Below are 72,089 nucleotides of genomic sequence, written 5' to 3'. Positions count from 1 at the left end.
AGAGAGTGATGTCCTTCTTCTCCAGTGTCTGCTTAATATGAAGCCAGCAGCCAATTAGCTTAGCTTAGCATAAAGAATGGAAACAAGTGTAAACAGCTAGCCTGTCTAAATCCACTCTAAACCTGTATTTGATCATGCCTATAAACCCCTCTATTTCAGCCCTGCTCAGAACAGGCTGTTTCTGTGTCTGTACCTTTAAATATGTAAATGAGCTGTGTCTGACCACGTCCCCTCTCTGGAAGGGCTTTGGGTGTCTCAGTCTTTCTCGCTCCATGTCCTATTGTTTACGGTGAGAAGGCAGACTCAGAGGGCAGAACAAACACCTAGCTGTGGGAGTGTCACCCACCTGGGGGAGGGGCTACTGCCCTTTGTGATGTCATGAAGGGGAAATCTCCAAACGGCCTGTTAGAGCACACATTTTCTGAAAAGTGGAGCAGGTAAAAGACGGAGAGGATGGACTTTTCTCATCATTGGGGGGTTTGTAGACAGATTAGACACACATGTTAGAGTTAGAGGAACATGGTGAAGTGGACCTTCAGTTTTGTTGTACTTAAAAAAAGATAAAATCAATTTAAAAATGTAACCACCTGACTGAGGACGTCATGCTCAGCTCTCTCTGATTTCCAAAGGTGGCTGTCGCTTTAAGGTGGAGTCAGCCTGTCTGTGTTTTACGACCTTTCTCTCCACCAGGTGACTCCATGACGTACCACCAGGGGCGACCTTTCTCCACCTACGACAATGACAACGATATCGCCGTCACCAACTGCGCCCTGTCCTATAAAGGCGCCTTCTGGTATAAAAACTGCCATCGGGTGAATCTAATGGGGAAATATGGGGACGACAGTCACAGTAAGGTATGTGCAGAGTGTACACATCTCCTTATGTTAAGAGACAGGTAATCCCTTTTCCACACTTTTACATCGGTGAGAAGTTTTTATAGTCATATAGTATTGATTTTAGTATTTTGATCGAGTTTTTCTTGAGGTCTTAAAATCTTGATGAAGGAAGTCGTGTGGCTCAGTGGGTAGAGTCGGTCGTCTTTTAACTGGAAGGTCGAGGGTTCGATCCCCAGCTCCTGCAGCTACATGTCCGATGTGTCTTCTGGCAAGACACTTAACCCCAAGTTGCTCCCGCTGATTCTGCTGCGGCTTAGGAATGTGATTAGCTAATACTGATGTGGATGTGTAGGTGTGACCTGCAGTGTAAAAGCACTTTGAGTATTCAGACGACTAAAAAAGAAATACACAAACTCAAGTTACTGTTTACTACAATCACTATGGCAACCAACAGCAAGACGCAACCCTCACAGGTCAACTGTAATACACCTGACAGATAAAAATGTGATTCCAGCTCTTAAAGTCTTTATATGTGATTTTTCACACTTAAATATAATATAAATCAAGTATATCCTCTGAAAATAACTCTGTGAGTCATGACTGTCTACAATGGGTGTAACACCCGAGTCCCACTGTCTGTGATGTTTTCAGAGTTTTCAGAGTCCTATCTTCACTTTGTTTACATCGCCAGGACGGCCGGCGGACTCCTCCCCTCGTGTATAAAAGTTGTTTAATTGAGGGACTAGAGAAAAGAAGAATAACATACTGTACTCACTGCTTAACTGTGTTTCTAGATCACGCTCATTTCAGGTAAATTTACATGCAGTGTGAAGATACCAGCATAATAAAGATCTCTAGCATTAGCATGCTAACACAACAATGCAGCACGAGTTGTTTTGGTTTCATGCTGGTGCTCAAGGGCGACATCTGCTGAATCAAAAAAATGGCATATAAAGCCTTTAATGAAGAAAAAACAGTCCATGATCTCCGCGTCTCCCCGGACTTTTTCTTCACCCAAACTCGTTTTTTAAAAATGTTTTTGTCCTCTTTGCAAACAGAATTATAATCGTAAAGTTATCCTGCCGGCTCCATCGCTTATGTTAGGAGGTGTGTTCCTCCACGGGGCACGACAATGACCTTAATAAACTCCTGTAGTCTGTGATGAGCCATGATTTTCACATCTTGTATGGCATGCATGCTGCAGATTATAGAGAAGATTCAGACTCTCCTGATGTGTGTGATGATTTTAAAACTCCTGCAGTCTGAGCCTGACTTAATCCACATCAAACATTCTTCACTCTGTCGTTGTCTCACCGCTCACTCTTTTGTCATCTTTGTTGTGAAGAAGAAAAATCTGATTTTCCAGACAGAAGTTGATCGTGTGGTGTGAGGAAAGATGATTCTGTCGTGTTACATTTATCTCTATTTGAGCCTCTTTCCCATCACATGTGTTTTCCTCCCACAGGGGATCAACTGGTTCCACTGGAAAGGCCACGAGCACTCGATCGAATTTGCAGAGATGAAGATCAGACCAGCCAACTTCAGGAATTTTGAGAGCAGAAAAAAACGATCATAGACTCGTGAGCCCATTCCCCCCCTCTCCTTTTACACCTCGACTCCACACACACACACACACACACACACACACACACACACACACACACACACACACACACACACACACACGCTCCCTCATCCTCCGATCGTTCTCTAAAACACAAAGACAATCACACGGAATGTAATTCAGTTCTGCTCGTTGCATAATGAACCCATAACATGACACCAAAGATTTGAGTCATGAGCCGTTAAAGCGTCTCATCGTCCTGACCGGGTGCTGACGTCTGCGTGGTCATGGAGACGGTCGTGCGAGGTGAATGAATGGTCATAAAATAATAATGTGTTTTTTTGGGACCAAACATCTGAGAATCAAATGTCAAATCAGGTCGGTGAATCCAATCGGTCTGCTCCACGTCAAAGGCACATAGAGGCATCACTTTCTGTTCACTTCCTCCGTCTTAAACGGAGCGTTTGAAGAGGATGAAAGAAACACATTTTAAATAAAATAAAAAAAAGAGCTCCAGGAAACATCTTGTGTATATTTACTGTCCCAACATCTGATTGGTTGAACTGGGCTCTTATTTAAATTGTGCTTTACTTATTTTGATAGTAAAAAAAAAACGTCTGAATGATGCTCTGCAAACCTTCAAATAAACACAGTTTGATAAAAACAAAAGTGTGTTATGAGCCCTTTATTTAATAAAAGAGATCATTTCCAGCTTTCACCAGCAGATGGCGGTGTTCACCCTCTGTGCATTTCTGTTTGGGGACACGCTGCAAGAATTAGAGTGTTGATGTCTGCAACAATAGAATACTGGGGGAAGTTTGTAGTCACAGCTTTGCACAATTGGTACACAGGTAAACAAATGATGACATAGCACAGGGAGAAAACATCTAAACAAACCGGAAGAAACACAGAGAAAATGAAAGATAATTCATGTTCTCCTTGCAAATACATGTGTCGATGCAGATGTGACAGAACCGATGCGGCTGCAAAGCTGTGATGATGATTTTAAAAGACAATTGCCCTATGGTGCAGTTCACAAAACCACCATCGCCGTAGTTCTAGAATTCAAATATCTTAAAGGGGATATATAATGAAAAATCCACTTATAGTGTTTTTGAACATATATTTGAGAGTCTACTGACCCACAAAATGTGAAATAAACCATCCAGTCCTTTGTTTGTGGTCTGCATAAGTCTTACAACACAGAGAAAAATGCTCTGTTTCAAATGTGCTTTCCTTGTGATGTCACAGTGGGATTCTGGTAAAAAAAAATACCCTCGCCTCCCCTGGTATCTCCACCCATGGACTCCACCCCCAGACTAGAGCAAAACTTTTGCACAGGTCCGCCATTTTTATTCTCGCTAGCGAACTCGGAGCAAACTGTCAGAAAGTTTCATAATATAGAAGTTTAAGTACCATTTGACCTCTAACCTGCTGCCTCTGCTTCATATGTAATCTCTATTTACAGATTCTACATTTCTGTGTCGACTCTGTACACAGCGGTCTGGATTCTCAGCATGGGACCTGATCTGGTTTCACGTTTGTAGTACATTTGTAGCCCGAGCTTGTATTGCCCAATCTCACATCAGCATACTTTGGTGTACACACAGGGGCGTGTCCAGGCGTGTTCAACGTCAACACAGAGTTATGCACCGACACATAAAAGTGATATGCAGTGAAAGAACCTAAAATAATGTGCTGCATTTTACATGTAAAGAAAACTACTTGCAGTATAAAAACTGTTGTGTCAACAAACGTCCTGACGCCTCTGAAGCTTCAGTGTTTATCCAGCTCTGCATGGGTCTGTAAACCTTTCTGTGTTCTAACCTCTCTCCATTTTTCAAAAGCATCTCCAATATTGATCCTAGTTTGAGCACGTTTCTGCTCGTGGAGCTTATTAGAAACATGCAGAGGCTTTTTAGGTCGGGTACAATCACTTCTATCTGAACCACTTCTCTTGACCGCTTCCATCACTGCAACACCTGTTGACCTGATAACTGCTCTCATATCTGGGAAACCAAGGGGCATCCAAAACGGCTGTGTGGGGGGGTCTTAAAAGCGCCTACCTTCTCTGGTCCAAACAAATCCAGAGCATTCAGGAGCAGAATCTAAAGTTAGAAGGAGGACATACTGGCTGCTGCATTGTTGTCAGAGAAGCCAGCACTTCAACATAGCATGTTTCCTTAATGTCTGATCAGATAGTAAGATACCTTTATCATCTCACTCATTACACATCTTACTGATTGGACCTTTAAGCCCCTTCCAGCTGACTTCACTGCCCGTTGGAGTGGTTTTTCCAAGCCGGTATTAAATTCAATCATGGCGTCTTTCATTACAATTTGGAGAGACGCCCTCTGGCTCGAGTGCATCCCAATATCTCCGCACCCCCCCCGGGATCTTTTTTCTCGACTTCGTTCCAAAGTCGAGCTTTAAATCTGTGTTATCTTTCTGTTGCAACTAGAGCCCTTTGGAGCCTTTTTGTGCAACACAAATCAATACATTTTAACAGTTGTCATCACATCTCCGCTCTATGTAAACTGCTCCACATTTCAAGTGAAACTGTTGAACTCGTTGCCTCGAGGGGCTTTGAAGACTCGCCAACGTCTTTACACTACGAGCGCCCTGAAGGAGGAATCATTTAGATTAAACCTGACTGATCTGCAGGATCTACGTTATGTTGCGTTTAGCGTGTGTGGGCTGTATTAAGGTCATTGCAGTATTTCAACATCAGGGAGGTGACCTATTAATCAGACGCTACCTTTGTAGCATGCATCAATCATCTTGTGTGCAGATTTCAAGATAGCAATCTTGCAAGATATCTACTGACTGAAATGATAAAGTGTTGCAGAGCTACGCAGACACAAGTACCATTAATACTTTTAAATAGCACTATTCATAACAGGTGACTTCACAACAGACTAAAATACACTGAAGATAAAAACTAAATCTCAGAGTAAAAGCTTTTATGTAAAATAACATCTTCAGTAGAGAAATAAAACTGATTTCCTCTGGCAGACTGTTCCAAAGCCCCGTCCCCCTTTAGGTTTCAGCCTGTACCTTGAAACATGGAAGCAGAGCTCTACCTGTCGTGCCTTTAAAGGCTTTATATGCGATTTTTTTTGATCCAGCAGATGTCGCCCTTGAGCACCAGCATGAAACCAAAACAACTCGCGCTGCATTGTTGTGTTAGCATGCTAATGCTAGTGATCTTTATTATGCTGGTATCTTCACACTGCATGTAAATTTACCTGAAATGAGCGTGATCTAGAAACACAGTTAAGCAGTGAGTACAGTATGTTATTCTTCTTTTCTCTAGTCCCTCAATTAAACAACTTTTATACACAAGGGGAGGAGTCAGCCGGCTGTTCTGGCGATGTAAACAAAGTGAAGATAGGACTCTGAAAACTCTGAAAACATCACAGACAGTGGGACTCGGGTGTTACACCCATTGTAGACAGTCATGACTCACAGAGTTATTTTCAGAGGATATACTTGATTTCTATTACATTTAAGTGTGAAAAATCACATATAAAGACTTTAAAGGAACAATATGATGAATGTTTACATTAAAATATCTAATTTAACTCAAAATTTACTAAACCTGTCATAAATGTTTGTTTGTTGAGTTCTTACATTACCTTAAATATTTCCAAAGCCAGATTAATGCTTCATTTTAGGGCTGTAACAGGACTTTTTGTTTTCATGGATGCCTCCATGACAGACATGGCATCTTTATCGTTGCCGTGGAAACAACAGATGTTACTTCAAAAACCGCTGCACAAGGAAGCGTGAGCTGCTGCTGAAAGCTGCCGTACTGTTGCTGGGATAAAAATATCATGTAAATTATACTCGGATACATTAGCTCGTCGGTAAAAATATTCTCTTCCTCATGTCGGTTTTACCCGGTCGTCATGACTATGGTCAACGCAGAGTTTGTTTTCATTGTGGTTGGGAAGGAGTTAGCAGAGAGAATCACTCCCATGATTCCCCGCCAGCCTCGACGTCATCTTTTTTTTGTTTGTTTTGAGTGAGAGCCCCCTAGTGTTGGAATTTACACACTGCGTCTTATAATCGATTTGCCACTATGGCGTAGATTTGACGCTGATGAATAAATCAGACTTTTTATACGATACGCTTCACTGTCTCCATGGTTACATTTGTGGTGGAGTCCACTGCTGCCCCCACAGCAGCATTAACAAGGAGGGGGAGTACGGACAGAGGAGGAAACGTAACTTGAACCATGCAGCGCTCTGTGTGTACAGAGCCCGACACCCTCAGCTGTCGCAGGTTAAGGATGTCGGAACATTTTTTTGTGTGAATATGACAATGAGGAATGCAAAGAGGAATGAAGAGACACTGGATGTCGGCTGGCACGAAGCTGGGAGTTTTTCCACTTAGAAATAACTTCTGACCTGGATTTCTAATCATGCATCTCTCTCGCTCTGACGATCACATTTCATCCTGAGACGGTTCTAAATAAGGACTCGGAGGTCAGGAGCCAAAATGCCTCAGTAATACAGATCCAGAGAGGATTAGCGTCAAATCTTTCCAATAATCGTACCCCTCAGTGTCCAGGGAGAGATTATTCAGTTCTCTTGTGTTTGTCAAAATCAGAACCATATTTCCCATGACCCTGATTTCTTCCTGTAGTCGGAGGGGGTGGGGACAGATAAGAACCGATACCAGCCCCTGATAAGAGATGATGCTGAAGGGTGAACTCGGCTCATATGATGTAAAAGTTGGTAGCTGTTTTGATGCTGTAGATAGAGTGACCATATTTTCAAACCTCCAAACCGAGACACTTTTATTTTACCGCAAACCCTACATGTATCGATCTGGATCGGTGACCTGCTCTGGCCTCACAAGGTGGGAGGTAAAGGTTTCCTCCTGAGCTGCTCATTTAAGATGGTTGTCAGCGACGTTAGCTACACTAAAGTTGAAGGTAACAGCGCTACTTCCAACCTGTTCCCACCGTTTGCGTCTGCAGGTGTCATTATAGTTTGTATGTCGGCATTTCCACTGCAGACAGACAGCTGAGGAGGGTCCAAGCTGGAACTCTCCTGGAGCTCTTTGGAAAACGCTGACTTCCTGTTCAGTATCACAGCTCGCCTACCTGTCGTTATGCAGCATGATAAACTAGGCTAGCTTAGCAACAGCCATAACCTCGAGATTGTGGATGTGCAGACAAATCAGTATTGACCTTTGACTGGTGGTGCATTAGTGATGAACAACATTGACTGACATACACAGACAGATCAGTGATGTTAGCATGGTGTGTTGTTTTGGTTTGTTAAAGCGGGGACATGTTAGTGTTTTATAGATGTTTGTGGGGACTCTGGGTCACAGAGCCTGACAGCTAGATGGTCCCGGTCAAATCGAGACGTATGGTCACCCTAGCTGTAATGCCATTTCTCTCTTCATGCCCTTGATGAACCGGATTTATCTGACAAGTTTCCCACGACAATGGCTTGAGATCAGGATGTTTTCTCATGCAAGTTTCATTAGCTTAGCTTTGCAAGAGGATTACAAATCAAGGAAATAAATGCTGGCTCACCTGATTCAGTCCAAAGGTGAAAAAAAATGCACCTCTTTGCATGTAGAACGGCCGTAGTATTGCTGTGGTAGGGGTGTTCCTTGTTTCCTAACTTCAATGTTAGAAATCATCAGGAGAACCTGGGCAACGGGAAAAGAGAGACAGAAAAGTCAGCACAATAAATTCAGCCTTCATCAGCGTTCACAAACTTTGAAGGATATTTAGTGTGCTGACTTTTCTGTCTCCCTTATAGTCCTGCATAATTGTATTACGGTTGAGTGTGCACCTTTGTTGCTGTTTTGAACGTGAAAAAGAGACCAGGAGGACCAACGATGTAAGACCATTCGATCATTAACGTCAGTGGCTGATATGGAAAGAGGGAAAAGACACAGCTCCTGATGCGATCTGATGCTGCGGACCATCTTTGTTGTTGTATTTTTTCAACTGGCTGCAAACATTTCCCCCCCCCCCGACGGAAAGTTAACGCGATAGTAAACATGACCTGCTTAACGTCATAGTATTAGCATTCACCTTAGAGCAATGTGTGCACAAGTATTTTCCTGCAAACTCATAACTACAGCCAAACTGTTTGCTAGCTAGCTCACAGTAACATTGAAGCCGCTTCAAACTAGCTGATGAGCTAGCACAGTCAAGCTGCCTCAAGCTAGCACAGTCAAGCTGCCTCAAGCTAGCACAGTCAGGCTGCTTCAAGCTAGCACAGTCAAGCTGCTTCAAGCTAGCACAGTCAGGCTGCTTCAAGCTAGTTTTACTGGTCAAGCTGCATCCTTCATAGTTAATTATCACATTTGTGGCTATCTGTTTATTATAGTCAGGCTGCTTCCTAGCTAGTGCTAGCTTTATGCTAGCTTATCGAATGTGGCACAGACCGTAAATGTGCTACGTGAAAACCGTCGTTTAGTATGACGCAGGTTCGTTTGGCTTAGTAGGGCGTATGCAGTATACCATTTTTACCGCCCCCTCCTCTCTAGAGTGGATGCTCACTCAGGTCACCATGTGGTGGACTCTGAAGCTTCAGTGTTTATCCAGCTCTGCATGGGTCTGTAAACCTTTCTGTGTTCTAACCTCTCTCCATTTTTCAAAAGCATCTCCAATATTGATCCTAGTTTATTGTTTCATTCAGCAAATATCTTACAGATCGTTCCTTTAATATTCAGCTTAAAGAACACAAAACAGAAGACATCAGACCAGTGTTTGGATTTTTAGATTTAATAAATCTAAAACAGAAAGTCTGACAGTCTCCAGTAGCTACACTGTTATTCCTCCAGGAGTCTGACACACACAGGGGGAAGCTTCAGTTCAACAGGGACCTGGCTCAATACATGTGCACCAAAATTAGCCAACAGTTCTGAGAAGTGTCACAGGGTTGCAACACATTGTGATACTCGTCCTGTTTGTACAGTGTTATATCATTGTTTGCTCAAAGAGCTGCCTCACATTTACACAGCCTGCTCTGTGCTGCTCATGCAACAAAAGAAAGACCAGTCTGCCTTTTCTTCACCTTTCCATACCGAAACATTTATTTTGGATTCACGTCTTAGGGTTTAAATATTTTCTGAAAGCAGCTTAAACACTGAGCAGATATTTCACTTCTTGAGGTCACAAAGGAGTTTGGAATATAAAATGTGATTTCTGGATGCGCCTGCTGGGCAAAGGTTGCCCTGTTGCCTAAGAAAAACCTGTTTGCATTAGTCACGCCATGCAGCCACGCTGAAACACACTGGACCGCCATTAATCATGTTTTTCAAGGAAACTTTTTTCCCAGGAGTCCGTGCTATATTTGAATTGGCTGGTGCTCTCGGTGCAGAGTCCCTGGCACTGTGCGAACATGTATCTAAATCATCTCCCACTGCCCTGTCAGTGCACTCCACACTACTTTCCACTCCTGCCATTAGACATACGTAATTGAAAAATGGGCAATTTCACGCTCTGTCTAATTATTCTGTATGCTGGGGGACTGTAGATTAAATATGACGGCAGCACATAGTACATGCCTCAGACTTTGTGTTTTACATTAAAACCTGCAGATCTCATTAGCATCTCAAAGGAACGATCTTTTGTGTTCAGTCACTTAAATAGATTGTTAAAACAGCTGAGGAGGTTTTTGTGCACACACACAAGACGTTTGACTCCAAGCTGCATGCTCAACAACAAAAACATCGACCCTGCAGAGAAGAGGGGAAACAAACTGAAGGAGGCAATGCACACAATACATCAGAGCAAACATTACTGCACACTGATTAATGCTGCATATACAATAAAGCTCTGCATATTCCTGCAGCGCTGCAGAGGAAGAGACTAACTTATTTATTATTTTAAAGGTTTATTTTGGGTGCTTTTTTTATGCCTTTATTTCAGAGAAAGGACAGTGGAGAGAGAGAGAGAGAGAGAGAGAGAGAGAGTAAAAGTGGGGGAGTAAAAGCCTCCGCACCAAGCGGCAACTTCCGATCCAGAAAAATGTAGCCAATGCAGAAGTTTAAAATCCTGCAGTTCCTGGAGTGTCCACTAGAGGCTGGCTGCAGAAGCACAGGAAGTCACATACACACCCATTCTAAACAGCCTGTTTTTACAGCAGAGATGAACATGTTTACAGCCTGGTTCAAAAAAACAAATAGGTGTGATTAGCTCATGTCTCGATGGACACACACTGTACGGGGGGTGAATGTTTTGATGACTCATCAGTTTTGATTTGATGAAGGATAAGAGTTATTCACAGTAAGGCGTGTAGCTGACCTGATTGACAGGTGGGCGCGGTGTAACGGTTTGTCAGGAGGTTTAAAACCCGCCTCAGCTCCAGCTCTCAGCCTGTCGTTAGGTTGACTGAAAGTTAGACTGAGACAGCATTTCCAGCATGGAGACCGCCATCGATGGGACTCCAGAGTCACAGCAGCAGGGCGCGATTATCAACGATCCCGAGGAACCTACGAGATGAGAGCTCAGGAGCTCCCAGGAAGATTAGTGGTCGCTACACTCCTAAAATCTCTTTGCCCTCCGCGCTGGTCATGTGACTGAAAGCTCTGAAATAGAAAACTAAAATGTCAAAAAGCACAAATATAAAGTCACAACGTTACCAAACCAAAATGTTCATAACCCAAATACAGACAACACATTATGAGTGGAATTGGCATACTGTTCGACCATCAGTAATCCCACTGTCGACCAGAGAGAAACACAATAACACCAAATGATGACATCACAAGACAGCGCCATTTAAAGTGCTTGATTGTTGGTGTGATGCTGTGGAGGAGCAGAGGTCTTTCTTGTGTGACTCTTCACAGCCTCGTCTATAACACACAATGATCCCATTACGATGGTTAATCAATGTGATCATCTCCTGACATCTGTTGGCTCCAACTAATGGAGCACGCCATGTGTCGTCCAAATAACGAGAGCGAGAGGGTCTTATGAGTATCTGTGACCTCCTGTGTGTGTGTGTGTGTGTGGGTTTATAACCTATCAAGATGCTGAGTGATCTCCTCTAATGGATCTCTGTTTCATAGATTAACAACAGAGCTCATTTAGTTAATCACTGCGGATTGGATCAAATTTATAGATTTGATTGCTATTGTCCATTTCAGAAACGCAGAGCAATTACATGAAAGGCCCCCGAGGCCCCCGAGGCCCCCGAGGCCAGATGCCTGACCTCCGATTTAAAACGCCAAGAAAGGCGAGCTGACGGAGACATTCAACTGAATTATTTGGCCGCAGCTTTCTGCCACTTTTGATCTCTTTTCTCTCTCTCTCTCTCTCTCTCTCTGTCTCTCTCTCTGTTTCTCTCTGTCTCTCTCTCTCTCTCTCTCCCTCTCTCTCTCTCTCTGTTTCTCTCTGTTTCTCTCTCCCTCTCTCTCTCTCTCTGTTTCTCTCTGTCTCTCTCTCTCTCTCTCTCCCTCTCTCTCTCTTCCTCCCTCTCCCTCTCTCTCTCTTTTCTCCTCTCTCTCTCTCTCTCTCTCCCTCTCCCTCTCTCTCTCTCTCTCTCTTTTCCCATCTCTCTCTCTCTCTCTCTCTCCCTCTCTCTCTCTCTCTCTTTTCCCATCTCTCTCTCTCTCTCTGTCTTTTTTCTCTCTCTCTCTCTCTCTGTTTTTTTTCTCCCTCTCTCTCTCTCTCTGTTTCTCTCTCTCTCTCTCTCTCTTTCTCCCTCTTTCTCTCTCTCTCTCTGTTTCTCTCTCTCTCTCTCTCCCTCTCTCTCTCTCTGTTTCTCCCTCTCTCTCTCTCTGTCTCTCTCTCTTCCTCCCTCTCCCTCTCTCTCTCTTTTCTCCTCTCTCTCTCTCCCTCTCTCTCTCTCTGTCTTTTTTCTCTCTCTCTCTCCCCCTCCCTATCTCTTCCTCTATCTCTCTCTTTTTCCCTCTCTCTCTCTCTCTCTCCCTCTCTCCTGTAATCCTCACATTGCGCCGTGTGTTCTCTCTCCTCCTTGGTTTTACATCCAGAGCATTAAGGTCAGAAATACATTTCATTTGATCGCCGCAGATGTACGTCAAGTTGGACCGGCGCCTAAGAGGATTGCGGCCGTGTGTTTAGAGCATGCATGTTGAACCACACATACGATGCTAAAGAGATCACAACCCCAATTTCTTTACCCCTCATCAAGTTAAGCCATCTGGACTTTGGGCCGTTTTGGGTTAAAAGCCTCTTAACGGCAAACTCTAACAAATTCAATCAGCCTCCACGGTGGGAAACGTATAGAACCAGTCATGTGTGGATATAGAATTTAGAAGTGCGGGGGTAATCCTGATTACAGAGCTTGTTTTATAACCTAATGACGCCACAGTGCGTTTAGAAAAAAATAAGATGTGTCGGCGCTTTGCTTCTACGCTCTCCAACTCTTCTTTTTTTTGTTTTTTAAAGCTTCTTACAGGTTATTAATCAGCCTTTACATTCAGGAACGTATAGAACATGTATGTCCGCTAAACATTTAGGGTAATCCCGATTACAGAGCGTGTTTTATAACCAAATGCCGCGCTGTAGGATTCTCCACTTTGGCTGAACGCTGTCCGAAACATGCAGCTCATTTAGTTTTCTGCATGACGATAACGAGGCAGTAAGAAGCTTTTTGGGATTTAAAAAGCTTCTTACAGCAGATTGAATCAGCCGGCACACTCCTGAATGTATAGAACATGTGATAGACGTCTATAGAATAGAAAAAAAAACATCCTCATGGAAAATCTTTTTAAGAAGCGGATGACAAGCGGACAAAGAATTTCATTTGGAAGAAAACATGTTGGCGCTGTGATTCTCGGGATTCAGTCCATCACCATCATTATGTCATAATATGTTATACATTATGTTAAATACTTAAGACACACTAAGCTGCTCAGCTAGTTAAGTTAGCGAATGTTAAATGTCAAAGAACAAACCTTCATTCAATGCTAGCAGACGTTATGTAACTCAAGTTTCTCTACCCTGAAGTCAAAGCACCAAATCAGTGAGATGTGTACTGAAGTGATAAAGTGACCTTACTATATGATCATACATTTAAGGCTTTATATGGGATTTTTTGATCCAGCAGATGTCGCCCTTGAGCACCAGCATGAAACCAAAACAACTGGCGCTGCATTGTTGTGTTAGCATGCTAATGCTAGTGATCTTTATTATGCTGGTATCTTCACACTGCATGTAAATTTACCTGAAATGAGCGTGATCTAGAAACACAGTTAAGCAGTGAGTACAGTATGTTATTCTTCTTTTCTCTAGTCCCTCAATTAAACAACTTTTATACACGAGGGGAGGAGTCAGCCGGCCGTCCCGGCGATGTAAACAAAGTGAAGATAGGACTCTGAAAACTCTGAAAACATCACAGACAGTGGGACTCGGGTGTTACACCCATTGTAGACAGTCATGACTCACAGAGTTATTTTCAGAGGAGATACTTGATTTCTACATTTAAGTGTGAAAATCAAATATAAAGCCTTTAAGATCTAGTCCACATGTAGGAGGGATTTTTTTTTAAATTCAGGTTTACCTCATCCAATTAAAAAAAAATATCCTGTCCACACACGCTCAGTACTCAGAAACATCTTCGTCAGTGCGGTCGGACCAGACTTGAACCGCCAGCTCCTTGTCAGATTCTGGCTTTGATGATGCCAGACTCTGATTGGAGCAGACAACAAGGTGAGATAAACTTTTTTTCCCACGGTTTTTGCTCATGTCCACAGAGCTCACGTCAAACCCTGAAGGGCAGAGAGGATAAAAACTGCAGATATATCTTGTGAGAAACATCGGAAACTGATCACAAAACCGATAACTGACATGCTTAGAAACGGGCTGACACAATTTCAACCGTATTATATTTAACTATGGACATAGCAATCTGTATTTCCTTAAGACCCCCTTGATAGAGTCTAGACACTGGAGGTGGTGAATGCAGAAAGATTGGATGAGGAGTGGGTTTCTGAGGCTGGATCTGAACTCTGCTGAGTGGAATGGATGGAGATGACCCAGGGGCTGGAGGATATCAAGATGGTGGATGACTTTTAAAAATCTTTCTGAGATAGGACGGACGGTCTGTTAGAGAGAGGAAGGAACTGGACAACTTGTGAAGAAATTCTGCAAAATCTGAAAAAAAAAACAAAGTTTAAGCCGTACAGCACTCGAGGACACACTGGGGGAAATGTCCCTCAGAGACCAGAGAGATTCTCATCGTGTGTCTGAGGTTCACTTCACCGTCACAGATAACCTGGAGGAGAGAATGAGAGACACGTAGCCCGACCTTTAAATGAGACGTGTGAGCCACAAACTGCTCCTCGGAGGCCGGCTTTAGAGATCTGTGGTTTTGTTCAGTTTCATAAAGGAAACGTAGAACATGCAGGAAGGCGCCCAGAGACAGAGTGCTCAACGTCTTCCGTCTGCACTCTCGTACTTCACAGCTCAATCTCACATTAGTATCTGTTACAAAATGTACAAAAAGATTTCCCCCCCCTTTCATCTCGATGTGACCATTGTTTGTACTTTCACATTTAAGTGCTTGATAAAAGAAGTGAATAAAAGGACAAAGTGATGAAGTTTGCATTTTTATTTTTTTTTGCAGCAGGACTTTTTACAACTTCATAATGTAAAATTGTTTTTTTCTGTTTTGTTTTTTTTAATAAACAGAAGGTAGAGTCAGTAAAAATGTTTGTAAAATCTGGGCTCATCGCCCCCTGCAGGACGTTTACTGCTTGTAGCTGCACTGCAAGCTAGCGCACGCTAGCACAAGCTAACCGCAGGTGTTTGTCACCTTCCTGTCCAACAGGAAGTAGATCAACTCCACGTCCAACACAAGGTTCACCCTCGTTTTAGAACGATCTTTATCCACTTGGTGTTTCTCCTCACTCTGATTATATTTTCTCTTCTTTGCTGCTACGTCCACGTCCGTCATATTCACCGCTTTGAATCTCGTCCAATCACTGAACTGTATCCACTCCTAAACTCACCTGCTGCGCTGTCATTGGCTGGAGGAAACACACCAGCTCCGCCCCCAGAAATGTCCCGAGTCGACCAGAACAAATCAGAACAGTAAAATCCAGTCAGAGGACAGAGTCTCTGCAGACACAGTCACCACCACACATGTACGGAGGCCCAGAAGGGACAATGGAGCAGCTTCACTTTAGGAGAAGTCTGTGTTTTATTTTGAAGGAGAAGTCTGTATTTTATTTTGAAGGAACAAGCTGCTGACTCTACCTTTAACTGTACTTAAACTGACCTAAAACAACGCGGGTACTAGGGCTCGGTTTATGTTGTTATCTGCTCCCATGCTTTCAAATGACATTATTTAATTTAGATTTTTATAGCATAGAACTGAATGGTATAGATCTGCCCCATGGATCATTCTTCAGATGACCCTGATGAAGGAGCTGTTTGACCTCAGTCAGTATCGAAACCAATACCAGGATCCGATCGTTGCATCCCTATATTGTTACACCACATCGGTAAAGTTGATCACGTCTTGGCTCCTAATAAAAACCATGAATTCAACAACGTTTCAGTTGAACTGGAGCAGGAGCTACAGTAAAGCGGGGGGGGGGGGGGGGGGAGGGGAGGGGGGGTAAATCCTGTCACCAGTGGACAAAGCCTTTTTTTTAAAAGCTCAGCACTTATCAAAAACGGACACCTCGCTGGAATGACAGCTGATCGGATTCTATGTTTAGCAATCACAACACAGATGGGGACTTATAAACATTTCAAATGTCAAAGGTCACGGGGGGAAGCTGACCTCTGGGTTTGAGTGCCCTGGAGGATTCATTGTGATGCTAATCCTGTTTTATCCAGTCGGACCCTAAAATAAACCCGGCGCTCTGAAGAATGAGCCGTAATCCCCCCCGTCACCGAGCCTCGGTGTGCTCCTGTTCTGAGCCGCGCAGTTATGTCACAGCCCGAGCTCGCGGCTAAAACCATCAAATGAGAGCGGATGAGGATCTGCGAGCAGGTACAACACATATCATAAAAGGATTTTCAGGGATGATTTGAAATGTTTTCCATGACATATAAACAAAACAAAAGCACGCCCATTGTTCCGGGAAAGTGTGACCAAACAAGAGCAGGAATCAACACGCTCTGTAGATATGAGGGGAAATTTAAAGGGATAGTTCAAAATGAGGAAAACATGCCTCTTTACTTTTTAGCACAGATGAGACCAGATGATCTAACGTCTGCACAGTAAATATGATAATACAGTCTGCAGCTTAGCTTAGCTTAGCATGAAGACGAGAAACAGGGGAAGAAAGCTAGCAAGAAATATTCTGCAGCCATGCAGTTTTCAGAATCATTTTGAAGGTAAACTGACTCGGCATAGAGGGATGGTGCATCTTTTAGTCCCATGCAGCAACCTGAACTGGGAACACTTTAGAACCAGTACCTCGTGCATGACCTGTATGGAACTGAAGCACACGTCTTCCAAGCGTGCCAGGGCCAAGGAAGTGTACGAGCATAATAAAGATCACTAGTATTAGCATGTTAACACAACAATGCAGTGCGAGTTGTTTTGGTTTCATGCTGGTGCTCAAGGGCGACATCTGCTGGATGAAAAAAACGCATATAAAGCCTTTAATGAGGCCGAATAAATGTCAAATCGAATCTGAAATTTTTTTAGGATTGAGGAGAGATTTGTGAGATTTAAAATAAAAAGGTTTCCAGTCTGGGTGGAACATCTCTAATGGTAGCTCGGGTCTGCGTTCAAAGATTATCTCATCGCTAATGTGTGATACGGGTCTCTCAATAATTAACGAGGCAGGGTCCACCCAGCTGAGATGACATCAGCTGTGATTAGTAAAAGTGTGTGAGGGGAGCTGCTGCAAGACGAGAGCAGGCCGGACCACAAATCATTAAGACTCCATTACAGTTCAGTTCAGGTCCGTCAGGCCGCAAAGAGAACAAAAGAATCTGTGCAGCCGGAAGATTTGGTTTCACAGCGAGATATTTGGAAGACCATGAGAGGTCTTTTTGTCATGCCTTTATTTTAGATTTTTGCACTTACAAGTTGAGGGTACTCTACTTCCTGTTTGGATATAAATCTGCTTTTATTTTGAAATAAAGTAAGGACCTTCTGGTAGATGGAAGTTTTGGACGTTTAAGCACAGAAACAGGAAGTGGTTAGGGATCCCAAACTGACGTCAAAGAGCTCAAAGGAACAGTAACAGAGGTCGATGAGTGATGTAAGGTGGATATTACTTTGTTAAAGTGAAATGAGACATTAAAAGATGCAGCAGTGTCCTTCTTTTACATCACCGTGACTACAGGGGGACGATACGGTGAGCCTAATGGGACAAAGTAAAACAAGATTAATGTCAGACTTAATTAAATTGCAATTATTGCTTTAAAGGTCACATATCCTCCTCCTCTTCTTCAGTTTAAATAAGTCTCAAAGCTCCTCAAAACATGTGTGTGAAGTTTCTTGTTCTAAATCCACTCTGATCCTGTATTTGATCATGTCTATAAACCCCTCTATTTCAGCCCTGCTCAGAACAGGCTGTTTCTGTGTCTGTACCTTTAAATATGTAAATGAGCTGTGTCTGACCACGCCCCCTCTCTGGAAGGGCTTTGGGTGTACTCGGGCTTTCTCGTTCCATGTCCTATTGTTTACGATGAGAAGGCAGACTCAGAGGGCAGAACACCTAGCTGTGGGAGTGTCACCCACCTGGGGGAGGGGCTACTGCCCTTTGTGATGTCATGAAGGGAACATCTCCAAACGGCCTGTTTGAGCACACATTTTCTGAAAAGTGGAGCAGGCAGAAGACAGAGAGGATGGACTTTTCTCATCGTTGGGGGGTTTGTAGACGGGCTAGAGACACATGTTAGAGCACAAATAGCAGCCAGGCTTTGTGCAACTTTAATATGATGTGACTAGATTGGTTTAATTTCAGTTATTTCAACTTCCAAGAACTTTTTTTCCCGCTTACCGCGTGCCATTTGGAGTTCAAGGCCCTTCAGTAACCTCTATCTGCCAGTTAAAAATTATTGGCGATAGAGTCCAGGCCTTGGTATCTTCCAGACGCTGCCCAGGGAGGAGCCGCTTAGTCAGGATAATGTCCTCGATTATTGATTAACAGTCCCAGTATTTACAATGTGCACACTTCTGCAGCGTAGCCACATGGTGTGATGCGCTCAGCGGCATCTGACCGGGTACTAAAGTTAGCTTCACTTCACTTTGACTGTGGAGGTTGTTTATGGTTGGGGGTTGTTTCTCTCAGGGGTCAGATTCTCTTCCAGCTGTGCACCTGGAGGGCTCCTCAGTGTGACCATGTCAGACACTGGTTCCCTGTGTCTCCGTCTACAACCGTTTTTTGCTGTTTTGCTGAAGTGCTCATGATGGATAGGCCGGGTCTTTGTAATATAGCAATAAGTAAGGTATTTTACCTGCTTTTTGTAAAGTGTCTCGAGATAACACTTGTTATGAGTTGATGCTATACAAATAAAAATTGATTGATTGATTGATTGAAATGTACAAACTGAGGACACACTGACATTCCAAGTTGATGTTGTTTTTTACTGTAATTGCCTTTGGTTACAGCTGAACTGTTAATTTAGAGCCAACTTTGTGTTTTTTCCGGGGAGAAGATTTCCTGAGGTATCTCTTTGAAAAAAAAAAGATTTAGTCGGTACTAGATTTTCTTTTTGGTAAACAAACTTCACTGTGAAGAAGCGTATCTGCGTCCTGGAACTTATAAACGAGATTTGAGTTGATTAAAAAATTGACCTTTTTGTGCTTTTCTTGACACATCCACGTCAGGAAAGACTGACTGACACTGAGAGGCGGATTATTTTAGATTTTATAGATGGGGAAAAAAGGCACGAAACAAGCATTTAAACAAATTTTCCCTTGGGGACCATAAAGTGTTTCTTATCTTATCTTACCTGATTTTCAAAGTTCAGAGTTAGGCAGCGAGACTTGAAGCTTCAGATGGATAGAAGAGTGAGTTTGTTGGGGTCCAGTGGTCGAGTTCAGTATAGATGTTACAGTTATAATAGATGTTATATAAGAAGATGAAGGGAGGGGATGTGTAGTGTACAGAAGACTAACAAACTTTCCCTCCTTGTCACCAAAATGTGGAGGAAAGGGAAAAAACACAAAAGCAGAATACAAATACCGTACTTGCATCAAATCAGAAAGGAATCACTCTGTAGGTCATACTGAGGCCTGAGACTTACATCGCTCATCACGGCAGGCTTGTTCATACTTGGTGGGGCGACGGCTGCTGGACTTTGCTCCTGGATTTACTTCCCTGAGATCCGTTTTCCTAGAGGGGCTCATCAGGGCTGCAGATATCTCTGTGAAACATTAACAGAGTGCTGTGCAATGCCCCGAGCCTCTGCTCCCTCTATCAGCACTTTCTGAGATAAACCGTCTGAACCGGGGCCTTATCTGAAAGACCTCATCCTTTACAGAGCTGGAACTGGTGTGGCTGCATTACAGTTCCCCGAGGGTGACCTAAAAGAGGAAGAATTCCTCCTCTTAAAGGACACGAGACAAGGAAAGGAAAGTCCAAAGCATCTGCAAAAAAAACAAAAAAAACACAACCTTTTGCATTTACCAAAGTGGAACTCTGAGTGTAGTTCTTACTTTGGGCTGAATCCAAAAAGGGAGCTCGTAAAAGCTGCGGTTCAGTGTCACTCCTACGTATGATTTGCTTCATAATATCAGTATCTGTCCTTGTGTAAACTCTGAGCCAGTTCAAATCCCTTCCATTAAATATTTCCCCGCAGATTATGACCATTAATCACAGCTGTAAAACCAACAATATCCATTAACTTTACCGCTCATGATCTCATAAAGTAGCTCGTAATCATATCACGAGCTGAACGGAGTAATGTACACCGTGTCATGAGGACACTTTACTTTTAGAAATATTTACAGCCAAAGGTTGTTCTATATTTTTTATGAATGTATTCCCATCTGGAACAGACTGGAGCAGATGTGGACTCCTGACTTTCAACCTTGAATAACGTGGATTGCCTCATTTTCCAAAGAGGGAAAAAAAAGAAGAGAAGTTTGTGTTTAAAAATGTCAAAGTGCTTTATTTATTAAGTGTTGCATCATTTAGGGATTTCTCACTTGCAGAAAACTCCTGATGTCGTTCTTGTTACACCATGTCTTGCCTCAGGAGACCCCCCCGCTCCCCCCTCCCATCTGACAGCTGTGAGGTGCATGTGTGAACAGCCAGGTCAGGAGGATTTCAGGGGCAGTCCTCCTGAAGTGAACTGGATTGCAGATGAAAAAAAGAACTATTACGAGCTAATAAAAACTCTCACAGCTGTCAGATGAATTGACATGAAAACTTTCCGCCTTTGCAGAGGAACATGAAGAAATTTAAAAAAGTGAACAGAACATTTTGTCCTACTTTGGTTCCATGTCTGGTCTAAAGGTCACGTCCACTGAGTGCCAAACATCAAAGATGTGTGTGAACACAAAGTGAAGGCTTCCCTTCAGCTGTGACTGGAAGAACTGGTTTTGTTCTCCAGCATGCTGGTAGTAAAAAGATAAACTTGTGTGATGATATGAATCTCCCTCAGCTGACAGAACAGTTTGTATTTGTGTCGTTTAAAGTAAAACATTTGATTGACAGTTTGGATTAACGCCATGCTAGCATACAGACGGTTGGGTGTGTTAGCTTCTGCTTGAGGCTCCCCTCGTAGATTTATGGTTCATTAAGAAAAACCTTTACAATAGTCTCACATATTGGCCTTGTACAAATGTTCCACTTGAGCTCTATGAAGAATAAAAGTACACCTCACAAGATTATTCCATCCAACCATCATCCTTTCCGTCCGTATGTCCGTCCGTCCATCCATCCATCCATCCATCCATCCATCCATCCATCCTTCCATTCGTCGGTCCATCCATCGGTCCATCTGCTCGTCTGTCCGTCTGTCTATCCATCCATCCATATTCCGTCTGTCCATCCGTCCATCCATCCATCTGTCCATCATCCATCCATCCATCCATCCTTCAATTCGTCTGTCCATCCATCGGTCCATCTGTTCGTCAGTCCATCCATCCATCCATATTCTGTCTGTCCATCCATCCTTCCTTCCATCTATCCGTCTGTACATACATCCATCCATCATCCGTCCGTCCATCCATCCATCCATCCATCCATCATCCGTCTGTCCATCCGTCCATCCATCATCCGTCTGTCCATCTGTCCATCTATCCATCCATCCTTCCATCTACCCATCCGTACATACATTCATCCATCCATCCATCCATCATCCGTCTGTCCATCCGTCCATCTATCCATCCATCCTTCCATCTACCCATCCGTACATACATTCATCCATCCATCCATCCATCATCCGTCCGTCCGTCCGTCCATCCATCATCCTTCCATCTATCCGTCCGTACATACATCATCCATCCATCCATCCATCATCCGTCTGTCCATCCGTCCATCCATCATCCTTCCATCTATCCGTCCGTACATACATCATCCATCATCCGTCCGTCCATCCATCCATCCATCATCCGTCTGTCCATCTGTCCATCTATCCATCCATCCTTCCATCTACCCATCCGTACATACATTCATCCATCCATCCATCCATCATCCGTCTGTCCATCCGTCCATCTATCCATCCATCCTTCCATCTACCCATCCGTACATACATTCATCCATCCATCCATCCATCATCCGTCTGTCCATCCGTCCATCCATCATCCTTCCATCTATCCGTCCGTACATACATCATCCATCATCCGTCCGTCCATCCATCCATCCATCATCCGTCTGTCCATCTGTCCATCTATCCATCCATCCTTCCATCTACCCATCCGTACATACATTCATCCATCCATCCATCCATCATCCGTCTGTCCATCCGTCCATCTATCCATCCATCCTTCCATCTACCCATCCGTACATACATTCATCCATCCATCCATCCATCATCCGTCCGTCCGTCCGTCCATCCATCCATCATCCGTCCGTCCATCCATCCATTATCTGTCTGTCCATCCGTCCATCCATCCATCCATCCGTCCATCCATCCATTATCCGTCTGTCCATCCGTCCATCCATCCGTCCATCCATCCATCCTTCCATCCATCCTTCCATTCGTCGGTCCATCCATCGGTCCATCTGTTCGTCCGTCCGTCCGTCCGTACGTCAATCCGTCCATCCATCCATCCATCCTTCCATTCGTCGGTCCATCCATCGGTCCATCTGTTCGTCCGTCCGTCCGTCCGTCAGTCCATCCATCCATATTCCGTCTGTCCATCCGTCCATCCATCCATCCATCCGTCCATCCATCCATCCATCCATCCATCCTTCCATTCGTCTGTCCATCCATCGGTCCATCTGTTCGTCAGTCCATCCATCCATCCATCCATATTCCGTCTGTCCATCCATCCTTCCTTCCATCTATCCGTCCGTACATACATCCATCCATCATCCGTCCATCCATCCATCATCCGTCCGTCCATCCATCCATTATCTGTCTGTCCATCCGTCCATCCATCCATCCATCCATCCATCCATCCATCATCCGTCCATCCATCCATCATCCGTCCGTCCATCCATCCATTATCTGTCTGTCCATCCGTCCATCCATCCATCCATCCATCCATCCATCCATCATCCGTCTGTCCATCCGTCCATCCATCATCCTTCCATCTATCCATCCGTACATACATCATCCATCATCTGTCCGTCCATCCATCATCCGTCTGTCCATCCATCGATCCTTCCTTCCTTCATCCGTCCATCCATCCATCCATCATCCGTCTGTCCATACGTCCATCCATCCTTCCTTCCATCTATCCATCCGTACATACATCAACCATCATCTGTCCGTCCATCCATCATCCGTCTGTCCATCCATCGATCCTTCCTTCCTTCATCCGTCCATCCATCCATCCATCATCCGTCTGTCCATACGTCCATCCATCCTTCCTTCCATCTATCCATCCGTACATACATCAACCATCATCTGTCCGTCCATCCATCCATCCATCCATCCATCCATCCATCCATCATCCGTCTGTCCATCCGTCCATCCATCATCCTTCCATCTATCCGTCCGTACATACATCCATCCATCATCTGTCCGTCCATCCATCCATCCATCCATCATCCGTCTGTCCATCTGTCCATCCATCATCCTTCCATCTATCCGTCCGTACATACATTCATCCATTCATCCATCCATCCATCATCTGTCCATCCATCCATCATCCGTCTGTCCATCCATCCATCCATCCATCATCCATCCATCATCCTTCCTTCCATCTATCCGTCCGTACATACATCCATCCATCATCCGTCCGTCCGTCCATCCATCCATCATCCTTCCATCTATCCGTCCATCCATCCTTCCTTCCATCTATCCATCCGTACATACATCCATCCATCATCTGTCCGTCCATCCATCCATCCATCCATCCATCCATCTGTCCATCCATCATCCTTCCATCTATCCATCCGTACATACATCCATCCATCATCTGTCCGTCCATCCATCCATCCATCATCCGTCTGTCCATCTGTCCATCCATCATCCTTCCATCTATCCGTCCGTGCATACATTCATCCATCCATCCATCATCCATCCGTCCATCCATCCATCCATCCATCCTTCCTTCCATCTATCCGTCCGTACATACATCCATCCATCATCCGTCCGTCCATCCATCCATCCATCATCTGTCTGTCCATCTGTCCATCCATCATCCTTCCATCTATCCGTCCGTGCATACATTCATCCATCCATCCATCATCCATCCGTCCATCCATCCATCCATCCATCCTTCCTTCCATCTATCCGTCCGTACATACATCCATCCATCATCCGTCCGTCCATCCATCCGGTCGGTAGGAAAGTTGTCCCAGACGTCCCTCTCCTCTCGGGGAATCCCAAAATGTTCCCCGGCCAGTAGGGATAATCCTTCCAGCGTATTCTGGTTCTACATTCTGGGTCTTGCTCTTGTCTCGGACTCTGAGCACAGCAGTTCCAGGTTTGTCTTGGTCTTGGTTAGTGTGGTCTTTAATACAACACTAGCGCACGGTTCTCCATGCAAACTGATGTCATGTAGCAGGTACTGTGACACTTTTTATTGGACATGTTAAGGACATCACTTAAGACTCTGTGATGTCCACAGCCTGCTTATATAAAGAATTGTGAACATTACTTGTGAAAAAACCCTCTGACCTGCTTCTCTCAAGTAACAGATGGTCTTACAGTTCTGAGAAGAGGCTTCATGGAAAAATAAACCTGTTGTGTTTCAGAATTAGAAAAGAGTCTTTCAAACAGTTAAGCTCCCACCCACACAGACTACAATGCTGCTTCTAATCTCCCTGACCCTCCTACACTGTTATCTTATGTCAAGCACAGGGTCATTACAGGTGAGGTACCAAAGGTATTAGTTTGCATCTTAGGCGCTAAATTATGTCAGTTAACGATAGCACTGGAGGAGTGTCAGGCTGATTGTATTTCCAAACCTCCAAATGGGGACACGTTGATTTTACCGCAAGCCCACTTGTATTGATCCACAGATTGTTGACCTGCTCTGGTCAAATAAGGTAACAGGCAAAGATTTCCTCCTGACCAGCCCGTCACTGAAGATCGTATCGGCGCGTGTGCACGTAATAATATGGCTTTGTGTGTTGGCATTTACAGCATTGGCGACTGAAAATAGAAACTTGCAGTGTGTGCAAAACACAGCATATTCATTGGCTGGAAGGAAGCTGTAACTCTCCTGGAGCTCATAAAATATATAAACATACATACAAGGAACTACCTATCCCACAATGCATTGCAAATGATCCCTCTTCTTAAATGTAACGAGTCGTTATCGGGTTTATACTGTTCATACAGGTGTTGTAATGTGATGTTGAATACATAATTTACATTCACCGCAGCATCACAAAGTTAATAGTACTTTTCTTGTTAGCTAACTTACTAGCTAGCCTGTTAGCAAAACTATCCTTTCGCATTCAGCACAGAGCGCCAGGAAACATTACCATGGTAACAGACAGCTCCACAAGTCAGAGACGTCACTCTGTGATCATGGGTAGTATAGTTCTTGTCCCTGATATCGTTGAATAAACCATGTTGTTCTGAAAGCGAGGTTGATATCTTGTGAACTTGTTTCTTCTTCAGGAGCGTTAGCCACCGTTCCACACTCAGGTAGCTCGTGGTCAGTCCACCTGTGATGGTTATGACATCATGGCTAATCATCAAATCAACTATGGAGGTAATGAACGGGATTTTTACTTCTGGATCCACACTGTTGAGCTCTATTGTTTACGGTGAGAAGGCAGACTCAGAGGGCAGAACAAACACCTAGCTGTGGGAGTGTCACCCACCTGGGGGAGGGGCTACTGCCCTTTGTGATGTCATAAAGGGAAAATCTCCAAACGGCCTGTTTGAGCACACATTTTCTGAAAAGTGGAGCAGGTTAAAGATGGAGAGGACGGACTTTTCTCATCATTAGGGGGTTTGTAGACGGACTAGAGACACAGAGTTAGAGGAACATGGTGAAGTGGATTTTGCATCACGTGAATCAAGAAAAACACCAAACAGTATTATTTTCTTAAAAAGAAGTGTTTTATTTCCTTTTTTTTTTAACAAAGCCCAATACAGATGTGAAGCAAAACTGGGGGAACACTGGTAAATCTCAATCCAATCATCATGTCTGGGACACCCACAAAAAGATGAGCTTCAAATAAAAAAAAAGGAGAGACACCTAAAATAATCGTACAACCCAGAATAAGGGCAAAGAAAATAATGGTGCATGACGTCCAAGGACTTAAAAAAGAAGAAATAATTTTGGACAAACGAAAAAGTTCATGCCAGCAGCTGTTGGGGAGGTCAATCAAATCTTCCCGTGAAACAATCAAAGATCCTCGACGTCTGTTAACAGCTTAGAAAGAACCAAATATTAAACCTAACAGTACATCTAAAAACACGCTTTAGTAGCTTGTGTCATGACAGGGCTTAGAATAATACGCCAAAAAAAAAAAAAACAACATGTTTTAAAGTCCAAAGAATTCACTTGTGGTTGTTTTTTCTTAGCGAATAAAAGTTTCATTTATCCGTTAGCCGTCTTTTTTCTTTTTTTTTTTTTTTACACGTAGAGCATTTTTATTTTTTGTCTCCACAAAGAGAAGTCGTGCCGACCTCGGAGAGAATTAAGAGTCAAATTGGACAAATCAAAAATGGGTTAACATTTGTTACAATTCAATTTGTTATACAAAGATACATTTAAGAGTTTAACTTGACAGCTGGGCTGACCAGGAGTACATTATTTGGGGGGTAAAAAATATCACGTCTACATCATTTAATGGCAGGTAGATCTAGGATTGTAAAATACAATTATTATTATTATTATTATTATTATTATTAATAATAATTATGTCTTCTGAGTGGTTTGTTTGTCATTTCCCACATTGGTTAGACATCAGGGCGATAAATTGGAACTTCTTTTTGCTTAATTTGAAACACTTCAGGCCCGGCTCAAGAACAAAAAGACTGAAGGCATTTGCACACCGAGTCCGTTTTTCAGATTCAGAACGATAAAAAAAATGTAACGCACACACTCCGAGTCCGCTGCGTTAGTTCTTCTATTCTTTGCGAAAATTGGCAGTATTAAACAAAATGTCTCGTACTCAAACAACGGTGTCTGTCCACGCCTGAAAACAAGGCAAGAGCGAGGACAGTTTCACCCGTCTATAAGGGAGAGGTTCACCCGTCTATAAGGGAGAGTTTCACCTGTCTATAAAAGAGTTTCACCTGTCTATAAGGGAGAGTTTCACCGGTCTATAAGGGAGAGTTTCACCTGTCTATAAAAGAGTTTCACCTGTCTATAAAAGAGTTTCACCTGTCTATAAGGGAGAGTTTCACCCGTCTATAAGGGAGAGTTTCACCTGTCTATAAAAGAGTTTCACCTGTCTATAAGGGAGAGTTTCACCTGTCTATAAGGGAGAGTTTCTGTATTTTTTTTTTTTTAAAAGACAGATGAACATTTCGCAGTCAGTGTGCAAACATGTTTGACATAACATGAGATTCTATTTCTTTTTTTAACGTGCTTCAATTTCGGACATAAAAGTCTACGGACTCTGTGTGCAAAGGTCTTTAGGGCGCAACTGAGATTTAAGGGGGTGCAGTTTTATCGCATCCATTCAATTGAGGGTGCCATGTGTCCTTTTGCCACTTCTTGTAGAACCGGGCTTGAACACTCTCGGATTATTCTTAATCCAGTTTGCTGGGTTTAAACATGTACCGTTTAAATGGGGGGGGGGGAAAGTATATGGGTAAAGGAAACAATATGGTTGAGCTGTTGAGTTTTTAAGGATCTCACTAACGTGTGTCGTCCTATTTTCCCCTCTGAAATATGAAATTAGAGACAGATCTGAAATGAGCTGATCCACCTATGTAAACACAGTGATTTTCTGATACAGAAAAATACTAAGTGGACAATGTTTATCGATCTTTAACAACAATATCCATCGGCTGAAGACGCCGGCCTGCTTTGATATATTCTCATGTGGGAACATATATATTTTATAACAAAATAAATCTATACTGTGGTTTTCCGTGATGATGGTCTCTTAAGGGGGGGAGGGGTCGTACAATCCCATCATCCCCGTTTCTCTGAGTGCTCTCTGTCCGTCCAAACAAAGACGTTTAGCTCTAAGAAATCTTCGTTCTCGCCGTGACCGAAGCGGCTCAAAGAGTCGAGACGCTCTGCCTGAGAAGAACATTAGTTTGAAGCAAAATAAGTCTAATAAAATACTCATCTCTTCCATCTGTACGCCAGCTATTAAAGTCTTTTAGAATAAAGTGTATGTTGCTATTATCATCATCTTTTAAAAATCAGAAGCAGTTTTTTTGTTTTCACTGTATCGTAGCATTTTGACACCAAATATCCTCTGAGGGGATATTCACACAGGAAAAAGAGACTTTTCAAGCAATAAAACAAGCTTATATCGTGGGTCTGCAACAGAACGAAGACTCCATCCTCAAAGAGGGATGGAGAAAAAGATTGCATAGCAGATCAGAATACAACTCAACAGGAAGTGATCCTTTTTGGTATGGTGCACTTTGATGCATGACGTTTTCACATATGTACATGAGATACGAAGTCCGTTCAGAGTTTTTTCGCACCGCCCCACAGTAAAGATCAAAGTTTACTTCTGCGCTATAATGCTCGACTGAGAGGAGGGCAGGATGAAGACGTCTGCTCCGCCTTTTCTCTTAAAAAGTCCATAGGAGTCTTTTTCAAAAAAACAAAAATTAAACTTTGTTTAAAAAAAGTGCCATTTTGCTACATTTATCAGCCGACACGAGGTCCGCTTTTCAACAGTCAACACAAACAAATGTGTTACACTCCCCCACAGACGTCACACAGTTTCCTGATTCTGAGTTTTGGTCACATGGACAATCACACTCACTCACACACAGACTGACACATACACAGAAACACTTGTGCAGAAACACACACACACTCGCACGCTCGTAGATGACATGATAGGGCAAAAGAAAAAGTGGAAAAAACAGATGTGGCCGATGGGTACGGTTCCATTTGAAGAGTTTATCTTGCTGCGATTAGACATTCCCGGCTGGTAAAGCTTTGAAAAAAAAAAAAAAAAAGAACAAGCACCATTAGGAAAAGGCCTCAGATGTCCTCTGCTGGGGGAGAGTTCAGCAGTTTCCGCTTGATTCTGTGCTCCCACGACAAAAGCAAAAGAGAAAGAAATCTACATTCAGACTCGCCGCAGGCTCGTGGTCAGAGCAAAAGTCACTGAAATGTTTCAGGCTCTGTTTTCTTTTTTTCCCCATGTCCGAGTTTCGGCAAACAGAGCCTCGTTCATTTTTTAAATCATGGAGTCCCAGGGATGTTTTTCATCTCCTACTCCAAATCCCATGAGGCCTTTCTCTCCGTGTCCGTGTGGAAAACATCCGTCCAGGCAGGCGGGGGGTAAAGAGAGAGGAGGGGGAGGGGGGGGGCTAGGGGTCCTCACCGTCTCTGCTGGGTGTAGACCGGGTACGCGAGCGTCACATTCAGAGAGTCATTGTGCTGAACCAAAGACGTGTGCTGGTAGTGAAGGACGAGTTCCTTTAAGGAGCCGTACAGGTTGTACGGCTCGGCGAAGCCATAACCTGAGGGGGTCTTGTTGATGACGCAGTGCTTCACCTCGCCGTCCACGCTGCAAAAGACAGAACAAAACAGGCGGTCACAGAGTGTTCTGAGTGTAACGGCAGTAAACTGTGTTCTCTCTGTACAGACTCATTCATTCCAGACTAAACTGATCTCCATTACACTTCAGAAGAAGAGGTTCAACAGGGGCAGCGCTTTCAGATTATCATCATTTAACTCCACGACAAATCAATCTTTATTAAATAAAGTCTGAACAACACGCCGACATCTTCTAGCCGGCACTTAAAATAGAAACACAAACTCGTCATTCAGCGGCATTAATGTCGAAGAGGAGCCGCTCTTTAAAAAACGACTTATCGACTATTATCAAAACAGCTGCCAAACAGTTTTCTTTAGACGAGTCAATCGATTTACTTTAACAGCTCTATCTAAAAGCAAATAAAAGTCACATATTTCAATTTTCTTTTTATGCAAATCAGTGCTTTTTAATGTGCAAAATAAAGCGTTCTGAGTATATATAGAATGTATAGAATAAAGTATCTGAGGCTAATTGAAAACAGGGCTGCACAATTGCATCGTTTTTGCGATATGAGCATTTGCAGAAGTCTGAATTTATCCCAAGGCTTTCTCACTCAAACTTTAAGGCTCAGTATCCATTTGGTTTTTTCAAACTCTTGACTTGTTACCTTCACATAGATTTTTGTTTACATTAAATGTAGGAGATCTAAATGAGCAGGAGGCACGATTCAAGCTGGCAAAACCTGCTCCTCCAAAGATCATGTGGGCCAGCTGACAACCCGTTAACGACGTCTCCTCTAACGGAGCAGGTTTGAAATGAGAGCACGTGCTGATACGTACACAACGCTGCAGGCGTAGCATCCTGCTTTGCTGCTGTCTCGGACCAGGAATGTTCCGTCTCTCTTGCCCTGGAGGAGAGCCTCCGCCTGCAGTCGGTTGATGTTGCCCAGCTTCCAGGAGCGCTCGTCATGATGAGGCAGGTCTTCGTCGTCTTCCACCATAGAATATTGACTGGAGGAGAAGAGAAGAAGGTTAGCATAGGTTAGCACGGGTTAGCTCTGAGGTTCAGAAGATGTTCTGGTCTCTTTGGTGCCGTTTACATTAAATAAATAAAAAAATGGAGGACTCACTCTTCTGTGTTCTCGTTCTTGATTCCGAGCCACTCGTTGAGCTTCTTCTGTCTCACTCCCTTCTGGGTCAACCACCTGACAAAGAGAGAAACCACAAGGACGTCAGAAACCAGGACAGACCCACTTTCATTCCCTCCGGAGGGAGAATTTTGAAGTTTCTCCGATGCACTACTTCACTCACATGAGATACTGGTCTCTGGTCTTGCGGAGCTGGATGAGGTCAGGCTTGATGCTGTTCATCCTCTTGTCGATCTCTCTGTAGTCTGCAGCCTGTTTCTTCAGATCCTCCTCCAGCCGTCGTTTGCTGTCCACGATCTCGCTTATCCTGGATTTCAACTTCTCGTAGTTTCCCACGATCCTGAAAGCATTAAGGCAAAAAGATTTTAAACCATAATTCTAATATCATCTTTTTTTTCTAACTTCCTAAAACATGAAACGTTTAAATCCTGTTGTCTCGTCTTACCTCTGGATCTCCTTGTCGTTGCCCTCTCTCCTGAACTTCTCGATGTACTCCTTGCTGTACCGCTCTTGTGTTTGGCATTGCTCCTCGAATATCTTTATGGTTTCGTTAAAAGCTTCTATCGCCGTCCTTTTCATTTGGATTTCCTGCAGGGAGAGGCAGAGCATTGAGTTTATCTCGTACTGCAGTGAACTCTGGGAATCGTAGTTCTGACGCTGGCTTGTACTCACTTGTGACGTTCTGGTGTATTCTTCGTACAGGCGATCGTACTCTTTGTTTTTCTCCTGGTACTGCTGGTGGTACTCACACAGCTTCCTCCCCACAGCTTCGATGTTGTCTTCTTTCACCACTTGATCCTGAGGACACAATCATGAAAAGACAAAGTAAATATGATTGCATCATAAACAAACGCGTGGTTAAGTGTGAGTGGAGAGGACTCTGCTGCTGACCTGCTGGTGTTTGGAGACGGGATAGAGCAGCTTGACGTCGAGCTTGGGGTTGTATTGAGCCAGTGACTCGTTGCGGTAGTGGTTGATGAGCTCGACGACGGAGCCGAAGGTCAGAGGGTCCGAGAAGCCGTACTTCCCGTCCCGGTGGAATATCTTAATGAGCTTGTTGTTTCCTCCTTTCCTGTAAACGAACCAAACCAGAAGGGGGGGAACGATTAAAACCAAACCGCAGAAGACATTAGCAGGAGGAAAGTGACTTCAGAGCGAAAAAAGGGGGAGTGGCCTCACCTCAGAGTCAGAGTGTAGTCGCCGTGCATCTTTGTCGAGGCGTCCCGCACCAGAAACGTACCGTCGGCGGTGTCCCTCAGCTTCTCGTTGACCTCCTCCCTCGAGATGTCCCCCCAGTACCACTCGGCGTCTTGCAGAGCCATGTTGTTGTTCATGCCGTTGTTAGTCACGGAGGCGGGCTTGGGTGGCTTTGGAGGTAGAGCTGCGAGGACGAGAGGAGCGTCGACAGAATGTTAAAACAACACGCTCGCAGCTTCAACTAAACGCTGATGATGATTCTCCGTCTCAGTGGCACGTCTCTCTGAGCTGCACTCAGAACAGACATCAGCACTTCTGTAAGGCTGCAGAGAAAAAAACACCTGGATGCCAAATGTGAGACCCATTATGTTCGATTTATGAGGTAATAAAAGCATTTCACAGATTCAGGGGATTACACCCACTCTGTGACTCTCACACGTCTTTTTTTTTCACCCATTGATTAGAAAATAGCAGCACGTCTAAGATGGGGGGGGGGGGGGTGAGGGCAGTGGGAGGAGAAATGAAGCATGAGTCAGGGAGAATGAATTTCATTCAGGAAAAGGAGAAATCTATAAATATTCCTCTCTGCAAAAATACAGCAGGAATGTTGAATTTTAGGGTAAAAATTTCCCTTTGCACATTTTACAAATTAAAAAAAGGACAGAATGAGAATCATAAAGCAAACACCCAGATGGACTCTAATTCCCCTTCAGGGGGTTTTGCCTCCAGCTTTCAAATTAGATAACCAGACTGACAACAAATTTACAAATCAAGCCTGTGATGCTGTCATGTAATGAGGTTGAGATTTGCATTTTGTTCACGTAAAGGAGGCAGCATTTCAACCCTGATTTAACTGATTTACAGGAAATCTTGAACCTGCAGTGGCTGCAGACGCTGGCTGAAGCAGAGCTAAGGTAGCAGGCTATTTTTAACCCACAAATCTGCACCGCCTTTGTTCACTCCCTCTGCATTAGCACCCCTTCTGCTACAATAGACCGAGTGAGACTACGGCTCGATGAGACCAGAGTCAGCAGCAGCAGATCTGTAGACTGTTGTGACATAGCAGAAAAATGCAGAGGTTTACAATCTGTGCACAAAATGCAGCCTTCCACCTCAGCAACACGAGCACAAGGCTTCCTCTGCACCGTCTCAGCACGGCTGCCTTCCAGCCTGATCGCATTTCATCCTAGGATTACTACAAATGTCTTAATTCTTAAAAGCCTGTAGTGCCTTCACAATAGCTCCACAGAACGACAGCTTGCCATGAATAGTCTTATTCTTCCATTCAAACAACCACTTAAAGATCCATTAGAAGAAAAGCCATTAAGGGCAGCCTGCTCGGTAACGTGTTACATCACTTACCACAGCCAATCACAGGGGGGGTATGTCACCAATCGCTCCTGATCTTTCATTTCCTGAGAGCGATGAGGTCATTCAGAAAGCCCGATACCTCCTTTTTTTTTTTTTTTTTCTCTCTGCTTCAATTCTAAATAACACTGCAGCTAAACTGGAAATAAATGTGCCTGCAGCATCCAGCGCTCTGTTTCAGCATGCATCCATCTAAAAGCAAATGTGCAGCGTTTCTCTACACGCAGAGAGGAGGAGGAAAAAAAAGGAGCTGCAGCCTGTTCCATGCTTTCCCTCTTGTCATCCTCTCTCCCTCTCTCTCCCTCTCTCTCTCTCTCTCTCTCTCGCGCTCTGTGGCCACTGGCTCTCCTGCAGGTTTGCTCGGCCCCTCCTCCCTACGTCTGTCGTGCAGAAGGTTTTTTAGTCCGTCCCACTGTTGGCACTCAGACAAAGCCAGCTCTGCTGCAGCAGCACGTACGCAGCTAAATTATAATGCCTGAGCCCCGGTCAGCGGCACCCGGCGCTCTGAAATACGCCTGTAATCCCACAGCGTGACACTCGGCATGACAGAGATAGCTCCCCTGATATCCTGAGTGAAATTAAAATAGACCCAGTTCTCAGTAAGGTATAAAGGATTGGAGGGGGAGCGCGGCCACTGTTCTTACAGGTTCATGTGAGGATCACTCTTAAGAAGTGACAAACTTGTCACAAGGAATAAAAAATCTGAAAGTTTTTAACATGAAAGTCTTTAAAATGTCTCATTCTTTAGATAACTTAACAAGAGAGTAAAATCAGGAGTGTGTGGAGGGTTTTAAAATACTTTGCTTTAATATGAACTCTCCCCTGTTCCTCAACCTGTCGGGAGACTTTAAGGATTCTTTTAATATTAAAAACTTTCCCTGAACTCTACAGCAGCATGCCCCGAAGCAAAGCAGACTTTTAAACACAGTCTGCAGGAATATGTTAGAACTCCACAGCGTGAGCAGCAGCCCAGAGGCGGCACAGTTTCTCTCACAGATACAACTGGAGGCTCTAAGAAAAAACTAAGAGCTATTACACTCTTTTCTCTGTTCTTTCTTAAGTTGATGTATTTGTGTCTTATTCTACCTCAAGTGGCCAATTTCTGTTTCTGTTACACCTTGAAGGCAGCAGCTGTAGAAACACACTGTCCCACATCTCTATGATCACTTTTTTTTTTCCTGTAACAGCGAGTAATGTGAAACTTACGTTGTAAGTTGTGCATGATTTGTTGAGTCTTCTTTGCGGTGTCTCTTTTATTCCCAAAAGGTAAATTAAATCCAAGAGAGGAGATTTCAAGTCCTGCAGTAAAGCTCCATTTCATAGTTCAGGCCACCGAGGAGGAGCTGGATTTGTTCAATTTGCAGCTTTATGCGCCTCTTAATGAAATCCAGGTAATCCGCTCGGCGTGAGGCAGGTGCAACATGCGACACAAGTTGGAGCTGAGTGAGGTTCCTGCTGCGAGTGTGCTAAAGACCCTCTCTCTCTCTCTCTCTCTCTCTCTCTCTCTCTCTCTCTGAGCTCTGTGAGGCCTGCTCGTGTGGAGGCAGATAGTTAATGATTAGCGGTAGCTGCTCCGGTGTCAGTGCTGCCTGTTCTGAAAGCGGTCGCTCGTGCCAGCTACGTGTGTGTGCGTGTCTCTCTCTCTCTACCTCGCTCGCTCTCTCCCTCTTTCTCTGTTTGCAAAGGAGGAGGCGGAAGGGAGGGAGGCCAGGAGGGGAGGAGTTCAGTCTTATGATTAACTTGCAAAGTTTCAAATATTTGCTGAGCTGGGCACTTTGAGGCAGGGAGGACATGTGGAGGGAAGGAGGGAGGGAGGGAGGGGGGAGAGAGAGAGAGGCCCTAGAAACTGGAAGCAGCTCTCAGTTAACAAGAAGAGCTCTGTGGAGCAGGCCGACTTTCCAGCCAACCAAATCTAAGTGGGCCTTTTGTCGCTTACTTAAAATAGTCAGGCAGTAACTGGGAGAACACACACACACACACACACACACACACACACACACACACACACACACACACACACACACACACACACACACACACACACACACACACACACACACACACACACACACACACACACACACACACACACACACACACACACACACACACACACACACACACACACACACACACACACACACACACACACACACACACTCTCTCTCTCTCTCTCTCTCTCTCTCTCTCTTTCTTTCTTTCTTCTTGGTGACACTGAGACAGGTGACTGAAACCAGTCTGCCACACAGTAACTCTGTCATATGTTTAACTCGGTCGTGTGTGTGTGTGTGTGTGTGTCAAATAAGTGTCTCAGAGTTTTTGGAGTATTGCCTGCCTGGCCGCCCTTCAATCCATCCATCCATCCAGCGAGCACAGCGCACCCGCAGGTGCAAATTACCGACAGCTGAGAGTGGACCATACACAGGGACGTTATAAATAGACCCTAACAGGTAATAAAATGTTTAAACAGCCACAGCCAGACCTGGGCCTCTGGGCCGGCCAACGACAGTGCTTTTAACTAGCACTGTAAAAACATAAGTGTCCCACGCAATGCACCACACTCGCACAAACTCACACACGCACACCACAAGAGCTCGGCCTCTGCAGAGCAGCCATGGAAACGGACTTTCTTAGGCTTTGTGTTTGACATATTGCAAAACTGACAACAGCAACCAAGAACAGAAAAAAAGAAGAAGCAGAGAGTGAAACTTAATGTGGTCAACTTTCTGTCCTTCGTTCCATTCACCAATTATCACCTTTTGTACCTCGACATTTAAAAAGACACAAAAACAACTCGACCAACTTTTATAACCACCTTTCTTCAAGGGATTCTCATCAGTCCTGTGAGGTTTCTTTTCTCATGACAGATTCATTTCATGTTGTCGCTGTTTTTGTAATTTTCCATCTGATGGTATTCATTATATTTCAGCTCTTTTTAAAACTATAATTATAAAGCTGATTTCTTGTAATGACGGCACTTTTTACTTAATGTCCATTTTGTCATATCGAGCACTTGCTCAGTTTCATTCCTTGTCTAAAACAAAGAAAATTCCTATAAGTGCCTTGCTCTAATTGTACGTGGGTCTGTCGTTTAACTGTAAAATGTTAAAGGTCCTTCATTTTGCTTCTGTGCTAATTCTAGCACATTAACATAGACGTGTCAGATATTCAATTAATTCACTGAATGAATCATACTGCCATGTTGTACTTGTTCTTTTAGGGACTTTGTGCAGTGTCCATTTCTTTAACATTTCTGCTCATTTTATTTTTGCAGCCTGCACACTGCGAAGTCGAAGCACACATCCTCTGCAGCTCAAATTCAAACCATGCCTTTTCGACTGTTGTGTCACTGAGAAAATGAGGAAACGTGTTGCAGTTTAAAAGCATGTACCCACTGACCAGCACATGACAAAGCAGTCTCTACTTTGCTTCAGCAAAACAAGTCAAGAGTCAGTAACTCGCCCTCCAACAGGGCACCCTGCAACCTCCCCTACAACTGCAGCAGTTGCAAGTCTCAACACCTTTCTTCAAAGCTATTAATATTTCAGGATGCTCATGTTCTGCAGCCTTTTGGTCCAGCAGAACACATGTCATGTTCTGCAGCCTTTTGGTCCAGCAGAACACATGTCATGTTCTGCAGCCTTTTGGTCCAGCAGAACACATGTCATGTTCTGCAGCCTTTTGGTCCAGCAGAACACATGTCATGTTCTGCAGGAGATAATGAATGCAACCCAAACCCCTCACCACAAAAAGTTAAAGAGTGATACTTTAAAAAAAAAAAAAGTATTTCATTACCTGGAGCTGACTGGCTTTCACTCCATTCACTGGTCACCAGAACTTCAATGATCTTGATGTGAGCATCTGAGCTGGGTTCACAACTGTGGGAGGAAACAGGGGGGGAAAAAGGAAAGTTAAATAAAGTGAGTGTTTTATAGGCCAGGTGACAGCCAGCCCTGCTGCTGTGCCCTGCTTTCAATCTGATGCTGAATCTGGCTTAGCTACTTTAATTGTGCAGCACAGCTGGTAAGTAGAAAAGCCCCAACCTATATCCGTGTACTGCTGAAAGCCATGAGAGCACTAACAGCCTGCGCTCTGATGAGTGTGTGTGTGTGTGTGTGCATGTTTGAGAGTCAGTGTGTATCAGCGCTGCAGGACTGAGCCTGCACACTTGTCTGTCTGCTGTCTATCTTTTCACAGACCGGGGGTGATGATGATCGCAGCTGCTCTCGCACACCCACCTGGTGGTCTGTTGTCTGAAAAACACGGGGCTGAAGATTTCTCCCAGAGCTCTGGCGCTGAGCAGGTTCTTGGGGCCGTTTTGGCACACTCTAGCGAAATGCCTGAGCAGACAGTGGAGGGCGAGCCAGTACTGTGGAGGCAGGCTCGGGGTGCTGGCGATGCGACGCAGCAGCTGGGCGCATTCCTCAGGATTCACCACCTCTGTTGACACAGACGAGAAAAATGGCCACGAGGAGGTCAGAGACACAGATGTGAGAAACCGATCTGAGCATAAAAACTCAGGGGAGCAAAGACTCGAGAAAATGTTTGAAAGAAAAAAAAGGAAGGGATGGAAAGAGTGTCATGTGCAGTTTAGAAACCACAGTGTGGTTGACAATGAGCGTAAGGTACACTGGCAGGTGATTGGCTGCCTCGAGATGCTGGAGATAAACTTTCAGGCTTGTTTTAGTTCCTATTAACCACCGATATCCTGTTTCTGGCCATGTGACAGCACAAGAACGCAGCGCTGCAGAACATGCTGTGGTGTGAGAACTTTGTGCATGCAACACCGAAAGCAAGACAAACACTAAGTTTGGAGTAAATGGGGGGGAAAAAAATACACTTTTAGCACAGCAATAAAAAAGATTGTATAGTTTTATAGGTCTTCTATGAGGGCCACATGGTGCTGACGAGATCTTGTGGTTTTGTGTGCAAAGTACTGAATGTGCAATAGCTGGGGTTTGTTACGTCAGCGCTTGAGTTTTAGGTCAACTGTGCTGGTTTGCAAATGAAAATGTGCAAGAGTTGACTGCGCTCACCTTTGGCAGTGTGAACCATCTGAGCGTACAATGAAGTGGGGATGATGGGTTGAGGGAGATCCTGCAGGTACCTGCGCAGACCATCACACAGGACGGGAAGTTCAAACTGATCCAGGTCTGCTGAGGCAGGATCTGAAGTGAAGGAAAACATGGGAGACACGTGCTTTAATGCAAACACTCCTTCACTGCACAGTGCATTATTTAATTACAGGCTGAAAAGGTTTATCATGCACAGGTAAACACATTTAAAGCTGCGACATCGGCTTCACAAAGCAGCCTCACACACACACACACACACACACACACACACACACACACACACACACACACACACACACACACACACACACACACACACACACACACACACACACACACACACACACACACACACACACACACACACACACACACACACACACACACACACACACACACACACGTTTCTCAGTCACCTCACTCTATCTGTGTTCATTACTGACGTGGGTCCTTTTTTTAGACTTCCTCTGTTTTGTAATCGTCTCAGACACACTCAGTAAATGGAAACTAGAAGGTTTCACACGGCAAGAAAAAGAAGATGCTCACCGCAATCAAAATACTGTCTGACTTCAAGTCCACCGCCAGCAGTGAATGTTCGATACAACGTAGGATTATCCAGACCTGCAAAAAACAAGCGAGACACAAATCATTAGATATAAATCAGTGACATAACTATTCCCATGTGAATTGGGTGCATTTGTTTCTGTGCAGCAGGTGGCAGTCAGAGGCCTCACCTTTCTTCTCCACAGACTCCAGCAGTCTGGCGAGCAAGGGGGGAGTTGTCTCAGGGAGGGAAAACTGCTCCGTCAGGTCCAGCAGACTGCAGCCTGGAGGAGATAATGACAGATTGTTACCCACCGTGAAGAATATGTCACCAGCCTGCTCGGTTTGAGTGCAGTGAAACTATCTATTACACAATGGAAACCGTACAAACACACCGACTGACAGCTAAACAATGAACACTGTTAGTGCTTTCACACTGGCACAAACTCAAGAAACACTCCTGAAATTTTCAGGTTGGGCTGCATGTGTGAACACAAACAGCTGAATATTTCTATCTAGGAGGTTATCCTGACAGCCCCCCACCCCCCCACCCAGCTCTGCATGGGTCTGTAAACCTTTCTGTGTTCTAACCTCTCTCCATTTTTCAAAAGCATCTCCAATATTGATCCTAGTTTGAGCACGTTTCTGCTCGTGGAGCTTATTAGAAACATGCAGAGGCTTTTTAGGTCGGGTACAATCACTTCTATCTGAACCACTTCTCTTGACCGCTTCCATCACTGCAACACCTGTTGACCTGATAACTGCTCTCATATCTGGCAAACCGAGGGGCATCCAAAACGGCCATGTGTGGGGGTTTCTTAAAAGCGCCTACCTTCTCTGGTCCAAACAAATCCAGAGCATTCAGGAGCAGAATCTAAAGTTAGAAGGAGGACATACTGGCTGCTGCATTGTTGTCAGAGAAGCCAGCACTTCAACATAGCATGTGTTGGGCCACGCAGGCTTAGGACAGTCAAACAATGGACTTGGGCCTGCACCTCTGTAAAAGCCTCATTTGAGTTATTCACTGAGATCACAAAGAGGCCTAAAAGGACTCTTAATCCCAGAATCCCCTGCGGTACTTCACACCTACGTGTGAAGTAAGGGGGGGACCGGAACCTCTCTCTCCTCATTGGAGGGGACCTGAGGTAGACCCCCCATGGAGCAGGCCAGGCTACAAAGCTCCAAGACTTCCATTGTTCTTTCTCTTTCCACGCGCTGACTTCTGGTGCTCGGAGATCCAAGCTTATCTCCTGTTTCCTGCAACCATCTTCCTTTGTTTTAAGTTTGGCGCGCAGGTAATCCGCGGCCGGCAGTGTTCTAAATTCCGAGCTCGGATTGTCCAGTGAACACATCTCAGTTTCTCGGAGAGCGTCAGACTATAACAGATTATCAGAAAGATAACGGTCTTATTCCGTCCTGCAACGAAAGGACATCAAAGGACATCTTTCCACTCGACGGAGAACCAACGAAGCCGCTCTCGCCGTAAGGGACCCTCGCCACCATCAGACACCTCTGCACCAGGACGGACAGAAGATCTGTTTTATCGCCAGACTCTTTTCCTTTCACCAATTGCGGGCAAAGCGATTCACAAGTGAGGCTTAATTAGGTCTGGGCAGAATTAGCTTTAGAGAGTGTTTTTAACAATTGTTGATCGAAGCAGAAACTGTAATTTTTATCTTTGTTGGACCGCTGCGTCCTGAGTTTTACCTGTTTAAAACTCTTGTTGTTTCGAACCGCTGCGTCCTATATGTGTTTAGCGTAACAGCGTTATAACCGGGTATTACTCTTCTGATCAGAAAGGCCAGTGTAAGGTGTATTCACTTGAATTCGGCTATTGGTTTGTTTCTGTGAATGAAGGGAATTACTCCGAGTTGTGGCGCGGGAGTCGGACTGTGATCCGGCCTCTTCAGGCACGCATTTCTCTTTTATTTCCCCTTCTACGAACATACACACACACATATTCCCGTGTAAACGTACATCTGGAGACCAACTCCACCACCGCGCCATTACGCACAGAGATCTATACACTCGCGGCTATCCAGACGCCTCAGAGACACAGATCGTGTAGGGCCGAACTCAGTCTCTTTTAGACCTTAAGGCCACATTTAGGCCTCTGTTAGGTGTGCGCCATCGGAAGGGCGACCACGTGGGACGAAGTAATCTTCCCCCCCCTTCTCTCCCTCTCTCTCTCTCTCTCTAAGAAATCAGCTTAATTAAGTTCATTGATTTTGGATTGATGTTGCCTTGTTTAAATAAATTCTGTTATAATTTCAGAGAGGAGTTGTTTGTGGTTCTGGTGTATTTGCATTGTGATATAAGCTGGGTGCGAAGGCTTTGTGTACGGATTTCACGCCTTCAATTTATTAAATATAGTTATTCATTATTAATAATATTAGTAATTAAATAACTAATTTGAGACTGATTTGAGTGATATTTTGGTTATATTTACCTGATTACAGGTTGGTGCCCCAAAACGAGATTAAACATAGTTTAATGATATTTTATTTATATTATTAATAATTAAGTATAATTATTAAAGAATATAACCAAAGTTGACTTGATACAACCCCAACACATGTTTCCTTAATGTCTGATCATATAGTAAGATAAGATACCTTAAAAGGTAAGATACCTTTATCATTTCACTCACTACACATCTCACTGATTGGACCTTTAAATGAATATAGCTATATCTTAGTTTTTGTTTTTAAATAAGTATTTACACTCAGGGATACGTTAGCAGATTCTGGTGTGGACATCTGTCGGCTCAGCTCTGTTGGTCTACATGTGCAGCAGACAGTGCTGAGAGTGTTGTAAATTATGGAGTGAGCACAGTCTGCTGGACAAACTACGTTCTGACATCATTTCTAAATCAACCCGAGTTGTGTTTTCTGACTCATCTGCTCGGTAAAAAGGACTTATAAAATGTGCACTTACTGGCAAACATACGCGGATATCAACGTGCCTGTGATAAGACACTGCTGGCAGGTTCTACCCGCCAACAGACTTATCAGCTGGGCTCTGATTTAAGAGCTTTTCTTTGATTGATGACTGGGAATAAACACAAAAATATCTCCCACAGGGTGAGAGTACAGAGGTGCTTTGTGTTGGTGGATGTTCATTTTAGAGAAAAATGCACAGTAATCATGACAGAGCGAAGCTATTGTCTCTTTCCTTCTGGCTCTTTTCAGAACACAGCGGCTTTAAGGGGATTTTTTTTTCTTGGCCTGTTTACTCTGAGTTGAGTGGTCTCAATGAAGAGGGTGTTGTTGGGTACATAATTTAGGTAAGTTCCAGGTCAACACAGCACAAAAAAACAGAGAGCAAAACAGTCCTGCAGTGAACTGAAACGACCAGCTCAGAAGCTGTGATTAATGTTCATGGGGCGTTAAACGGAGAGGGCTGTGATTCATCTGAAGCAGCAAAGGTTGATTTGGCGGCATGACTTACAAACTGCTCCAACCTTCAAAAGGACTGCAGGGCACGAGACCAAACGACTGCCTTCAAAAAGTAAAAAGGTGAGTATTTACAACACTAAAAGTTTGGGCTTTGGTGAACCAGGGAGCTAAGCAAACACCCTGTGATATGAGGTAAGCCAGGTCTGAGTTTTCCCCCCCTCACAACTCTGCATCCAGGTGTGGACATGAAAGGATGAAGGGGTTGGCAGGGATTTTATTTGGATTTGGGAAGGCATATTTTGAAACTGCCCTTTTTTCTGAAAGGCTCAACTGTTCTGCGGCGAGTCTGCAGTTTCAAAATCCAGAGAAACTATGAATGGAAGCCTTTCTAGCTACCATATTTTTCTTTCTCGCTTGCCGTGAAAAATTATAAAAAAAAATTGAATCAGGCATGAAAGCGGCGCATCTACCAGTCGCGCTGAAGCATGCGTGCTACCCATTACCAAAAAGAAACCAGCCCTCTTCCACCCAGAGAGCGTTCAATCAGGCAAATAATGAACCACTTCTTCCAAATCCACATCCCCTTTGGCCGGCCGAGCTCACAGGCTGGCATGTTGCGTGTGAAGGGATCTGGCTCACCAAAGTCCTCCAAACCACAGAACACACAAAACTGCATGTAGGACAACTGGTCATCTGGAAGACATTATTGGAACTGCAAAGCTGGAAAAGGGAGGAGGGGGGGTTTTCTAAGAAGCAATGAACTCCGAGATGGAACGCCAGAGTTTCCCTAAATAGAGATGGAGACACGCAGTGCTGCCATCGCACACCTTGAAAGTGTAGCCTTGCTCCCAGACAAGATATCTAACACGGCTGCCATTCGACGGCCAACCTTATTCTGAGAAACTGGATTCACAACCTGAAGTTAAATTTAAACACACACACACACACACACACACACACACACACACACACACACACACACACACACACACACACACACACACACACACACACACACACACACACACACACACACACACACACACACACACACACACACACACACACACGCTAACAGTCATTACTTCATAACACATCAAAGTGTTCATGTGATGCTGTTATCAGATGCTGGTTGTAAAGTGGTACAACTGACAGACGGTGACTGCAGCACTTCTAAAAGCTGTTTGTGAACCGCCATTAAATAACAAAAGAAGAAGAAAGCATCAGTGACAGGTGACACAACTGTAGCGTTACAGACTGTAAAGACAACTTGAGGATCAGTCAATTTAATCCAACATCGTGAAGTAAAATTTATCATTTTTCAAGTGAAAAATACAGAATTTGTGATGCTAAATTAGTACGCCCGCACATAATGGCAATTTCCATTATGTGCGGGCGTACTAACAAACTAGTATTATTATAGTAGTATATAACAAACTAGCTAACTACTTGCATCCTGGTCGGTATGTGTCACTGGAAATCATTTGAAAATGTTCATTATAGTCAGTGACTGTCGAAATACACATTCATACCTTTAAGACTCACTGCTGAACGCGTTTTAAAGTGTCTGCCTGACGTTTCTTGGTCACTACTTGAACAAGAAGACACTTTGAACTATTCCAAAGGTTTGTGTTTATTTACCCCATCGGGAGCTGGCGAACGAGTGACACCAGACAGTCTGCGGATAGAGTTGCTTCTTGGTACTGTCAACAACGTGAGAGCGTCGTTTGGGCACTGTTTGGGGTTGTATCGAGTGGCGGACCAAATATTGCAGAAATGTTTGGAGCGATCTGTGATGAATTCTGAGATACTTTGGCCGGCGATCAAACGATCTACATGCCTCTACTCGACCCCCGCTAAGATCCACGCTAGACGCACATAAACCAGAAGCCTTAGCTGTTCATTTGTCGGTTTATCGTTTAAAACAATGATGGCAAACTTTGAAAATACCTTTTGTGTGGCGCTTATTTGACCAAACCTGTCATTGCGCACTGCACAAACCCCCCGAGATTAACAAATCTCCCTCACCCAGGACCCTCAGGGGGAAGTCCACCAATCAAAAGTATATCAAAAGAAATTAAGATAATAATCCATACTTTTTTTGTGATGTTTTTAATGCAAAATCTGCAGAAATGCTTTAAGATGATTCCCTGCTTTTCTCTTTACATCATCATTCACATCTCTATTGTCTTTTATTCTAACATTTTGTTGAGCAAAAGAATGATGCAAAAAAAAAAGTTAAAGATTAAACAATAATCTGCAAATCCGCCATCAACTGCAAACCTCATTAGATTGTCGCTGGTGGATTGTAAACACTCAGAAACACCTGCATTGTATGCTAAATTATAATACCAGCCTGTTGAAATCAATGCCAGAGAGATGTACCACATAATCCTCTTTGTATTGCTGCAGTAATAACACAATGTAATACCGTTGTCTGGCTGTGTTCAGAGCAGCTCAGAGGCGGCACGCATCACGAGACATTTTCAATGAAAGTCTTTTCCTGTGGCAACTTGTGTGCAGGAGAGCAGGGAGACGGGGGCCCCTTTGGACGAGTCCCTGCAAGCCTGCATGCTATGCAGACCTTCTCATCATATCCCAGAAGGCCTCAGCCAGTCAGTTAGACAACCGCAGGTCGTGGAAGTAGTGGATGCAGCTGCCACTGGTGCTGCTGTGGTGTGTGTTGTGTGTTGTGGGGGGGGACAATCTCCCCTGCTGAAATGGTATGTCTGAAGCGAACAAACTGCAGACTGTGGGCAGGACAGGGCTGGGGCACCACGGACACACACTAAAGATAGCGCACACTTTGGTTAAATTTAGAGGGCCTGCTCAAGTAACCAGCATTTTCAGGTTATACTATTTCTCCATGTCTGAGAAAGGTCTAGCAGAGGCACGGCAGTTAAAAGATTAATAATCCATGGAAAGTACCTCTCAGCACAGCACGTGTGACGGCACAGCATGGAGCAGAAGGTGCATTTCAATACAAAATGCATTATAAAAAGGAATACAGGTGGATTATCTGGAGCGTGCAGCTTATAAACTAAAGCAGTGTTCACTCATTCAACATAATTAAACACTCAAGAAGTTGATTTTTCTGTAACATTTCGAAGTGAAGCTGTAAAATGCTTCAACATGCCTGTCCTATAAGTCAATGTTTGATACAGCTCTGAGTTCAAGTCTTAAGAAAACTGGCAGGCAATGTCTCCCCCTGCAGGTTGAAAGGGGCAGTGCAAATGCTGAGCAGCAGCCAATGAGGAGGCTGTTGCTACAGGCTGATGATTAACCCTATAAAGAGCAGATCCATCAATGAATCACCACCACACCTACAAACATGTAACCACAGTTTCCTGATGTGAACGTGAATCCATGTTCCAGCTGGCCACATGCATGGTAATTACTACTTGTATAAACAACTCTGCATTTTTGTGCTGAATGTGAGGAGCAACACTCTCACAAATAAAGAGCCCTCTCAGTGTGATGAAACCTGCAGAGGTGATTGGCAGGAGCTCAGATGAAGTCATGTTTGAAAGGTCCGTCAGCTGCAGTGTTCAGTGCTCGCTGCAGCATTTATACCTTTTCAATTCTGCACGTTGTAGATGAATTCTTCTTAATAAAAATGCTGGGAGATGGAAGTCCGAGTTGACTTACTGCGCCTGCTGCCACCGTTACACAACATCGGCTAAGCAGAAGACAATGGATGGATGTTTGGAATAAAAATGCCTTCATCTTAACAAGTACATTCCTCCTAATTTGTTTATTCTCAACTCATTAAGTACGAACCAAATGCCACATATCATGAGCATCTTTTTTTGGTGGGAAATAAATTCAATTTGTTTTAAATCGGCTGCTGCGAGGTCAGTATTTTCTAGCTTCACCTGTTACGTCTAAAAACATTCAACTTGACATTTTTGTGTTGAGGACGAAAACAGGAGGAGGATGTGGGGACAAGACACGATCTGTACGAGGCAAAACCTAAGGGGAATAGAACACATTTGGAAAAGAGCGGGATGACGCCAACAGGGAACTTTCTGAAAAGTTGAAAGAGTTTCAATTTGAGAGATCGGAGCAGCTGAGCGCTCGGGAAAAAAGATGCTGAGCGCTGCACTTTTTCTGGCGCGCAGAAAGAAAAAATTTTAAGTAGACACAGGCCCTGGGACAGAACTTGTAAAAATTTGTTTTTTTGCAGCACAAATGTATAGATTTACATCTATCTTTACAGATTTCATAGATCTTGGAAAGATATCAGACGATATATCGGTATCTGATTTTTTTATCAGCATCGACCCCAAAAGCCCCTATCAGTCGGGCTGTATTAAAAACAAATTGATTCTGAACCCAACGGGAAGCCTAAGACAAAAAATAAGAATTAGAGCAATATGGGAAAGTAGCTTTGCTAACAACCTTTGTACCGACTGTAGACGTGGTGTTTAGGGTCGGGCTATGCCTGTGAAGAGGGAGTTGCAGAAGTCCAACCAGGAGAGGATGAAAGCGTGTATTAAAAGTTCTGTAGCGTAGGCCAAATGATTTCAGTTGCAGTCTAAGCCTGAAGGAGATTTCTTCATGATCTTGCACAAGCAGTTGTATGAAGAAGCCACAGGTAACACTCTACTGATAAGTTGTTTTAAGATGTGTATCTGCAGTGTGAGTTCTGCACTGACGGGCTGTTGCTGCACCGTCTCTCTGGTTTTCCTTGGAGTCACATTAAATGAACACAGAGAGCTACAAGAGGGCTCTTCCTCCCCAAGAAGTAATTGCTTCTATTTTTATTAGGAGCTGACCGACAGTATGACCCATACGGGGAGGAAATAAATCCCACATGAAAATAACGGAGGCTTTTAAACCGAGCCTGTGATCTATGTTGCTCGGGGAGTTATGTAACACCTGCCGCACCTCCACAGCACGAGGCTGACACACAGTACACCTCAACACACTCGCTCGACCGCCTCGTCCCCCCCCCTGCCCCGCCTGTCAAATATGTAACATATTTGAAATACCTTTTGTGCTCCACTTGACTTTGTTTCTCCCTAATCTGACTTGTGTCTTACTGCACCACTTGCTCAGGTTTTATCAGTCTGTCTCCCTCGGCCTTATTCTCCCTCTCTGTCTTAATCCTGCTCGCAGACATGCTCCGGCTCCAGTAAAGAAGATTTGGCCAATTCAGACGACTCCGGGTCTCTGCACACAATCTAGTAATGAAACGGTTACGCACGCTTTCATGCACACACTTCTTTACCGGATTCATAAACTAATGCAGCTTGGGATGAAAAAAAAAGGAAAATCTAATTACAGTGTTGATTTTATTGAGCCCTGAAATTACACCGCTCTGCTCTTTTCTCCGTCACATCACCGAGGAGTGAGATATTTTTAAAGATGAACGTAATTACAGCAGTTGAGGATATGTCACTGTTTTTTTTTCACCGCTTTACGCAGAAGGCACTCCAACTAGCTTAGTGTAAGGCCGCAGTTTGACCCTGATTACAAGGTGGTGGAATTATATATTGGGATATGACGGTTAAATGACGTGGAATTGTTTTTAGTTATTAGTTATAATCTTCTGCAGAGTGAGATTAGCTCCTCACTTTTTGTGTGCCTCTTGTGATATTTAACAGATTCTCTTTGGGTTTTCAACTGTTTCGACCAAGACTAGCAATTTAAAAACCAGTCCTTGAGTTCAGACGTCCCTTTTATGCGGGGTATTAACCTGTTGACCAACATCTACTGGACAAACCGGTGACGCACATAACTGCAAAAGTTAGCAGTGGAAGCGAATATGGCATCATTTAAAAAGGTACAACATGCACACTAAAATATCTTAATTAATAAAATTAATTACTACAACTGTTATATGATTTTTGATGAGTACTTAAACCACCTCAAATATTTCCAACAGGTATCAAAGCCAGAGAAATCCATAATTTTATTGTTGTAGCCGGAACTGTCTTATCGCTGCAGCCACCATGACTGATATGACATGTTTATCGTTGCCGTGGAAACACCGGATGTTAGGTCAAAGACTGCTAAATAAAGGGCAGTTCAGTCAGTAGCCATAAGCTACTCTGGACTACAACAACAATGGCGGACTCCTGAGTTCTGTTTTGTGCGCTTCCATTTTAGTGAGTTCAACAACGCTTCTCCAGCGTTTACGGCACCATCACTTTGACCAGCGGTGACGTGATATGTGTCATCGAGAAAATTCCAACGTATCAACCATGCCATCAATCATTTAAGGAAGGGCGACTGCATCATTTTAAAACACACAGTTAACCCATCGTCACCGATTTAAAATGTAAAATTAACGTCTTTCTAGCAGCACGAACACCAATAACACTGTGAAACAGCCGTCGCCGGGGTCCCATTCAGCGTGCTACCATTTATTGTCCTGTTGCATTGTGCACCAGGCTACTGCAATCAGCATTTAGCACAATACTGATTCATCACAAAGCTACAAATCAGTCTACCCATGCAGTCTGTGCAAACACCCCTCCACCAAAGGAGCGCCAACACATTCCTGTCCTCAGATGCCGTTAGGCCCACACAGGAGAGCTATCAAACACAGAACAAAGTTTTAGTAATGAGATCAACTTTTACTGGCATCGTCATTATGACTTTGATGGATGTAGTGATCTGAGGCTCTTCCTTCTCGGGACCAAAAACGTGAAACACATGCCATGAGTCACACCCAAAAGTTTACCACATGTCCAATTTGAAGACAGAAATGAATTCTGAGCAGAGACAAATGGACTGACAGAGAGAGCGCTCAATACAGCAGATGTCAACGTGAGTGCGAAAGAGGCCCAGAGAAGGAGAGCCACATTATCTCAATCTGCAGCTATGCCGAGTACTCTCCCAGCAACAGTGTCCTCAGCACAGCCAGCTCTCTTCCTCCCAGTAGCGCCTTTTCTAAAGGTTTCAGACGCACGTACAAAGTGAACATCTTCAACCCAGATGTTCCACAAAGTAAATCTATGCCACACTTGTATAAAAAGGGATGACGAAAGTGATCAAATCTGCTTGAAAAAGTTGATTGGTTTAAGATTAAACACTCACTAAAAAGACAACTTAAAAACGATGTAAAAATGGAGAAATGGGGAACTTCTGTGTCCGTGTGAGTGGAAATAAAGCGAGCGTGCAATGCAGGGTTGGCAACGTGAAAGCTGAGCACATAATCAGCCTCAGACGAGAAAGAGGAGATGCCCGATGGCATCAAATATTTCCCTCAAACAAGACTGAGCATGCAGCCCGATCCTTGTGAGAGCATGCAGAGTAACGACCGCTTTTTTTTAAAATCATAAACATTTCGAGGAATGCTCATTCAGACTCGCTGTTGGGAGATAAAGAGCAATTATACCCACACACACTTGCAAACACACATTTGTAGCCAAAGTCCTCAGCATCAGATCGAGACTAGAGGTGCGTTTTTGGCAAAAATCTGGGGAATCAGCATGCAACACAACAAAGGGTTGCGATTTAGTTATTGCCACATGTTGCAATGCTGTAAGGCAATGTACTGAACTATATTTTTTCCAACTATAATTTATTATCTTTGAGTCTCTTTCTTTGTCATTGTGTTAAGACTACAGCATGAGCTTTTCTGTCAGTATTATGTTGAGAAAGTTCTAAATTCATTTCTGCAGTTTTTATAGAATTCAAATAATAGGTACACGAGCTGAAAGCTGAAGTTTGAGCACATTCACCCTACGACTTCCTCTCTGCTTGGCGGGTCCCAACACTCGCTCAACTGTCAGCCCAGAAAAAGAGCAACACTTTTAATGTTTTTTTTTTTATAAGGCTGAGAGCTGGAATGAGGCGGAACAGTTTCCCAGCCAAGCCCTCTTCTCTTTCTCTCTTACCCTCTCCACATCTGCTGCACTCATGTAAACCCCTGTGGCTCAGCGAGATGAGGCCCCTTTCCAAAACCTCCATTCCCCCTACCAGAGCTGACTGTAGGAACTATCAAAACATAAAAAAAAAAAAGAAGGGGAGGGGGGAGGTGGAGTGGGAGGATGAAGAGAAGAAAAAAAAGCTGAGGAGTGGGAGGAAGGGGAGTGAGATCCCTCGGTGGTGGGCAATAAATCACAAACACTCTGAGAGCAACAAGAGCCCAGCCTCCATCGCAGACCCCCTCTTCAAAGCCCCCTTGAGCATGCATGTCCCTATGAAGGCCCCCCAAAGCACCCCTCGCCTGCTTTAGCCCCTCTACCAAGCCCCCGGCTCCGCTCAAGTCCTGATCCTTTCGCACACTATCCCTTGCACATACCCTTTAGCAATCACAGGGCCCCTCTCTCTCTCTCTCTTGCCCACAACCTCAGGGGCCTCTTCCCCCCCCCCCCCCTCTGCGTGTCTCTCACAGCCCAGCACACAGAGACTTTTCTTCTCCCGGTGCTACATTCACACTCGCTCCAGGCTCAGCACTGCCACTCAACCACAACACAGCCATTCAACACATGCCCCCTTCATACAGCTCCCTCGCTCACCCTGCAAAACCACAGCAAAAGAATTTCACAATCGTACCACAAAAGGCAGAAACTAGAAACCTGGCAACTGCAGCTGCTCTTTAGGTGAGCAGAAACGCTTTAAGCGCACATTCATGCAAAGCCGCAGCGTCTTTAAAAAGATGCACGTTTTTTAATTGCAGTTCAGGGATGTGGCGCGGGCGGTAACACTGAATCAGAATTCTGGAGGGTAGGTTTTACACGCAACACACTTTAGAATTCACAGAACTTGGAAAATAACTAACATCTAACTTTGAATCACTTGCTTAAAAAAAAAAAAAAGTCCTGCAACTACAGTAAGAGCTCGAAGATTTCTAAAGTTTAAACGCTGTAAACGTCCTAAAGGGCTAATTACATTTAGGTTTTAACAAAAGTGGAAGAATTTTACAATCAAAAGCTCCAAAGTTGTTTCATTAGGAAGCATAATGTTCTTATATGCAAATTTGTAACTCCAAATAAGACAACATTGGTCCGCAGCATTTTTTCCTGCCTGAACCTGTTGCTAAGCTAGTCATAATCTTATCTTGAACAGAAAAGCTAGCCAAGCTGTTTCCTCCTGGGTTTCAGGGACGAAGCAATTTGCCTTAATCACCAGTACATAGTGATCTAATCGCCCTTCCCCACGCTGATAAGTGAATGATATTCCCTTAAGATGTGGCTCTGTGGTGAACACACAGATGATATCCTCTAGAGCCATATGGCTGGCACAAGATGCTCTGGTATACTATGGCCTGGCTGTGGGCCAGCGCCATTGTCCTCCGGGAATCAGCCTGGCTCACATTCAGTGCAGCTGTAGAGCACAGGAAGGAGATACTTGTTGCAAAAGACTCCTGAGTGTTTTTGCAAAATCAGCATCTTTCTGTTGCCTTATTCAGCTGAATCCAAATATTTGAGATGTTCACGGTTTTTTTTCCCTCTACAGATAAATACCTGTTTACACTTTTTAGTTTGGTTTGGTACAACTCTATGTGCTCTTCAGTTTATCTCAAATTACAGCTGTGAAAATGCCCCCAGGCCGCACCACAAACCAAACAGTCAATTCTTTGTTCTTAGTTTATCTCGCCATGGTTTGGGTTTTTTGGATGGTTCACACTTTCGGAGCAAATCGGGGAGTACTGGCAAGCAAACACGTTAACTGACTGAGTCTGCAGCACTCACTGATTGGTCCAAAGATTTCTTTTCGGGCGTTTCAAACCTTAACTGTTCAGTTTGGTTGACGCAAGTTAATGTGGTTAATTTATGCCGGTGTGAAAGCTGATCAAACAAACCCCGGAGTGGAGCAAAAAACAGTACCAAGATTGCTCGAAAAAGTGAGTCTCAGTCCCCTTTTCTCCAGACTCTGGTACAGTTCATTTCCAGTATCAACACGAACCGACCCAACTGTAGATTGTCACAATCACCGAGTGCCCTCTCTCTTCATCGTCACTGAACATGTGTTTAAGACCACAGGCAGGCCTGACTGATCTTCAGAAACAGTTTGGGTGGCTGAGCAGGTCCTGGTTCAGGAGGATTAACATGCTCCTTCTTCTGAATTATCAGAACATCATCATATTATGTTTGAGCTGCAGTAGCGCCCCATTTTCAAACTGAATCGTTTGCCTACAGCGATAAATGCAAACGATATAAAAACCGACGAGCAGAGCAGACATCAGTCATCTGTCCGTTTACAAACTGTAAAATGCCTTAGGAGCAGCCACAGCCAATCAGGAGGCAACCAGTCTTTGTTTACTTCAGAGACTTTTCCGCAAGATGTTCCTACCGATTAGAGCATTGTCCTCGAGCGTCACACATTTTGGTCCGCTTGTAAATGCACCCGTGTGAACACAGACCAAACTTGAGGTATTTATGCAACAAATGGATCCATGATTCAGACCAGAGCAACCGAACTATAGAAGTGAAAACGCCCTAAGAGTCATTTGGGGGGAAAAAACTTGAAACAACTCAGCCATGTTCCAGTTTATTCTCCAAGAGAGAAAGCCTAACAATCTGTCCATGAATGACCGAAAACAAACATCAATGAAGTCGTTAACCCCATGCCGTTATCAGTGACCCCCATATGATAGGAACTAAAGGAACGACTGATTTACCTGACAACCATTATCCAATGTCTGCAAACTTGTAATCGTTAATGCTTACAAGGCTGGTAAAGATTAACCAATCTCTTAAGATATGAAAATACAGTTTTGTTGTTTGGGGTTAACTCACCTTGCTCTGAGTCGGAGTCTGCCTCCGTCTTGTAGACCCCCGGAGCTACAGGTAAGGGTCTGAGGGGCCTCGGCTTAGGTGTAGGCGGAGAGATCCATTTCTTTCCAACGTACTCGACATATGTCCCAGGGAAGTCCCCTTTTTCCTGAGTGGTTTCATTGAAGCCTGGCAGCCAGCCAATCTCATCAGGCCTCTGCTCCAGCCCATCAGTGTACCCGAGGGCCACCAGAGCCCCTTTACTCACCAACAGCGTGTCCCCCACATGCAGATTAATGTCCTCCTCCCTCTCCTTCTTGTAGTCATAAAGCGCTCTGTACTGATACCCTTCAGCACTCATATTGATCACTTTGTGTCAATGTGTTCTTTTGAAGTTGAGCTTCACGGCAGCAAAGCCACTTTTCAGGTTTCTCTGATTATGTGCTCAGTCCAGGTACACATTTGCTGCAGGTGTACTCTTCCAAGAAAGCTCAACTTCGACAGTTCTCTGAAGACATCTAGCTTGTCTTCATTCTTCCGCAGGTCCTGTCTCTTTTGAATGATTTCCAGTTCTCTTGGTGTGTCGCCTCACAGTATGTACCCATCAATAAACAACCCGACAGCTGGGATCTTGAGAATGCTACCGAGACCTGTAGGATGACAGCGAAGGCATTTATCAGTACATAGCATAAGACAATAACAGTGTCTATAACATGCAATATATAGATAAACACTTTAGAAAATATAATCATGAATATGTATGACGCTGGATCTGAAGAAAAGACATTTGCACTTCCGATAAGTTTATTATCAAGGTTAAAAATGGATAACGGGAAAAACACATGTTCGACGACTGGAACTGAGTTATGATCTTGCGAGCATGAATTAAAAGACCCTATGTTTGCACAAGATAATCATATTTTGCGCACAAGATATTGGGTTGTGTACACAGGACATATTTTACTTGAGCGCACAAGTTAAAATCTTGTGTGCAAAAGTTAATTATCTTGTGTGGACAGGATTTTTTTTGGGACTACAGGGGCTCCTTACGATATTTGTGGGGGAAAAAACGTAAATAAAAATCGCTGGTTCGGTCTTGCTTTGTAACCTGCTGCACTGTGAGTGAGAGAGGGAGACACCCACGGTATCATATTTTTGATTCATAAACTAATCGACTAATTAACACCTGCCTTAATGTGTCAAAACGTGCAGCAACATCAGGATAGTAAAAAAAGAGACAGGGCTTTTATTTTTAAATATTACGGTACCCTCCCCTCCCCTGGTATCTCCACCTCCATCCTAGAGCAAAACTTTAGCCATTGTTATTCTCACTAGTGAAGAAGTGATGTCTACCAGGAAAACTCAGGGGGGGGGGGGGGGGGTCATTACATTTAAAGAGACACACACACCAAAACAGAGCGTTCTGAGAGAGCTGGTTTATACAGGGTCACAAACTTCCTCTGGTGCTTGATTCATAATAAATTATAACCACAGCTCAGCACAGATGTTTCATTTAGACCACAGGGGGTCTGTTTGAAAAAATCTTCATATCTCCTCTTTAACATCACTACGCAGCCACTAACTCTGTTATATAACTACAACGCAACAACTGTGGTCTGTTAATGGCTGTGCAACAATAATAGTTGAATTGTAAATGGGATTTGTGTAGTTTCTACATCATGTGATTAAATCCTGGTTGTATATATTCACATTCTTAGTTTTTATATTTTTAGTGCTTATTTACTTTGTATTTAATATTATATTGTGTTTAAATTTGCTAACATTGAGTTTTTTACTCATATTGTGTGTTTGGACAACCTGCTGCTGTAACGCCACAATTTCCCAGTTTGGGATCAATAAAGTAATTCTATTCTATGTAAATTAAGTTTTAGACAGTTGTCTGAAATATCGCGAGAGCAGAGCCGTTAACGGTTAGCTCTGCGGTAGAATATCGCGAGAGTAGAGCCGTTAACAGTTAGCTCAGTTAGCATCGGCTCGCTAACACGGTCGGGTAAGTGTTAAATTAGCGAGCCGTCTGCTTCGATTAATCGCGTTAAATAACCTTTAAAACTTAGATTGTGGTATTTTTTTTTAATGACACACAGCAAACAATGACGATAAAGTACACAAAAAGTGAAATACTGAGGCTTTTATGTGAGACAAAAATGGCGAAATTGCAAGTTAACGGGTAGAAAGTAACTTTAAAGAATTAGCAGGAAACTTTAGCTTTAGTAATGCTTTCTTTTAAAACGACTTTTTAAATTGTATTTTTAAACATTTTCTCGCTGAATTGAGGAGCAGGAGCGATACTTACCGAGTTTGCACGAATCCACCGAGTCCTCTTCCTTCCACGTTATTCGGTTAAACTCGTGACTTTACGGGACACTACCGACAAACTGCAACCCCGACGAGATGCTTTACCAATAAGGTTTAAAAACAACAATCCTCAGTTGGCGTTTAAATCCGTTTAAACACTTTTACAACCCCGCAGTCTGTCCACATAACGGCACGGCTTCCCCCCCTCGTCCTGAACAAAATGCTCCCTGGAAACGTCGCCTCTGCTGCCAACGAGGGGGCCAAGACAAAGCACGGGCGCTCATTGGTCCGCGCCTCTGTCAATCATTAACGTTACTGTCAATCGCACCAATGAGAACGACGCTGAAGGCGGACACGCCCCCTTTCCGTGTACTCCACTGCACGCAACATGAAACACCTATGGAAATTACATAACTTCTGCACACAGAGAGTCTGTTAATAACCACCATACTTTTTTTTTATTTTTTTTATTACCAGCATGTTTTCTTTGACTTGGCAGGGATTGTTTTCACAGTCAAAGTAATCAAGGCAATGTAAAGATATCACTTTACACACAGTTTCGACTCAACAGGATACGTAAAAAGCTTTAAAAAAAACACTGGGATATCCTTTATTTCTCTGTTTTGAAGTCCAGTACCGAACACCGCACACCAAACTATATGAGCACAAAAATATATCTTCTAATACACAACATCAGTAGGAGTACGATTTCCTCACACTCCAAACTCTTAATAGGCTCCATGTGCTGTAACAAGAACTGCTATCTGAGCATGTTTTAATACTCAAGATAATGTTTTTATTCCAAATTAAGGCAGTACATCGAAGGCTGCATCTATTAATTGTTTAAATCTTTGACCTTTAACCTGCCTACCTGCGTAAACACACCTCAGAGTCGTCATCACCTGTATTGGCCCTATTAGGTTTATCACACTCGTTTCCAGGTTTTGATTGAGTCACCCGTTTCTTGGGGGTTGCTAGGGGGTTGCTAGGGGCTTTCCTCTGGAATTTGTGAGAAGATAAATAAGCGATTAAAAGTGATAGATACATCAAAAAGTGGCTAGAAGCTAAAAAGACAATGATAACACTTTGCATCCCTGTTTTGAAAAGTGCAAAATAAATGAAATTTATTACCGTTGCTTAGCAAAGCATACCCACTTTATTGGTTTTTTAATCAGTCTGTGTTTTCACTTTTACTGCCCTTTTATAAATCATTACATGTTCTCAGTGTGGAAGGCAACCAAACCTTACAGTCACCATTTCGAGCACATGATTGTGAATGTGGGTGGCCTAATTAACAGTAGGGAAAGAGGGCTGGCCTGCAGAAAATCCCCTATCAAGCATTAACCCTACTGTCCCGGCTGTGCTAAAAGAGGCTGTAAGCAGCTTTGTGAGCGAGGGTATAGCAGGCCCCTTTGGAGCGCTCTGCAGTCACGTCGCAGGCATCGGTCACCGCCGAGAGAAAAAAAAGAGGAAGAAGTGTGAAGCAAAATGTACAAGTTGGTGGTGTTGAAATCAGCCGTTGCTATAGGAACAAACTGTTGCTGAGTGGTATTAGGAACCCAACTTGATGACTTTAAATGAGTCACTTCATCGGTTTATTTCAGATGAAATCCACAAATGTAATTTTTCAACATCACAGTAACTGTACGGTGCATAAATCCTTTTTCTGCTGAACTGAAGACTCACTTTGTCCTCACCTGTGTGCAGCAGATCAACACTCAATATTTAAATAAGGGGGCTGTAGATTATGCAATTTAATATCTGAACCCCCAGACGATGTAATCCCCCCTTTCTGCCTTCACCACACCTCACCCCCTGATTAAAAAAGTCCGGCTCTGGGGACCCATCTGCTGCTCTGATGGGACCCATACTACACCTCTGCACACACACACACACACACACACCCACACACACACACACACACACACACACACACAGCTTTTATTGATCTGGACTTTGATATTTGATTGATAAAACAGGAGTATATCTTATGTCCCCTAAACCTTTTTTTAGACTTCATAATGAGCCGCTGGTGTCAATGCTTGGCGGATTAAAAAAAATAAAAAAGGAGAAGGATGTGGTTAATGTTCAATCGTAAAGTTACTCATTAAATGTTCTTTGTCAGTGGGAACAGGAGAGTGAGAGCAGACGTGTTTACTGATACAACCGTCTGAATAACATGTGTTGCCCTTTTCATGGGACTTTTCAAGCCTACAGTCCAAATACAAACACTCCAATTATGATTCAAATAAAAGTGCTGTGCTGTTTGTTCTTCATGATTCAGAAACATTAGGACTTGAATATTTTCTGTTCACGCTGCACTCTGTTTTGTAAAGTTCATTTGCACGGTAAATCATGCACATACCAGCATCTTTTTTTGGGGCCTTTTTGCATTTATTGGATAGGACAGTTGAAGAGAGACAGGAACTGTTGGGAGGAGAGAGTAGGCGGTGACATGCAGTAAAGGGCAGGGGTCAGATTGAAGCCCCATGCTGCTGCGAAGAGGACTACAGCCTCTGTACATGCAGCCTGCGACATAACTGCTAGGCTATCGGCGCTCCAAAGTCAGGATTATGCGCGTCAATTAATTTATCAAAATATGTATTTAACTTTAAAAGTCAGCGACACAGTTCACACAGTCTGAGTTCCTCCTGGATGGTTTTGAATCTGACGACTTCAAGAGCGACAGGAAGGATTCACGTTCTCAACTGAGCAACCAAACATCTCTCACGTCTTCTTAAAGTCTTTAAATGTGATTTTTCACACTTAAATATAGAAATCAAGTATCTCCTCTGAAAATAACTCTGTGAGTCATGACTGTCTACAATGGGTGTAACACCCGAGTCCCACTGTCTGTGATGTTTTCAGAGTTTTCAGAGTCCTATCTTCACTTTGTTTACATCGTCGGGACGGCCGGCTGACTCCTCCCCTCGTGTATAAAAGTTGTTTAATTGAGGGACTAGAGAAAAGAAGAGTAACATACTGTACTCACTGCTTAACTGTGTTTCTAGATCACGCTCATTTCAGGTAAATTTACATGCAGTGTGAAGATACCAGCATAATAAAGATCGCTAGCATTAGCATGCTAACACAACAATGCAGCGCAAGTTGTTTTGGTTTCATGCTGGTGCTCAAGGGCGACATCTGCTGGATCAAAAAACCACATATAAAGCCTTTAAGGTTGCTCTCACATCCGATTCAGTGACGTAGTTGTGACTTAATTTGAATGCACGTCCATCATTTTGGTTTTTCAGTGTTTCTTAAGGTTTATTTTGGGGCTTTTTACGCCTTCGTTTTAGAGACAGGACAGTGGATAGAGTCAGAAACTCCAGGAGAATGACATGCAGGAAAGGAGCCACAGGTCTTAATTGAATCCAGGTCACCCACTTGGAAGACCAAAAGCCTCTGAATATGGGGCGCGTGCATTGACACCTAGACTACCGGCGCCCCGACGTCAACATTTTGGAATTACATCCAAATAAAAAGGTCAAACATCTAAACTTTAAACTTGATACAGGGTCATAAATGTCCTGTGAATAATAATAACTAGGCTACCGGTGCCCTGCAACTTCTCCGTCTCCTGCTGCTAAGCCGTTAACACAGATACATCAGGACGCACATTTGTTTACACTGAGAATATTTTGTGGTCATTCGTCTTCTTTTCTTCAGCAGAGAGCAGACAGGAAGCGTGCACTTCAGCGAGCTGTTCCCTGAAGCCGAGCGGAACAGGAATCAGTCCTTAATAAACGCATAAAGTGTTCCCACAGAATCACTATTTTCTGAGTGTAACACTTGAACAGTCTACTATGAGTATCACTCTCAGCGGACATGATGAATACCATGGCGGAGCACTCGAGGTCCCTCATGCAGCGTGTCGGACTTCTTCATCTTTAATTATGGTAATTTTCAAGAGTGAAGTGCCCTGCAGACCACCTACCGAGCTGCAGCCGTCCCAAAACAGACTGAAATAGGTCAACAAGGTCATAATTCAGAATAAAAAAGTATAGTCCACTTCCTTTTAAATGATACGCTGCGTACATAAATGCAAACCTGCAGAGAGTCTCAGGATTACATGAATTCAAACACTTCAATAATGTCATGTGAGCACGCAGCCGCTCCAAGTGGAAAAGCATGCAGAAGGTTTTAGGATTACTTATCACCTCTCGGTGACACACTGCATGTTCTTTGACGTATGAGAATTCAAAGATGTAAATAAAATAAAAAAAAGGGTCTTTCTTCTCCTGCAGAATGTGTCAGAGTGGTTTTTCTGTCTTTAGGAGGGGGGTGGGGGGTGGTAGCGTGCTGTATAGGCTCTCAAACGCTGAATTAAAGCTGCAGGTAACTGGCAGACGAGTTCCTTTCATGTTGCAGCAGTGGGACCTACTTTTTTAAAGAATTCATTCTGCGTGGATTGGGCCCCTTAAACCATTAATCTATGCAGTGTTTTCAGGCTTTAAATAATGGCTAACTCCAGTGAGCAGAGCTCTCACGCCTTTTTTATCCCCCCTCTACCCCTACCCCACCCCATCCCCTCCTCGCTCGCCCATTCACCCGATTCTTTCACTTTTTGTGAGCAAGCTGAGAATTCTCACATGGGTAACCCCGTAATGCTCGCTAACATAAGATGAACTTGTGAAATGCATCACCCACCAACGCCTATTCAAACAAAGTAAAAAAAACACAGATACTTCCTCCTCATGCTTTTGGTTCCCCATCACCGCAGCAGGAGTATTATAAATTTGGTCACCTCTCCGCTGTATTGGCACATTTGATTGGTCAGCGTTTCGTCATGCTTTGATATTTGAAGTGTCCTTTATGCCAGGAGAGGAATGTGATGAAAACATACTCAGTCCCACCTTTGAATTTACATACAGCATCTCCTTGAGGAAAATTAACTTTTACTTTTTGGGCATTTTAGAAACCTGATTTTAACCAGACGCTTACTCCTCTTTTTATTTTTTCTCCTATGGACAGAAAACTCCTCTTCATATTTCTTTGTTGACTTTCATTGACCATCTTTGGTTTTCACAGCGATCATGCGATGTGACGCTTAGCAGGGCGACGAGAGTGAGTGCTGTCAGATGGGGGGCCACCTTTCCTACTGTCGTTGCAAAATTTGCACATTTAGGGCCGCTGCTTTGGTTTAAGTTTGTCAGCCCTCAAGGGGCCCCCCTGCAGGTCTGGGGGCCCTGCCCTGCCCGGTCACAAGCAGTCGCCTATGTGTGCCGTTCACATGTTCATGCAGCTTAATAGCTTATACATGCTTCATTGAATCAACTCTGCAGAAAGAAATCACATGTAAATTGGTGTCAGAGTCACAGCAGAGGTTCTCATTCATTCCTTTTAGACATGTATCATTTGCTTTTGTTTGACATCAAGAGGCATCTCACAGGGGGCTTTAAAAACAGAACCAGTCTTCATCACTGCAACTTTCCCCCCGTTCTGATTCCACATCCCACGATCCAAAGAAGCTTCCTTCAAGTCTTTTGACGCCGTATGCACAGACTTGGCCTGTGTGCCCGTCAGCGTCCACATTCCTCTCCACTCAACCATCAACTCATCAGACTGCAGCAGACAACGACCTTCTTCTCTGGACTCGTCCATAAATCTTTCATGTTCGGTATATTAGCCACAGTTCAAGTGTTTTCTGGCTCGACTCGATCATCAGAGAACGCACACAGATACGCTGCGACTGAGTGGCAGGGTTTTTCACTCACATTCAATCAGGGAGTAGAATCTTAAAACACTGTGACTACATCTGAGATGAGAATGAATGTAGTGCGGCAGAGATGACACTATGAAGGAAGTACATAATTAAACATGTCTTTTTTAAACCACAACTTCACTGCTACTTCATTAAGGCAAATCTTCACTTCCTCATGCAAACATGCTATGTTGAAGTGAAGCAGCCAGTATGTCCTCCTTCTAACTTTAGATTCTGCTCCTGAATGCTCTGGATTTGTTTGGACCAGAGAAGGTAGGCGCTTTTAAGGTGACCCCCACCACACGGCCGTTTTGGACACCCCTCGGTTTCCCAGATATGAGAGCAGTTATCAGGTCAACAGGTGTTGCAGCGATGGAAGCGGTCAAGAGAAGTGGTTCAGATAGAAGTGATTGTACCCGACCTAAAAAGCCTCTGCATGTTTCTAATAAGCTCCACGAGCAGAAACGTGCTCAAACTAGGATCAATATTGGAGATGCTTTTGAAAAATGGAGAGAGGTTAGAACACAGAAAGGTTTACAGACCCATGCAGAGCTGGATAAACACTGAAGCTTTGAAATAGTGTCAAAAAGGGGAAAAAAAATCTAATTTAAGTTGTGAAATGCTGAAGATAATCCAGCTGGTCCCCTCGTTGCTTTGACTTGCTGGGTGGGCAGTTTGTAGTTTGTTTTGACAGCTGTTTTCTGCAGTGACAGAACATCAACAACACCTTTTGTCCCTTTTTTTTGTTCCACATCCAGAAGTAATGCAAATTAAGTTGTAGGGTACATATAACAGCTTCAGCCTAAAGACATTGTTAATAAAAACTGTAAGGGGGCGGAGAAGTACACAATGCAGGCTGCAGAGACGACCAGGCTCTTCTCTGACATGTTGCGTATCTGGATTTGTATTAATATCCATCCCATCCATTATCGATACCGCTTTTCCTGTTTGGGGTCACAGGGGGCTGGGGTACAACCCTGGACTGGTCGCCAGCCAATCACAGGGCTGACATACAAAGACAGACAACCAGCCACATTAACACCTATGGGGGATTTAGAGTCAGCAGTTAACCTAATGAGCATGTCTTTGGACTGTGGGAGGAACCACAGGAGAGAACCCGAGCATGCAAGAGGAGAACATGCAAACTCCACACAGAGAGACTCCTGTCAGATGGGAATCGAACCAGGAACCTCCTCGCTGTGAGGCAACACAGCTAACCACATACTCTGTCAGACGCTCTAGTCAGTGATTGTGTTTCCACAGCGAGCGCTGCGGCCTGTCTCCGGAGCGTGCCAGCAGCGCGCACTATGCTCTGCTCACGCGTCGTACTGAACAGAATATAACGACCTTGACAGGAAGTAAAGACAAGGAAATGCACAGAGCGTTCCGCAAATTTCAAAATAAAACACAATATCCAGACTCCTGATCGTATTTTCCGTCACTTTATCAACATGACGTCAAAACAGGCACAGAATGAACAACAAAATCATCCTCAGGAATACTGCTCATGGCTTCACGATCACGCTCCAGAAATGGATCCAGTCCAAATTTTTTTAAAATACATTTAAAATCATCGTTGTTAGACTAAGCAGTTCAACGCTGCTCGCTGCCTTCAAAGCGACATGTTGCACAGCCTGACTTCATATTTTCTCTCGTCTTTAAATAGTGCAAAAGGGAGTTTTTTTTAAACAGGAATGTTCTAGAAAATTAACTATGCACAGTGAACTGCTGACAGTAACAAAAAACAAAACCGTGCTGACTATGTGGAAATTGTGGTTAACACTGCACCACTGTGCATCCCCTATTTATATTAATATACACATTTAAAACCAACAATGTGCGGCTGCAAATTACAAGATCACAATATGAGGAACATATTTAATCAACCATGCAAACCTTTTTCTTTTTTCTTTTTTTTACCCACTTTCTATTCGACTCAAATCCTCCTGAGTGTGCCTGCATGTGCACCTCTGACACCAGCACATTATTTTTATGCCTTGAAAAGTGAAACTAATGAGACACTTGGGATGCAGTGCGTGTGGAAATATTAACATTTGATTTAGCGTGACAGTGATTAAGTCCAATATATAACGTGGCAACCGGCGCGGCGTTAGCGGGGGAGAGGTAATGGATAGATGGATATTAATGTATTACAGATATGCGGACATGTGCTGTTATTATTCCAGAGGTTAAACATGCCGGGCTTAAAGGGACAGTGCATCTATTTTAAATCCCTTCTTAAAACGTACTTTTACAGACTTGCTTTTATGTGATGTTGTCTTCTTAAAATCTTTTCTTACTGGTTTTACTATTTTCATCTTCTTTTACTTCTTACTGTTCTTTTATTTATGCTCTTATCTTAACTCCTCTTATGTTTTAACTTGGTAATTTTTTTTATCTTACTTACTTTGTCTATTTATGTTTCATATTTATATTTACTTTTTATTTTTATTATTGTTTTTTTTTTTGATAATTGATTCACTTGTTTCTCTTCCTGCTCTTACCTTCTTATTGCGGTTCTCTTTTTATTTTTTTCAGCTCTTTTAGTTTCTTACATCTTTTTAAATCTTTGGTTCCTCTTGGTCTCAGCTCGTGTTGTTGGGTTCTTGTGTTGCCTGGGTTCTTATGATGGTTCTTATGATGGTTCTTATGATGGTTCTTGTGATGGTTCTTATGTTGCCTGGGTTTTTGTGATGGTTCTTATGATGGTTCTTATGATGGTTCTTATGATGGTTCTTGTGATGGTTCTTATGATGGTTCTTATGTTGCCTGGGTTTTTGTGATGGTTCTTATGATGGTTCTTATGATGGTTCTTATGATGGTTTTTGTGATGGTTCTTATGATGGTCCTTATGATGGTTCTTGTAATGGTTCTTGTGATGGTTCTTATGATGGTTCTTATGATGGTTCTTATGATGGTTCTTATGATGGTTCTTGTGATGGTTCTTGTGATGGTTCTTATGATGGTTCTTATGTTGCCTGGGTTTTTGTGATGGTTCTTATGATGGTCCTTATGATGGTTCTTGTAATGGTTCTTGTGATGGTTCTTATGATGGTTCTTATGATGGTTCTTATGATGGTTCTTATGATGGTTCTTGTGATGGTTCTTATGATGGTTCTTATAATGGTTCTTATGATGGTTCTTGTGATGGTTCTTGTGATGGTTCTTGTGATGGTTCTTATGATGGTCCTTATGATGGTTCTTGTGATGGTTCTTGTGATGGTTCTTATGATGGTCCTTATGATGGTTCTTGTGATGGTTCTTGTGATGGTTCTTATGATGGTCCTTATGATGGTTCTTATGATGGTTCTTATGATGGTTCTTATGATGGTTCTTGTGATGGTTCTTGTGATGGTTCTTGTGATGGTTCTTATGATGGTTCTTGTGATGGTTCTTGTGATGGTTCTTATGATAGTTCTTATGATGGTTCTTATGATGGTTCTTGTGATAGCTCTTGTGATGGTCTGGTTCTATATGTCTGTTGGGTATCGTGCACTTTGGGTTCTTTTCTGTTGAATTGTATTTAATTATTTTTAGTATTTAGTATTTGTTTGTTCTTGTTGTTGTTTATGTTCTTCTGTGTTTGGTTTAGTTTGTTCTTGTTTTTGCTGTTTGTCAAAGCACTTTGTAAACCTGTGTTTTTAAAAGTTGCTATATAAGTAAAGTTATTATTATTATTATTATTATGATAGATGTGAATATTACATAAGTTTGTATCTTGACTTTCTTGTTTTGTCATTCCCAAAGTAACAAACGCTTAAAAAATCCAACGGTCAAGTAAATAATTCACCAAAAAGAGAGACGAGGAAAGAACCAGGAGGGAAAAGCAGAGAGGTTTCATATCGTATCCCGCCACATGTAAAGCAAACACAGCTCTCCAAAAACCTGTCAGTAACTTCTGCCTTGCATTAACAGGACGTCGCGGCGCAGAGCACAGCGAAGGTGATTAATGAATAATGTTGGCAAGCTGTTGGAGGAGACTTCTGGGAAATCAGTGACACAGATAGAAACCTGAGCTGTCATCTGACGTGAAGGCTTGGAGGGGGCTTCTCTCTCTCTCTCTCTCTCTCTCTCTTTCTGCTTCTCTTCTTTTTCTCGTCTTTTAAACGCCTCTCAAATGGAGAGAGTTTCTTTTCATGCAGAGACACCTTTAAAAAAAAAAACCTCAAGACTTCCTTTTTTTGCAGCTCCTCTAAACTTCTCCTTTTATTCCTGATGTCTCTTTTCACACACATGGTTTCCTTCTTCCTCTTTCATGCTCTCTGTTTTTATCCTCTCCTGACCCGCTCTTTTTAACCCTCTCCTGTCTGATAAGAAGAAAAAGAAACCTCAGTCCTTGTCTCCCCCCCCCCCCCTTCTCCTCTGTCTCACTGTGGGAGCAAAGAGGCGGTGACTTGTCACATAAACAAAAGGCAGAAAAAGAAAAATGGGCCACATCATGTGGAGGTGCAGCTCAAGAAAGTGGACCGGGCTAACAGTGCAGCAGAGGCCTTGTTGTCGTTTGATGTGCGCGCGACCTAGTTCTGCACTGACATGTTTATGGCTGAAGAGCACAGGCCAGTGATTTCATGTAGCAGAGATTGCAGCCTTGCTCCAGGGCCCTCTCATTTGGCGCGAGTGGGGGGGGGGGGATTGAAACCATTCCAAGAGACGAGACACGATTCTTGCTGGGTGGATCCTGAACACTCCTCCCCCTCGTCTTCTCCTGTTTTCTCTGCCTTTTCATCTCCCACTATAAACTCCAGCTCAGGTTTAGCCGTCTGTCTGTGTCTGGGGGGGCGCTGGAGTCCCATCGATGGCGGTCTCCATGCTGGAAATGCTGTCTCAATCTAACTTTCAGTCAACCTAACGACAGGCTGAGAGCTGGAGCTGAGGCGGGTTTTAAACCTCCTGACAAACTGTTACACCGCGCCCACCTGTCAATCAGGTCAGCTACACGCCTTATTGTGAATAACTCTTATCCTTCATCAAATCAAAACTGATGAGTCATCAAAACATTCACCCCCCGTACAGTGTGTGTCCATCCAGACATGAGCTAATCACACCTATTTGGTTTTTTGAACCAGGCTGTAAACATGTTCATCTCTGCTATAAAAACAGACTTTTTAGAATGGGTGTGTGTGTGACTTCCTGTGCTTCTGCAGCCAGCCTCTAGTGGACACTCCAGGAACTGCAGGATTTTACATTTCAGCATCAGCTTCATTTTTCAACACTGGAGGTTCCACTTGGTTACAAAATGTTATAACACAACTTTGACTGAGAAAGCACTTCAGAGACTAACTTCTGACCCCTCCCTGTTATCGAGCTCCTCCTCCTGTACCTGAGCGCTCTTATCGTCTCACCTGCTGTTACCAGGGGTCGTGCAGAACACAACACTTGACCAGTAACCCCCGGGGATATTATTTTTCTTGTCAAAATTTTTCCTGTCTTACATAACAGGAAATAGTGACACCAAGTCTCGTTTTTTTTTTTTTTAATTACACTCAACGCTCATTCCCAAGTTCACAGGTTGAACAGCAGTAATGAGTCATCCTCCTGCGGCCGCTGTTTCACGGTGTCCAAGGTCATGTGCGAGCCGCCACAGGGCCTTCATGACAGCCCAAGCGATTCATTTTTTTTAATTTTTTTTTTAAGATGAAAGCCTTCCAATGAAGAGGCCTTGCTGCTTGATAATTACAGGCAACACCACCAAGCCACTCTTTTGTGAGATTCACGTTACCGGGGCAACAGGCAAAATTAAACATGTCTCAGAGGGGGAGTAAATATACACTTGCTGCTCTCTATAAGTGTAATCTTGTTTGATGTGTTTGCCACGACGCCGTCCCCTCTGCGAGGGGAGGAAATAATTCAAAGAGATTGGATGGAAGCGAAGGGGCTTGCAGAGAGCGAGAGCCCACTGTGTCAGCCTCGTCATAACACCAGTCAGAGAGAGAGCTGGAGAGACGTTCTGTCCCAGTGTGAGCGTTTTCCTTTTTGACATTAATGATACACTTACAAAACCACAGTGTATGATCATTTCAGATGCTTGACTTGGCCCCCGCGATCAATTTCCACTGCCTCTCCTCTCAGCACAGGAAGGGATTTATTTGGCAGGCGGTCTCTGGGATGTAATCCGTTCACTGTCAGGAAAGAAACGGCCACAACGACAAACAAAAATTAACCCTCGCTGTCAAGAACATTTGATATTTACTGTTATACAACCGGTGTGGCTCCTTGGATGTGTTGACATTAAAGCTGGAGTCAGAATGGGGCTCCACACTCACTGCAGGACGTTTACTGCTTGTAGCTACACTGCAAGCAAACGCACGCTAGCACAAGTTAACTGTCTGTGTTCGTCACCTTCCTGTCCAACAGGAAGTAGACCAACACCACGTCCACGGGTAAAAGACAACACAAGGTTCACCCTCGTTTTAGAACGAGCTTTATCCACTTGGTGTTTCTCCTCACTCTCATTATATTTTCTCTTCTTTGCTGCTACGTCCACGTCCGTCATATTCACCGGTTTGAATCTCGTCCAATCACTGAATTGTATCCACTCCTAAAATCACTTGCTGCGCTGTCATTGGCTGGAGGAAACACACCAGCTCCGCCCAGAAACGTCCCGAGTCAACCGTCACATAGCAGAACAGTAAAATCCAGTCAGAGGACAGAGTCTCTGCAGACACAGTCACCAGCACACATGTACGGAGGCCCAGAAGGGACAATGGAGCAGCTTCGCTTTAAATCTGAATTTGAGAGCATGTATTCTGAGCGTGTTGCTTTCACACTTCATCCAGCGCTCAGAAATCCCGTCAAATGTTGTGTACTGTAGCCAACAACCATCACGAGTTTGGGCGGTCGCTGCCATCTGGCCTATTGCTGCACTATGACCTGCTAACAAAAGGGACAGTGGAAGAATGGCATCCTGTAGTGAGGGGTAGTTTGTCATTATTTAAATCTTTAAAACGGAGTCATAGGTCTGCTGTGTCAGATTAAACCGGCCAATTCGACCGGAGCGTATGTGAACAAGCATGTGGATGTTAACCTGCAGGGAGGACTGAAAGCTGGTGTTGTTAGCAATGCTAACGTTAGCCACGCTCGTCAAACCTATTTGACAATTGCTGTTTTTTTCTGAAATATCCGGCCAAATTTAACCCACAATGCACTGCTTTTCTGTTCACTTCCATTGTTTGGCTCGGATTGTGTTTTCATCTACAGTGAACTGAACTCTGCTGCATTTGGAAGCGAATCAAAACCCCTGTTTTTAAGCAGACCCTGAGTTCAGTTCATCCCAAACTATCCAACAAAGATCTCCAGAGTTTGTTCCATACGGAGCCGAACAGCGCCGGTGTGAAAGCATCCTTAATAAACGTTTCTAAAGATAGTCTCAGGACGTCCACACATACTCCGCTCTGTGTCTCTGCACCCACACCGGGGATCTGTCCAGTTATTTCTCACCTGCACTACAACTTCGTCATCAGCACACAGAGAGGGTTTCAAAGTGTCGATTTGAATTACACGAGGCAGGCAGTGAGACCTGGTTGCAAATTGAATTTCCTGGTAGATACTCATCCGTCCACGTCTCAGGGCCGCTGTTACATTCACAGTCAGATTGTAAAGATACGCTGCTGGACAGGGCGCAGGGAGAAGGGGAAGGTACACGTGCAAAAAGCAGCTGCACATGTTGCTAAGTAAGCGAACGATCATCTGGAAATGAGCCACTTTCTGGATGAACAGTATGTTTGTATCTGTCCATTAGTCAGGAGAAAGCTCTGATCTTTCTTCTGCTGATGATGAGGAGACGAACAGCACAGGAGGAGAGGGAAATCCTCAGGACACGACAGGATTTGAGAGAGTTTAGACTCGTCCAGGATCTGCAGCTCTATGATGATGCTTAGCGCCCTCAGCCCACGGATTCCTATCACCAAATTATGTTAAAATGTTCTTTCGTTTGAAATATCAATGTGCATTTCTAGCCCGATTAATTTAAGGCCGTTAATAGTTTTCAAACAATTCCTGGATGGTCCAAGCTGAACCTGGATCATATCATTCTACAATTCACTTAGCAGACGCTTTTATCCAAAGCGACGTACATCAGAGAGTAAGAACAACAGAAGCAAGGATCTAGAAAAAAGGGAACAATGTGAGTAAGAGCAAACGATCAGCTTTGAGTCTGATTGGACACACAGGTGCTGACAGGAAGTGACCAGAGGCAAAGCACAACATTGAGGGCAGTTCAGAGCTCTAATCAGTATAGAAACCATCTTATAAGTCGTCGTTATCAAACAAAAACCATATCATGTCTTGAGGTTGTCCTCCACTTTTTTGATTATTTGGAACAAAGTCTGGATGATTAGTTTTCTTTCTTTCTTAATTTCTTTCTTTCTTTATTTGGATCCCCATTAGCACCAGCCAATCCCACGCTGCATAGAGAGGGTTTTCCCTGTATAAAAGCCGGCCCAGGGGGAACCCCAACTTCCAATTTTCCCAACCGGCCAAGCCACCATTCTTTGTTCCGTTCTTAGTTCAGTTCAACTTGTGTTAGGAGGAGGGGTGAATCACTTGTTACTTTAACCTTGTTGTTTCATGTTTTGGTCGGTTTAGGGAGCTAAGTTGGCTGTCTTTTGTTTTCCTTGATGTATTGGGGTAGTTTGTTTAACCCAGTTAGCCTTCGTTTTGTTCGTTTTGTTCGGGGCACTCTTATCTTTAGTTATTTCATATTGTCACTTTTTACATCCTTGTTCATGATTTAAGTCCAAAAAATACATTTCATTTTGATTGAAGGCCTTAAACGGTTCTCCATGGCTGTTTGGGAAGTGAGGGATTTGGGTCTACTTTCATGTTGTGTCTTGGCTTCCCTTAGACGGGGCGTACACTCATACACATTTCAAGTTTCTCTCCAAGGTCAGAGAGAACCGTAAACGTAGCCGTAAAATCCCTTGAATTGAATTTGATTGAAGAAATTGAACAGCTCTTTTATCACTCGACATTTTATGACGGAGATATTCAAAAAGGGTTCCTCTCTGTGCCTCAAAGTGTATATTTGTTCCCGCTCTGTCAGCAGATGGTCATAGGATAAAAACGTCTCCTAAAGATGGCAGCAGGAACAAAAACTAAAAAAGAACAGGGAGGCTTTGAATGCATCACTGAATGAAGGGGGTTGGGGGGGGGGGGGGGGGGGGGTCCGGGCTCTGGAGACCAGTTAAAGCAACAGAGTGAGCAATGACCTGCTACTTTCATCTGGACCTCACTTCCAGTTCCCACCGCAGAGTAAAGGTATCAGTGCGCGGGGCATGATGGAGAGATCGCTGCATTGTGAATAAGGTCGACCATCTGGCGTCATAAAAAGGGGGGGCCCCCCACTGAGCGTCCATCACACGAGACAAACACGGGGCTGCATTGAATGCTGGATGTCAAGATTGACTTGTGGCGACTTGTTACGACAGCCATTTCCATCAGAGGCAGAATTAATAAAGGAGATAAAAACGTCTTCATTACCGTAGTTCAGTATTCAAAGGACGCGTTTGTATGAACAGGTGCTGATTGGAGGTTGAAGTCCCAAACACACACACACGGTGAAATCCAATCTTTATGTGAACCCAGAGAACCTGCAACCTCATGTTTTCTTTCCAACTCCTGCTCAGACAGATTCTCAACCCGACCCGAGTCAAGTCAGGCCAATCACAATTGTTTATCTTTAACGGGGGGTCGGATTTTAATATGATGACTGTGGAGTACGGAGGTGGGACGGTGGGACATTTATATAAACAACCAAGATGGCTGCCGCTGACAGGCCTGTTCAAAAGAAAGACAAAGGGAATGAGCACTCCTCAACATATGCACATTCAATCAGGAAGTGTTAGCGCTAGCCTCCTAGCAAAAACAAAAGTTAAAGAAGAGACCACTTTTTTCTGGGCCGCCGGCTTGGGGGACCATAGACTCCTACACGGGGCGCATGCACCAACCACCAGGCCACAGGCGACCCAGAAGAAGCTACATTTTACTGAAGCAACAATTAAATTAGGATGGACTATGTTGTTTTTGCTAACCTCCTCCATGGGTCATCCCCAATGAGACTGGGCCCCAGAAGGGGCTTTCCCCTTTCCCCCCCTTGATGCAATGCTAGACTCCCTCTGCACCTTTAAGAAAAAGCTAAAGACCCAGCTCTTTATGAATACCTACTAACTTAATGATGACGGTCTCCATATTATTGATGATGATGATGGTAATGACGATGGTTTTTGTTTGATACGACTTATAAGATGGTTTCTATACTGATTAGAGCTCTCAAGAACTGCCCTCAATGTTGTGCTTTGCCTCTGGTCACTTCCTGTCAGCACCTGTGTGTCCAATCAGACTCAAAGCTGATCGTTTGCTCTTACTGACATTGTTCTCTTTTTTCTAGATCCTTGCTTGTGTTGTTCTTACTCTCTGATGTACATCACTGTGAATTGTAGAATTGTAGAAATTGTTTTCTGTTGAAGAAGCCATTTGCACACGTTTCTGGGTGGGGAGATGGTGTTTTCCCCAAGCCAATGATATTTGGAGTGGATACAAACCAGCAGATATGACCGACGCAGATGTATGAGCAAAGGTCCATAGCAAGGCTACACGCTCCTTCCAAAGCGAGGGTAAGTGTTAAGTTGGCTTTCACCCAGGGACCAGGAGTTGGTCTGCTTCCTGTTGGACAGGAAGGGCCCAAACACCTTTAGCAGTTAGCTTGTGCTAGCTTGCTAAATTATAAGCTTTTTCCATTATAACAAATGTGATGTTTTCAGGTAGCTTGCAGTGTAGGTATGAAAAGGTACCGTACACTGCAGTGGGCGTGTTCTTCTGGTGGCGAATTACTTCACTACTTCACCTGAGTTTAGCACAAGCTAACCGCCGGTGTTTCCATCCGTTGTGAAAATCCACCATGAAACAACCAAAGTCGATCAAAACAAACCAGAACAGTCTGTTTTATGTTTTAAGAAAAAGCTTCTGACTCCATCTTTAAATTTGTCACAGAGCTTTAAACTTCAATATAAAAGTCCCTTCCAGCAATAAGGTACATTATGTTATAATTTCCAATGAGACTCAAACATGGAACCACTAAATCTTAAAGTTCAGAGAGTTTGTTCATTTTAAAACCAAAGCTTCATTTATTTCATCCTTCAG

At 43.7% G+C, this 72,089-nt stretch overlaps 2 protein-coding genes across 21 annotated transcripts in view; one reads left to right on the top strand and one right to left on the bottom strand.

Annotated features, from left to right (window-relative positions):
* Positions 1–3,069, top strand: part of tnca (tenascin Ca) — a 60,278-nt gene extending 57,209 nt beyond the window's left edge. For all 8 annotated transcript variants that reach the window (XM_065965574.1, XM_065965575.1, XM_065965576.1 and 5 more), the window contains 2 exons: positions 691–854; positions 2,302–3,069. In XM_065965574.1, the coding sequence (XP_065821646.1) occupies positions 691–854; positions 2,302–2,412 (275 nt within the window). In that variant the 3' untranslated portion in view covers positions 2,413–3,069. The remainder of the gene's footprint in view (positions 1–690; positions 855–2,301) is intronic.
* A 22,869-nt stretch (positions 3,070–25,938) lies between these two features.
* On the bottom strand, positions 25,939–55,473 carry pik3r1 (phosphoinositide-3-kinase, regulatory subunit 1 (alpha)). Of its 13 annotated transcripts, none has more exons than XR_010669059.1 (17): positions 55,248–55,473; positions 52,958–53,583; positions 39,054–39,146; positions 38,866–38,940; positions 38,281–38,412; positions 37,483–37,684; positions 37,040–37,122; positions 31,859–32,060; positions 31,571–31,751; positions 31,352–31,477; positions 31,125–31,267; positions 30,843–31,019; positions 30,662–30,736; positions 30,372–30,542; positions 27,324–29,562; positions 27,234–27,279; positions 25,939–27,191 (listed from the first exon to the last, which is right to left on the bottom strand). XR_010669059.1 is itself a non-coding variant. In XM_065965982.1 (15 exons), the coding sequence occupies exons 2-15, from the start codon at positions 53,292–53,294 to the stop codon at positions 29,373–29,375; spliced, it is 2,187 nt and encodes a 728-aa protein (XP_065822054.1). In that variant the 5' UTR covers positions 53,295–53,583; positions 55,248–55,473; the 3' UTR covers positions 25,939–29,372. The 13 variants fall into 13 exon arrangements, 1 of the variants encoding a protein (XP_065822054.1); XR_010669062.1 differs by having other exon boundaries at positions 25,939–27,124; XR_010669053.1 differs by having other exon boundaries at positions 27,234–29,562.
* Positions 55,474–72,089: the final 16,616 nt, after the last annotated feature.

The sequence above is a fragment of the Labrus bergylta genome, chromosome 17 (genome assembly GCF_963930695.1).
Source record: "Labrus bergylta chromosome 17, fLabBer1.1, whole genome shotgun sequence".
NCBI lineage: Eukaryota > Metazoa > Chordata > Actinopteri > Labriformes > Labridae > Labrus > Labrus bergylta.
This window is presented reverse-complemented; position numbering and strand designations above follow the sequence as displayed.

What these genes read in the sequence shown, in the direction of transcription:
- pik3r1 (XM_065965982.1), bottom strand. Translation starts at nt 53,294, where the DNA reads ATGAGTGCTGAAGGGTATCAGTACAGAGCGCTTTATGACTACAAGAAG. An exon ending in GACTACACTCTGACTCTGAG is followed by an intron (nt 31,752 to 31,858) that starts GTGAGGCCACTC and finishes GTTCGTTTACAG; the next exon opens with GAAAGGAGGAAACAACAAGC. An exon ending in AACGACAAGGAGATCCAGAG is followed by an intron (nt 31,020 to 31,124) that starts GTAAGACGAGAC and finishes TAATGCTTTCAG; the next exon opens with GATCGTGGGAAACTACGAGA.